Source organism: Durio zibethinus, chromosome 18, assembly GCF_047325235.1.
Source record: "Durio zibethinus cultivar Kanyao isolate XHJ-2024 chromosome 18, ASM4732523v1, whole genome shotgun sequence".
In the NCBI taxonomy this organism is placed as follows: Eukaryota; Viridiplantae; Streptophyta; class Magnoliopsida; order Malvales; family Malvaceae; genus Durio; species Durio zibethinus.
The window spans coordinates 16,846,959-16,919,047 of record NC_143179.1 but is presented as its reverse complement, the minus strand read 5'-3'; the positions used below and the strand labels follow the sequence as shown (position 1 = coordinate 16,919,047).

Here is a 72,089-nt window from a genome sequence, read left to right as displayed (position 1 = left end):
AAGAAGCAAAGATCAAGTATTATTGAGGTGCGTAAATAAGACTGAAGCGAAAAAAATCATTAAAGAGGTGCATGATGAAATATGTGGGGCACATACTAGTGGACATATAATGGCAAGGTAGATCATGAGGGCAGGATATTACTGGTTGACGATGGAGAATGATTGCATTGATTATGCTCGTAAATGCCATAAATGCCAGATATATGCTGATAAGATCCATGCTCTACCATTTGTTTTACATGTTATGGCACCACCATGACCATTTTCAATATGGGGCATGGATGTTATTGGTCCAATCACCCCAAAGGCTTCTAATAGGCACATATTCATTTTTGTGATGATAGATTACTTCACAAAATGGGTAGAGGCAGCATCGTATGCAGATGTGACACGCTTCGTGGTTTGCAAGTTCATAAAAAAAGAGATCATCTGTAGATATGAACTTTCAGAGAGAATTATTTCAGATAATGCCAAGAATCTAAATAGTAAGATGATGCAAGAAATATGTGCTCAATATAAGATCAAGCATCACAACTCGATACCATACCATCCGAAAATGAATGGGACAGTTGAGGCAGCCAATAAGAACATAAAGAGAATTTTGGAGAAGATGACCGAGACTTACAAAGATTGGCATGAGAAGTTGCCATTTACCTTGCATGCATATCGAACGTCAGTTCGTACCTCTACCGGGGTAACCCCATTTTTTTTGGTTTATAAGATGAAAGTTGTACTACCAGTGGAAGTAGAGATCCCCTCTTTAAGAATTTTAAAAGAAGTTGAGTTAGAAGAAGTCGAATGGATTCGTGAACATTATGAGCAGTTAAATTTCATAGAAGAAAAGAGATTGACTGCACTGTGCCATGGTCAGCTGTATCAAAGAAGAATGATGAGGGCTCATGATAAGAAGATTCGACCCCATTGTTTTCGAAAAGGAGAGTTAGTTTTGAAAAGAATTCTCCCAATCCAGCACGATAGTAGAGGAAAATGGACTCCGAATTGGGAATAGTCGTATGTGGTGAAACGAGCTTTTTCGGGTGGAACGTTGATACTGACTGAGATTGATGAAAATGATTTACCCCATTCTATAAATTCTGATGCCGTGAAGAAGTACTATGCTTGAAAAAAAATAAAAATAAAAAAATAAAAAAATAAAAAAAAATAAAAAAATAAAAAATAAAAAAATAAAAAAGTGATTGAAAAAGGAGGACTCAAGGGGAAAACCCAAAAAGGGCGGTTTGAGTCATAGGGGGTTTGTCTAAGTTAAAAATCTGAAAAGGCGACTTAGATAAGGAGAATACAGCATCGAATTTGAAAGTCTACTGATATAGAGGTTAGCAAATTCGAAAGAGTTCCAAGTTGTTAAATACATCAGAGGGTTAAGTTTTCAGAAAAAACTTTGAGATGTGTTATCATGATTATCTGATTGTTCATTTTAGGCTTTGCCCCCATACCTATCCTTGTAATTTTCTCTTGGCCAAAGTTTGCCAACATTTTGCTAATAAGAAACGTTTTATTTCATTCTTTGTGCCTTTTCCTAATAACTGTTTCCCAACCATTCATATTCTTTTCTTTTCAATACCCCACCATGAAAGAAATGTGCAAATGCATTCTTACTCTTTGAGTTTGAAATAATGATTGGTGAATGAATAACAACATAAAAAGATCTTTACATTACATTGAATAAGTCAAAAGTGAAAAAGGCAGAATCGAGATGTTCAGCTCCTGATTAGGACATTGAATTTGGGAAGAGATTTTTTGTTACAGGAAGAATATGAGTGGAAGAAATAATTAAGAGCTACATTGGTTCGATCTTAGAAGAGCAATGCAATTGGATCCTTGAGGAATCAAAGGGCTTGACACCCAAGAAAGAAAAAAAAAAGAGCTTGAGAAACTTGAGTACTATACATTGAATAGGAATTATTTGGCCAACATTTGCATAGCATGCATTGAAATTCATATGCATTTGCATAGCATACACTACTTTCAGGAAAGTATAGTGTATAAATTCAAGAAGCAAGGGTGTTCCAACATCTCACATAGAGAAGACAGATATGAAGATATTTTACAAAACTGAAAAAGAAAAAGCTTGTCAGGTAAGTCCCCAATCCTTGAAATAGGATGTCTTCTGGTATCAGGGTTGATTTATAAGACCTTTGGGCATAATCTCCTGAAATTCCTTCAAACACAACTTTCAACTCCTTTGGACATGATTGTCAAGGAGCAATTTATTTTCCAAAGTCGTGGTGCCTTTGTTTTACTTTTCAAAGTCGTGGTGCCTCTGTTTAGAGGAGCAATTTATTTTCCAAAGTCGTAGTGCCTCTGTTTAGAGGAGTTATTTATTTTTCAAAGTCGTGGTGCCTCTGTTTAGAGGAGCAATTTATTTTTCAAAGTCGTGGTGTCTCTGTTTAGAGGAGCAATTTATTTTCAAAAGAGGAGCAATTTATGTTTCTTAAAGTCGTTGAGCCTCTATTTAGAGGAGCTTTGGTAAAAAAAAAACAAAAAATAAAAAAAAACACAAAAAACAAAAAAAAATAAAAAATGACAATGTTGAGCTGATTCTTGATTGGGTGTCTACGTCTTTGCGTAATTTCTGTTTCACAGAAAATGTGCAAAGAAGGGCAGCTGTAGACACCCAATTGGGTCTAGGCCCAGATCAATTGGGCCTGGCCCAAATGGGTAAGCCCAATTCAATTTTTATCTTGTATTATTTTTTTTCTTTTGTATTTTATGTATTTTATTATTTATTATATTATTATGTATTAATATATGTATATCTTTATTTATTTATTTATTTATTTTTTGTTAATATTTATATGTATTTTATTTATATAGTTATATATTTATTATTATATTATAATTTATTTATTATTCTTTTTTTCTTGTAATATTTTTTTTTGGATTTATCTTATTGTATTTCTAATTATCTGTTAATAATTTTTTTCTTCTCTTTTCTTGTTCCGTTTATATGATTTTTGTTTATCTAATTATTATATTATTATTATTATTATTATTTTTTGTTTTTTTTTATGGCTGTGATTGAAAGTTGAAGAATCCCATTGTGAATGGGAATTCAATCAGAAGAGTCCAGATTGGACTCAAAGATTGAATCTCCGTTCAAAGAGGAATTGGGATTGATCAGGAACTCCTGATCAATCCCTATAAAAGGGACCTCTTGGAATAGATGCTGAACAAAAAAAACAGTGAGCAAAGCTACTGATTTGAGAGAAAAAGAGGCGTATAGAAAGCTAAGAAAAGGTTTAGGAGTGTTCTGGGATTTAGCAAAATTTTTTGAAGATTTTTTGGCGATTTTTTTTTGGGAATTTTTAGAAAATTCCAGATTTCGGTTGAATTTTTCGACGAAGTTTGAATTTTTCGACAAAGATTTCGACCAAATTTGATGTTTTCGGTGAGCTGCCCAGTTTTCGACGAAGAATTCCAGAAACCGACAACCTTCCGGCCAACTCTCGGTGAACTTTCGATGAAATTTTCCAGATTCTGACGATATTTTCCAGAATTCGACGAAATTCAACCGGAGTTCTTCAGCCTTTAGAGAGAAGGGAGAGAAAAAGGGAAGAAAAAAGAGAGAGGGGAGGAGCTTTCTGTCGAAAAATAGAGGAAAAGACCTTATATACCCTTCCAAAACGACGTCGTTTTGGCCTTAAGTGATGCAGATGATCCGCGCTTTTTGTCGAGACCCGACCCGAGCGTCGACCCGCCTCCTGACCCGCGTGTGCCCCCCCTCCAAGCCAAGTCGAGTCGAGCCGAGCTTCACAAGTCGCCCCCCGAGCCGTTTCTCTTCTTTGAGCCGAGCCGAGCTGAGCCGATAGCCGAGCCGCTCCAAGTGTTTTGTTTTATTTGTTTTATTTATTTATTTATTTTATTTATTTATTTATTTATATTTATTAGATTAGATTTATTTAATATTTTTTATCTTTATCTTATTTTATTTTTGTTTTACTTTTCTTTATTTTTTTATCTTCATTTATTTTCACTTTTATTTTGTTCTATTCTCTTTAAATAAAAATAAAAAAAATATTTTTGAAAAAAAGTTGAAAGTATCAATTTTTCTTAGAAATAAATTTCAAAAAAATATTTTTGGAGAAAAGTTGAAAGTATCAATTTTCCTTGAAAATCAAAATTTTTAAAAAAATATTTTTGGGGAAAAGTTGAAAGTATCAATTTTCCTTAAAAATAAATTTTCAAAAAAGGGTTTTTGAGGAAAAGTTGAAAGTATCAATTTTCCTTAAAAATAAATTTTCAAAAAAAGGGTTTTTAAGGAAAAGTTGAAAGTATCAATTTTCCTTGAAAATCAAAATTTTCAAAAAATATTTTTAGGAAAAAGTTGAAAGTATCAATTTTCCTTAAAAGTAAATTTTCAAAAAAAAATTTTTGAGGAAAAGTTGAAAGTGTCAATTTTTCTTAAAAAAAATAAATTTTCAAAAACAAAGGATTTTTGGGGAAAAGTTGAAAGTATCAATTTTCCTTGAAAATCAAAATTTTCAAAAAATATTTTTAGGAAAAAATTGAAAGTATCAATTTTCCTTAAAAATAAATTTTCAATAAAAGATTTTTGAAAAAAAGTTGAAAGTATCAATTTTCTTTGAAAATCAAAATTTCCAAAAAAATATTTTTGGGGAAAAGTTGAAAGTATCAATTTTTCCTACACAAGAACAATCATCATTTCCTTCCTTTCTATTTTGATTTTGATTTTTATTTTTCCTTAATTAATCAGACGATGGAGCCTCTGCAAGTGAAATAGTAGTTTTTCTTGCATACTCTTGAGGTGAGGGAATTTTCTCAATTTTTTGCTAAAAGTATTAGAGTCAATTGAGAATAATTTACAACAATTAATTACTTGGTAAAATTTTAAGGCTAATTGGATAACACAAATTTAAGCTAGTACCATCTTTTGATGGGCGTTGTGAGGGTGTTATAACCTTCCTCACACGTAATCGAACTCCCGAACTCTGTTCTGGTTAGTAGGCCTGAACCTATTCTTTTAGGGGCCCTTAAACTTAGGCGCTCCCTGAAAGGACAGATTCCTTAGGTGGCCAATCGCACCTAGATAAAAAAGATTGGTGGCGACTCCCTAAAAGTCAATGTCTAGCGATAGATCCCTGGATCTAGATATTATGACACTATGATTAGAGATTGAAAAAGAGAGAAGGGCAAGCGAGAAACTACCTTGGAGACTCGATAATTCAGAGAACAAAAGTTTCAGCATTGTAGGGAAAAAAATCATGTGCATGAATCATCACAACAGCTTATCCAAGGTATATTTACTTTTTCCCATTCAATTTGAATACATTTTTTTAGTTGGGTTTTGTATTAGTCTTAATTTGACATCTAAAAATATTGAGCAGCAAAAATAAAAAAGTTAAAGGTCTTATCAATCATTTAGTCAAAGGAGTATGGTTAGGATCTACCAGAAGAAACATTTACCTTTAATTGATTTAAATTTTAAAGGTTTAGAGAAGTGGATCTTAAAATAGACACAAATAAGAGAGCATTAACTTGGATGATCATCATAAAAGATCTTTTAGAGCTTTCAGAGGCAATTGTTTCATTTAACAACAAAACAATTTGACTTTTTTGTTTTAGATTTTTTTTTTTTAAAGGATCAATTGAGTTAGAAAATATCCTAAAAAGCTCAAACTTAAAAGGCGAAGACTAAATCATTAAATAACAAAAGCAAACTCAATATTGTTGTTGAAACTATGCATGAATCTTCTTGATATCCCTATACCATTAATAATATCTAAGGAAGAGTCACCAGGTACTTGGGAAGAAATATAATTAATAAACCTATGTTCATGAGTCGAATAAAATGATCTAACTATGGAGCCATCTTTCAAAAAAAAAAAAGCAAACATCTTAACACAAAAGAATTAAATAAGATACAAACCTAAATTGCTAACAATGTTGAAATGATAATACAAGATATATAACATTTACAACTTTCATTTAAATATAAAAACCAAGAAATGCGTGACCATGGTTAGAGATTGAAAAAGAGAAAAGGGCAAGCAGGGGACTACCTTGTAGTATGTTATTGACATTGGAAGACTTAAAGACATAAATGTTGGTGAAATATGGCAAAAAAGCAATGCAGATGAAAGGCTAAATTGCTACATATATTAGTGTGATTCTAATGAAAACCCATTTTCTTGGAAGCAATAATCATTCACATAAAGTTTTGCTTCAATAATCAATCATATATATATATTTACATTTACATAATTCCTATGCATATTCAAGAGTCAGTAAAACATGGTTTATGCTTCAACCATGATAAAATATCTATTAACAGTATTTACTGATTGCATGATAAGAATAATAGAAAGTAAAAGTACCTAGACTCAATCTATTGAACTTCTTTAGCTAATGTTATTCGTAGATATTCATAATTTGAAAATCTTTCCAAAATGAACCAACTCTTTAGCTTTTTACAGTGTTTCCCTGAACAAATACAAATAGTAGATTCTTTTAAAGATTAAAAATGACTCTATTGATGCATAAATTATCTACCTACATACATCATACATCTATTAGAGATGCATGTATAAGTTCACATTCATGCATTCCATATGCATATATTGTCAAATTAATAGTCATTGAAGGAGATTTAATATTGAGTATACCGTCTAATAAGTACTAAACTAAAAAAGTAAAAAAGTTTTATATTTTTACATCCTTAATCAACATATTCAACATCATTCAAATTTAATATGCCTAATATCATTATCATTAAAAAGTTTAGATCAGGTTAGACATCAAACAGTAACTTTTAAATGAAAACTTTTATGTCATTTTTTGTGCAAAACTTATGCATGTTTATCTTCATGTAATTTTGTGTAAAAAATCTTCTTTTCTTTCCAAACAAATGATTGGCTCATCTCCATTACAAAATTGTCTATTGATTGCTTGGAATTTTGTGCATCAGATTTGGCCAGAATCAAAAAGAAAAGTTATGCAATGATGAATTCTTTCAAGGTGAAACAAAATTCATTGAAACATGACAAGATATCCAGGTTAGAAATTTATTTTATTTTATTTTATTTTTTAAAATTTTGTATTTTAATATTTATATATAATAAAAATTTATATACAACAATTTTTTTTAGATAATAGAAAAATTAAGTGTTCAATTAATAGAACATGCAATTACTTTCAATTAATGAAAGCATCAATGAAAGATTATCCTAAGCAAAAAAAAGCAATTAAAGAATGATTGGTTATACATAGCTCTATGTTTTCCATATGACAAACAATGTTAGTTTTATATGATTTTTAAATGAAAGATATACAATTGTATTTATTTCAATTTTCTTTAGAATTAATATGAAACTATTTTATTAAGGAAACATTGTATACTCCTTCATTTTCTCCATTACATCAATTGAAAATATTCCATGTTGTAATTATTATGGTATTAAAAAGTTCTAATATGAGCCTTCATCATTTTGTTGCCAAACTGATCAAGTGAAATTAGCTACCACTTCTGTTCTAAAATAGATATGCCATCTTTTTGCATCTCAATCTAAAGAAGTTATTGAATTTTGAAGGCACATTAAATCTTACAGTCAACTAACTTATCATGTGTCATATTGACATACTATTGACATTACGTGGGTTTTTAAAAAATATATAAAAATTATTTACTAAATATATTAAAAGAGAAAAAAAGAAAAAAATATGATATACTATTGATATCAAGAGGGTCCGACATAAAAATAAAATCATAAAAAACTTGATTACATTTTTATTTTAATTTAAAAAAGAAAAAAGGTAAAAAAGTAAAAACAAAAACGAAAGTTTGATAAAAGTGAGTTTAAAACATAAAAATATATTTTTTTAAAATATATATTTTTATAATTTGAAAAAATATTTATTAAATACTTTAAAAGAAAAGTTTAAAACTAAAAAAAAATCTTCAAAAAAAAAAAGGAAAATAAAAAAAACTTCAAATGGCATGCGATAGCCCAAGAGAACAATATTGTTAACCATATATTACTCAAATGGGCTATAAAAAAATCCTTCAAAAAATCTTTATTAAATTTTTTTTAAATGGAAAATGTAAAAAAGTTGAAAAATGAAAAGTAAAAAAGAAGTTTGGTATAAGTGTGTTTAACAAATAAAAAATACAAAATTTAAAGAATATATCATTTATACTTTAAAAAATAAAAAAAAAGGAAAGAAAAAAAAAACACATGACATACAACTGGTTTCAAGTGGATTTTACAAAAATATAAAAAACTCTTTATTAAATTTTTTAAATTTTAAAAAAAGTTTAATGGGTAAAAACAAAAAAAAAATATAAATGGGTCTTAAAACATAAAAAATAAAATCTTTAAAAAAGATATATTTTTATAATTTTAAAAAATATTTATTAAATAAATTTTTTTTTAAAAAAGTAAAGAAACCCAAAAAATGCTAAAAAGAAAAAAAAAACTCTAAAAATGACACACAATGGTCAAAGAAAATGGGATTGTTAGCCACGCATTGATCAAGTATGTTCTAAAAAAATTAAAACCAAAAAAATCATAATTAAATTTTTTATTTAGAAAAGGAAAAATAAAATAGAGTAAAAACAAAAAACAAAAAAAATTGGTATAAACGAATTTTACACATAAAAATATAATCTTTTAAATAATATATATTTTTTATAAATTAAAAAATTAGTATTTTTAAAGAAAAAATTAAAAGAAAAAGTAAACAGTGGCCAACCACCATGCAACACGTGGCACTTTAAAAAATCAACTTTGTGTAACGTAACCAAAATTTAAGTAATAGGTATTATTTTTAATTAAATTGAATAAATTGAAACTTAACTTCAGTAAGACTTTCAACAGGTAAAATAAAATAGCATCTAGAGTAAGGTTTTGTTTCATAAACGAAAAAAAAAAAAAAACCTAAACGCTGAAATTTAAGTACTGAACTTTTAATATTAAATTTAATTATTGAATTTGAATTATAAAATTATTTAGTATTTTATTGAAAAGTAAATACTGAACATAAATATATTGTTTGATAGCTGTAAAATATTAAATTCTAAAAATTTATCTTTTTATCATTTTATTTTTATTTTCTTGCAGATATTAAGTAGGGTTTTAAGGAGAAAATAGTTCAAAAAATTTTAAATGAATATTTTAATGAATATTTTTTGCATTAAGTGATAAGTCTACTCCTACTTATCTTATTCAACACTTTTTAATTAAAAAAATTCTTTTAAGTGGTCTCCAAATCTTTAGTTTAGTGGCTAAAGGTGCTCGAGGAAACATCAAGAGCTTGGTTTTGAATCAGACCTCTCTCATTCCCTTTACTTGTACTAAGGCTTTACTCTCCTAATGTAATTAAAAAAAAAAATCTTTTAAGTGGATTTTAGAATGTATTATCAAATGCATTGAAAAAATTAAAATGTTGAAAATGTTCACTTTCAGCGTAATGAAAATTTGCAATGGTTTATTAAACAAGGTCTAAGCAAAATCATCTCCAATCCATTTACCCAATCTTTTCAAATTTGATTTGATTCAATTTGATTTAATTAAAAAAAGTCAATAATTTAAGTTTAAAATAAGTCAAATACAAATTAATTAAAATTATATTGATTTGATTTTAAAACTCAATTTTTAAATATAAAATTATTCAAATTCAAATAATCCCAAATATCAAAACTAGAAAGACTCAAAACCTACGGAACTTGAGCTTAAAATGATTAGATTATGAAGGGACTTGAATTTTCTTTAACTCGGTATAACCCAATTCAAAATGATCCAATTCAAACCATATCAACTTGTCCAATTATCACCTCTACTAGTGCCAATTTAAAGTTTTAGTGATTTAGCAAAGTTTTCTTCTAAGACTATTTCCTTTAGTGACACCAAAGTATCTGCACGTCATACAACTTGAACTAAAACTAAGGCAAATTTATCCAAAAATAAGATGGGCCTATCTTTGGTCCAAATCCACCATAAATAAAGTGGGTTGGAATAGAGAGATTGCGTTCACACTAGCTAAAAAAAATTAGATCATGAATATAAATGGGATTGTGGTCAGGTTCATGAGTAAATGGGTAGATTATGTTCACATCAAATCTCATGATTTTAGGTATGATTCTAGCAATACAATCTGAAAGTTTTCATGCGTGGAGGGATGTTTCTAGCCTATATATTTTCTTATTCTTTGGTAAAAGGTAGAATAGAGTTTTATTTATCCTTAGGCAATCTTTTTTATTATTTTTCAAGTTTTGTATCTTTTAGATAGATTTTCTAGAGTGGTGAACTTTTATTGTTCTATATCCTTGATTAAAATTCTTAAGGTGGTGTTTTTGTATCTATTAGTTTCTAGTCTTGGTGGTGAACTTTTATCCCTTTTAATCCAACAATCATATTCGGTCATTATTCAAATTCTTGTGAGTTATCTTTTTGTGAGTTTTTTGTTTACAGTTAATCTTCATATCTCAAACATCAATTACAGGCATTAAATTGGTATCAGAGCTATGGCAGGTTGTCATCATCAAGCATCAACGAAGAGGTTGAAGCCAACACTAACATTGTAGCAACTACGAATATTGACCCAATTGATGCCTTTATAGAGGAGATGCGGCAACAGATCCTTCAACTATAAAATCAACTGCATATACAAAAAAAAAAGAAGATAAGGAGGCAATGAAAGAGAAATAAAGAAAATGAAAGAGAAACTAATCCATTCCATAAAAACAACAGTGATTCTGATGATAGCACCCTATTTCACCCACGATAAGTTAGAGACTATCTACTTAGAAACTAACTTCAACCTAACATATTCAATCCAAAGATAAAAATTCTTGAATTCAAGGAGAAGATGCAACCTAAAAAATTCTTAGATTAGCTACACACGGTAAAATGTATATTTGAATACCATGATGCCCCTAAATATCGCAAGGTGAAGCTAATGGCCATCAAACTCAAAAAGCATGCATCTTTTTGGTGGAAAATTTTGAAAAAACAAAGGGAAAGAGAAGGCATGAGACAATTTGTAACTTAGGAGAAAATGAAAAAAGAGTTGAAGAGAAAGTAATTGTAACTTAAGAGAAAATGAAAAAAGAGTTAAAGAGAAAGTATCTCCTAGATAACTTTCAGTAAGATGTCTTCATTAGGCTCCATAACTTAAAGCAAAGAGATCTCTCAGTGGAAGAGTATACGGTTGAGTTTAATTACTTCATGTTAAAATGTGAATTGGTGAAATAGGATGAGCAAACTATCGCTCGGTATCTTGAAGGATTAAAGATTGAGATAGCTAATATGGTGCAGCTACAACCCTATTAGACTTTCAATGATGTATACCCTTAAGATGGAGAGACAATAAAAAGAGGCCCGTGGTAGCAGCTCGAGATTTAGGTCCAGAGAAAGTTATATCAATAAAGGTGACTTATCCAAAACTGTTGTTTCTTTTAAGCCTAATCTAAAGCAACCTCAAAAGAAAGATGAAACCTTAACAAGCAAGCCTCAATCTAATACACAAACCAGAAGGTGTTTTAAATGTCAAGAGCTTAGACACATTGCTTCAGAATACCCAAATAGGAAGATTGTGACTCTAGTAGAGGAAAACTTAAAAGAAATAAAGAAAAGCTGATTGAAGATGATCAAAACCTTGAAGAGGAAGAAGAGGTAACCAATAGTGATTGTGGAGCATCTTTAGTCATATAATACAACTTAAGTATTGCACCTGTTAAGAAAGAAGATTGGTTGTATAAAAACATGTTTCACACTCGGTGTACAACCCATAAGAAGGTATGTGATATTATAATTGATAGTGAAAGTTTTGAAAACATTATTTCAACCTTTATGTGCAGAAATTAAGCTTCAAAGTAATGGATCACCCCCAACCATATAAGCTGTCATAGCTGCAGAAAAAAAATGAAATCAAGGTTAGCAAGAGGTGTTTGGTTCTTTTTTTCATAGAAAATCAATACAATGATGAATTGTGATGTGATGTAGCTCCAATGGCTACTTGTCATTTACTATTTGAAAGACATTGGCATTATGACAGAAGGGTTATTTATGATGGTTACCATAACACTTACACATTTATGAAGGATGCAAAATCATCCTAGGCCCTACCAAGCTATAGTGATGTTAAAACCAACCAAAGAGGAAAGTAGTTTGTTTATCAAGGCCAATTATATAAAAAAAATTAAGATGGATAGTATTATGTATGCATTGGTGTTGATTGAAAAGAATAAAGATAATGAAAAGCCCTTTACAGTGATACAACCATTATTGGCAAAATTTTAAGATGTTGTCCAAAAAGAGCTACCAACTAGTCTACTGCCAATAAAGGACATTTAATACTGCATAGACCTCATTTCAAGAGTTGTTCTATTTAATAAGGTAGCCTATAGGATGAGTCTTAAAAAGTATGTAGAGTTGCAATGCCAAGTTAATGAATTGGTGAGAAAAAGAATGGTGCATGAAAGCATGAGCCCTTATACAGTCCCAGCCCTTTTGGTGCTTAAAAAAGATGGATCATGACGCATGTGTATGGATAGTAAAGTAATTAACAAAATCACAGTTGTTTATCATTTTCCTATTCCGCACTTAGATGACTTATTGGACCAACTACGTGGAGTAACTATTTTCTTCTAGATAGACCTATGTAGTGGTTATCATCAAATTAAAATAAGGCTTGGAGATGAGTGAAAAATAGCCTTCAAGACAAAGGAAGGGTTCTATGAATGGATGGTAAAGCCTTTTGGTTTATCTAATGCTCCTAGTACTTTCATGAGATTTATGAAACATATCTTTAAACCTTGTATTGGCAGATTTGTAGTAGTTTATTTTGATGATATTTTGGTGTACAGCAAGGATGAAAACCAACACTTGAATCATCTACACCAATTATTTTGCATATTGAGGGAACAAAAACTTTATGCTAACCTAAAAAAATGTAGTTTCTTTACTTTCAACCTTGTGTTTCTAGGGTTTGTGGTGTCAAATGAAAGAATAAAGATAGATCTTAGCAAGGTTGAGGTAATTTTAAATTAGTCAACACCAGTATCTCTGCATAATATCCAAAGCTTCCATGGCTTTGCATATTTTTATAGGCATTTCATTAGGAGTTTTAGCTTCATTGTGGCTCCCATCACTAAATGTTTTAAGAATAACGTTTTTAAGTGGAGTAAAGAAGCCTAACACAGCTTTGAGCTTATCAAGACCAAGATGACTGAATCTTCCATCTTGTCTCTACCAGATTTTGATCAAGTGTTCAAGGTGGAATGTGATACATCCAATTTTAGATTAGGTGCTATTTTAAGTTAAGAAAGAAAGCTTATAGTATTTTTCACTAAGAAGCTCAATGATGGCAAGAGAAAGTATTCAACCTATAACAAAGAGTTTTATGTTATATATGGAGCATTATTCCATTGGAGTCAGTATCTCCTTCCCAAGTCATTTGTCCTATATTCAAACCATAAGGCTTTGAAGTTTATAAATAGCTAACACAAGCTCAACTGAAGGCATATGGCTTGGGTGGAATTTCTTCAAGCCTTCAACTTCACTATCAAATATAAATCAGAAACATGTGGTGGCAAATGCTTTGAGTCAAAAGCACTCCTTATTGGGGACTATGGCTATTGAAATTCTTGGATTTGATGTGATTTATTGTATGATGGATATCTTTTCAAGGCTAATAACCTTTGCATTCCTTCATTTTTCTTGAGATAGGCTTTAATCAATGAAACTCATGATGGTGCATTGGACGGACACTTTAAAAGGGACAAGACACTTGTTCTTTTACAATATAGATTTTATTGGCCAAGAATGGAGAGAAATGTGATGAAACACTTTAAACGATGTAGAGTGTGCCTCATTGCTAAGAGTCATGGCCAAAACATTGGATTGTATACTCCACTGCCCATGCCTAATGCTCTTTGAGAAGATGTTAGTTTGGACTTTGTGGTTAGATTGCCCAAAACTTAGAGAAACAAAGACTCTATCATGATGGTTGTGGATAGTTTTTCCAAGATGGCCCATTTTGTTTCTTGTACCAAAACTATAAATGCTTCTCATGTTTCTGATATGTATTTCAGAAAAATTGTAAGGCTATACGAAGTTCTTAGATCCATGGTGTCTGATCGAGATCCCAAGTTTTTTAGCCATTTTTGGTGTACCTTTTAGAGGAAACACAGCACCGATCTCAAGCATAGTTCTTCTTATCATCCTCAAACAGATGGTCAAACAGAAATAATCAACTGTAACTTGTGCAACCTTCTAAAAAGTTATGTGGGAAGGAATATCAAGCAATGAGATTTTATTTTACCTCAAGTGAAGTTTGCCTACAACCACTCACTAAGCCAAACCACTAGTTGCAGCCTTTTTGAGGTAGTGTATGATAAGAATCCAGTCAGTCCTTTAGATTTAGTTCCTCTCCCTACTAATCAATAATTTAATAGAGATGCATAAGAGATGACTAAGAGTATCAAATGATTGCACGAATAAATGCGAGCTAAGATTTTACAGCAAAATGAAAAATATAAAAAGGTAGCAAATAAGCATAAAAAATATATGGAGTTCAAAAAAGGTGATTTGGTATGGATTAACTTACAAAAAGAGAGATTTTCTCCAGAAAAGTTTGACAAATTATAACCTAAGGCAGATGGTCCATTTAAAGTCTTCCAATGTATTGGAGAGAATGCCTACAAGATAGAGCTTTTCAACACTTATGGAGTATCTTTCACCTTCAATGTTGCTAATTTATCACCTTATCATGACAAAAATATTAGTTCAGACTTGAGGACAAGTCTTTTTCAACTAGAGAAGATTGACATCGAAGTGTCTGCACATCATAGAACTTGGGCTTAGATAAGGCAGACTTATCCAAAAATAAGATGGGCTTGTCCTTGATCCAAATTCACACATAAATAAGGTGGGTTGAAATAGGGAGATTGCATTCACACTAGTTGAAAAAGAAGATTATGAATATGAATGAGATTATGGTCAGGTTCAGGAGTAAATGAGTAGATTATGTTCACATGAAAATCTCATGATTTTAGGAATGATTCTAGCAATGCAATTTGAAAGTTTCTATGCCTAGAGGGATGTTCCTAACCTATATAGTTTTTATTATTCTTTGGTAAAAGGCATAACAGAGTTTTATTTATCCTTAAGCAATCTTCTTGATTGTTTTTTAAGTTTTGTATTTCTTAGGTGGATTTCCTAGAGTTGTGAACTTTTATTATTCTATATCTTTAATTAGAATTCTTAGAGTAGTGTTTCTATATCCCTTAGTTTTTAGTCTTGGTGGTGAACTTTTATCTCTTTTAATCCAATAATCATATTCTGTCATTATTTAAATTTTTATGAGTTAGTTTTTTTGTGAGTTTCTATTTATAGTTAATATCCATATCTAAAACATCAATTTTCGGCATCACTTAGTAAAAAGAGGATTATTAGATTTTTTTATGCAAAAGAAGTGGAAGATAAAAAAAAAATTATAAATGTTAAAAATCAAATTTTAATTTTATAAAAATTTAACTTTTAAGAAATAATAAATTATTTTAATTAAATCTTAAGTTTGAAAAAACTAGTAGAATAGTAATCTTATTATATTAAATTTTGACACGTAAATTTCTAAAATCAATGGAGAATATCGTGTCGCCAAATAAGGGCTATATTTAACATGCATGATACGTCAAACTTGAACGTGGCAAAGAAACAAAATTTCCTCATTTTCATTGAAATGTTCAATTAAATCAAAATAATAATTTAAAATTTTAGTTGAGTATAATAAAAGGAAGAGCTTATGAGAAAAACTTGGAAAAAAAAAAAACTACAAAAACATTGTTAATGTTTTCAACCAAAAATCTTTTATTTAAAATTTTGATGTAGCACAATTTCTTGTCGTACTAATAGAAAAAGGCTCGTGAAGGTTTTTTTTTTTATTTATTTATGTTAATTTAGTTTCTAGTCTAATTATATTTTCAGACATAATTTTACATAATATTAAAGAGCAATATATATTAAATTCCTGCAAATAAAAATATTTCTGAGCCAATTCCTTTATTATTATTATTTTATTATATCCCTAATTAAGTGTAATAATTAAATATATCAAATTACTTTAAAAAATGTAACAATAAAAAAAATAAAATAATTACCATACACAGTGCTTCCTATCTTCAAGAATTTCTTGATACACATATAACCAATTTGTTCAACCCATCCTCTTTTCAGTCTTCAATCAATTAACACACTAGCTACGGAATTTTTTTCAATGGACAACAATCTTAAACTAACCCTTTTGATAAAAAAAAAAAAAATGCTCTTATTATTTCGTACAAACACTATACCAAAAGGAAAAATGGCTACAAAAATTTTGGTTTTTGGCGACAAGAGATTTTTTAATTTTATCTAATATATATATATATATATTTAGAACTGATTTAAATTAATTTGTTTTCATCGTTTGAGCCAATTCATAATCATCTCACAAACTCTCAATAGATTCACACACTTTTTTTTCACTTTTTATTGCTTGACCTAATAATTACTTCGTTTAAAAAAAAAAAAAAAAAAAACAACAACAACAGCAGCAAAATTACGCATCGGAAGGGAAGCAATTGCAAAGTTCCCTTCTCCAAATCTTAAACAGCATCGACCAATCAAACAGCAGAGAAAAATGAAGTTGGGCTTGGAGGTACTGGGATCTCAACTGTCCCTTCCAACATCAACAGAACCTTTTTCATGGAAGGGCGGAGTGTAGGCTCATCCAGGATACACCATAGTCCCACTCTCACCATCCTTTCCAATTGTTTCTTGTCAACCTCTTCATCATCCTCTACTAGTTTCCGTAGTTCACCAGCTTGGAAACAATGGTAGACCCATTCTTCGAGGACAGCTTCATCCTCAAGAAGACTCCAATTTACACTCCGTCGACAACATATGATCTCCAACAGTACAATTCCAAAGCTGTAAACATCTGCTTTGACTGTCACCGGCAGTTTCCTGTGCCACTCCGGTGCAACATACCCCCTTGTTCCTCTGATCCCAGTGAAGGTTTTGGTTTGGTCTGGCTTTAGAAGTTTGGCCAATCCAAAATCACATATTTTTGCTTGACCCTGTTCATCCATTAGTATATTTTGAGATTTGATGTCGCAATGGATTATTTGAGTCTCACACTCTTCGTGAAGATAGAGGAGACCTCTTGCTATGTTGCGGGCAATTTCCACCCTTTCATTCCAACAAGGTCTTTTTTCAGGTGTGAAGAGTACATCTGCAAGTGATCCATTGACCATGTACTCGTATACCAACAACCTATTAGCCCCTTCGTGGCAATAGCCGATTAGTCGAAGTAAATTTCGATGATGAGTTCTACCAATAATTTTCATCTCTGTTTGAAACTCTCGCTCCCCTTGAGATGATACGTTGTCCAATTTCTTCACCGCAACAACCATCAGGCTATCCGAAGTTGTTCCTTTGTAAACTGTCCCGAATGCTCCTTTTCCAATTTCATCCTTGAAACTATTAGTCATCTGCTCAATTTCTGCAAAACTAAATGATATCGGAGCAACATTCTCACACAAGTTTATGGTGGTAATCGTAGAAACCATTTTGTATGTGAAGAAATGATTTCTAAAAATCAAAGCCCCAAAAAATACCAACAAAACCACTAAGCCAATCAATGAAAGACCAATTATTAAAATTACCATATCACGTTTTCGTTTGCCTTGATCATGTTTTGTTGATTCAGTGGACGCAGATAGACCTATTTTAATCAAAGCAACGTTTTGTTCAGAAACTTTCCATCTCCCAAATCTCAGAGGCAGCCTTTGCTTCCTGCAGTTTCTTTCTTTAAACATAGCAGCTTCACACACACAATCTTCCAGACATGCAGATTTACAATCTTCTTCGGTTAATAAAGACAAATCAGAATATCCATTGTCTTCCCATTCCGTATTATCAACCGCCTGAATGGTGTACTGGTTTCTCTGATCATTCCTATTGCAGCTTTGCATGGCGAAATCCCTTTCGCAGCCAGCACTAGAATTGCCCTTTTTTACCGGAGTGAATCCCGGTATGCATTTGCACTCAGCTCCTTGTTCAGTGATAACGCAATAGGCATTAAGGCCGCATAGACCCTTAGGCGCACACCTGTCTGAAGAAGATACATATATTACTGATCCGTTGCCATCCTGATTTAATTTATAAGAATAGATTCGGAAGATGCCATCCGGATCAATTTTCATCAGATAGATTGTTTCATTGGTATCATATCCTCCTATAAATATATCCTTTATGTTGACTCCTGAGGAATTGAGTAAGTACGTATGGCCATCATTGTCGACAGTCAAGCTCACATTATCTCCTGATGTACCAGATGCCCAATACGCATACGGTGCTGTGGGTGTATGCAGAGCCACCGGGTATTGCACAAGGTTCCCATCGGTCTGCATGCTAAGTAGAAACAATCCTGTCGACTGATCAGTGTCTGAGACGCTAGAGTATAGCGCTGTCCCAGCTAAGAGTTTTTGTCCTTGAAGAATGGTGGTGGTAGGGTATTTAAAGCTCTCCCAGATTTTTTCTTGGTCTGAATTGTATAGAACAAAATTGCCAGAATCAAGCATCGAAGCTGTGGCAACCTTTTCAGTGGAATCAGTAATGGATATATCTCGTGTTGATCTCAGAATGAGCCTTCCATCAGTTGTGAGAATTAACTTAGCGCTGCTTGGAACAGGAGGATCATCTCGATTGGCCGTCCAAACCACAGTCCTCTGGCGAACTCCAGCAAGAAAAATTCCAACAGCATACCCCTCACCTTGCTGATAAAATCCAAAGGCATATAGGCCAGAAGGGGATAGCCATGCGGATTGGCCTGCGGGTGTTAGAGACGAGCCTAGACTTATATTGGAATGCTTTGGTTGAGCTACTGCGGTTGAAATGATGGAGGTAGACAGAAGAAAAAGTAATAAAATGGCAGCCATGGCCAAAAAGTACAGATTCAATTCCTTTCTCTGGCTTTATGAACTTAGAACTATAAAATTGTTAAGATTTATACTCGAAAAGTTTCCAACGGTCAATAGATGGGTCTGAAATGTCTTCCCATTATTTTCCCATTCAAAATGGTAAGGCCTTAATTCAAAGTCTGGGGATATTTAGCAAAGTTTCTGCAAAGATTTTTCCTTTGCAACTATTCAAAGAATTTTCGTTTATTACACTTAACAAGCTGGCCCTTAAAACGCGTTTTAATAAATACAAGGCAACTCTTCAAGAATCTTGTTTCATTTCTCCCTTTCCCCACGACTTGTCTTATTCAAAAAAAATTCATACTCAAGTATTCACAAAGTCAAGTATTCATAAAGTCGAGATTTTATATTCAGAGAACGAGTCTAATAAGCAACTCATGATAATTTGATTTAAGGTAAATTATTAAAAAAAAAAAAAAAGAACACTGCTGTCAGAGGCCAAATAAATTTGATCCTTTGAAAATATAAAAAGTGCCACGTTATTATAACCTGAGATTTCTTTCATTAATTTCCAAATCAACACTATTAAAAAAAACATATATGACATTATTATTGATATATATGACATTGATGGAGATAAGAGTAACTAGAAATTCAAAGAATAAAGGGTAATAAAGCGAGTTTGTTAATATTATATCTAATAATATTTTAATTTTTTTTAAAGTATATGTTGGTATCGACATATTATTTTAGTTTTTTTATTTAATATAAATATGTTTATAAATAAACATTAATTTATATATAATAATACTAATAATATGTAAAATAAATATACAATATCTTAAAAAACTAAATAAATAAATTTAAAAGTATAACAAATAATATCATTAGTTTATCATGATTTTTTAAAATATTTAATCTGATCATATACTATTTAAATAAATAATTTTTCATGTAAAATTAAGATAAAACAAAGAAATGAAAAAAATATTAATTTTAACTTTAGGATTCTTAAATTTTAGGGAGAGTACAATTGCTTTCTTGAAAAAAAATTAATATACTTATAAATATTTGTTTGAAAAAATAAAATGTAAAAAAAAAAAAAGATGTGGTAAAAAATAGAGAAATCCAATTTTTAAGGGTTCTTTTACTCATTGGTTTTATTTTTATTAGGTTAAAAAATAATCAAACAACAAAAGACAATTTAAAAATTATAAAACATATTTTACATTCAAATATTAGCCGAAGCAAACTATTCTATCAAAGTTCACTAAAATTAATCAAAACAAACAAAAATAACTGGTTTATCCAGTACAAATTTGATAAAAAAAAATACCCTTAACTATATCATATTTTAATATAACTAAAGTATATTGACTGATATGAGCATTACTAAAACGAAATTTACAACAATGTAACGAAAAAAAAAAAAAAAAAAAGGGAAATTGATCAACAGTTTTGACTTTAAAATTAACCGAAAAAAAAAATCCTCAAACAGGGTTAGTGTAACTTTTTATTTTTTAAGCCACGGAGCATATTTTATTATTTGTCTTTAACCGTACGGTGAAATTTTACACCCAAGTTATAATTTAAAAAGAAAAACAAAAGATGTTATAAATGTCAAGAGAAAATAAAATGCACTTCTGTTGTTTAATTATGGAGTCTCTTTGGAACATTGGGTTTTGTACGAGGAGTTTTCATAGTCTTGTCAGTATGCAAGCGTTCTTAGTTCCAGTATATTAGAGTAGAAACAGGCTGTTAATTCCACGGTTAAGATCTCATGAAGTTCTAATAATTGTGGACGAGTTGGAAAGCAAATGGTCAAAGCTAAGGCTAACTGAAGAAGAAAAGGAAGGCATTGAAATTGAGGGGCTGGAAGAGGAATCGAATCCATCGGAGGTCTTTTAGTGACTAGGGAAGCTACTAACAAGATGTTCAATAGGGAAGCAATGATCAATATGTTCCAGATGATATGGAAGCTAGCCAGAGAGATAACAATGATGGTGTTGGAACCAAACTTATTAATCTTTAAGTTTGGGTCAAAGAGTGATAAGAAGAGAGTTCTCGAAGAGTCGTCATGGTCATTTGAAAAGAACTTTTTAGTTGTTAGAAAGTATAATGGTGATCTAAGGCCAACAGATTATTCTTTTGATAGAGCAAAGTTCTGGATTATGGTCCATGGGTTGGCGTTGAAAATGCTAACCAAAGATATGGCAAAGAAGATAGGAATGAAATTGGGAGTATTGATAGGTGTGGACCAAAACGCTATATATGGATATATATATAAATAAAGGAAAGGAAAAGAAAGAAAAATTGTTTAAAGAAAAAGAAAATGTATATGTACTTTTTGTTTGGATAAGTAAAATTAACAAAGAAAATGAAAGGAAAGAAATTCTAATAATCATTGTTTTGATAAGCGAAAAGGAAATGAAATAATTTATTATAATTTTTTTTAATTATAATTTTTTTTTATAAAATAACATATAATATGCAAATATATCTTTATATTACTTAGTTTGTATAAACAAATTTTTCTAAACAAAATTGAGCATATTTAATATGATAAAATATATTAGCTAGTTATTTATTTATTCTTAATTTTGTATTTAATTCAACTTTTTAATTTATTCTGACAATAATTTGAGTTGTTTTATTGTTAAAACTTGAAAAATTATAAAATATTTATAAACTTTGCTGTTATATAAAATATTCATAAAAAAATTATTTTTATAGGAAATGTCAGTTATATAATTAAATTTAATGTCATAATAAAAAAATAGATATAATAATCTTTTTATAAAAATAAAATTTTTTCAACTTTCATTTCCTTAGCTTTTCTCCCAAATTAGGATATTAAAAAAGTGAAGATTATAAAGAAAATAAAAAAATATTAAGTTTTCACCTCTTTCCTTTCTTTTAAATTAAAAATTTATCCAAACAAATGAAGGTTTTTCTATTTTCGTTACTTTTCTTTATTTTCATTTCCTTTCTTTCTCTTCTCCTCAATCCAAATATAGTGTAACCATTTGTTTTCTATGGGTGGAATCTTCCTAAGAATACGAGTGGAAATAGATATCACAAAACCTTTAAGAAGGTGTGTTTTTATTGCAAGGAAGAACAAAATATGGTTTATGAGAGGCAATTGAGCTATAAACGTCTCCCAAATTTCTACTATGTATGTGGGAAACTGGGCCATATTAAAATGGATCATGAAATGGTAGTAGAGTTAGGAAGAGGAGAGGACCAATAGTATGGAGAATGGATGCGAACTTCACCAATAAAAAGAGAATGCTTGGCTTATATAACTAGAAACCAGTACCCAACACGTAAACAGTACAATGAAAAGAAAAAAAGGCCTAGCATGCACACGAACAAACATGGAAGTGGGGACGTTAAAGGAACAACACCGAGAGAAATGACACTGAAGGCAAGAAAAAAGGTGGTAAAAATGACAAAGAACGGTGAATCGACAGACACGAAAATAAGCAAGGAAGTAATGAAATTTTGAAGAATGATGAGCCTAAATAGAATGATTATAAGAAAGGTGAGGATCAAAAGATTGAGGAAAATCAGGGAAAATGAAGATTTTTAGGGTCAACAAATTACCATTGTAATGAAAGGATAAGTAAGAGCATTGAGAATTGTTAGTGGTTGAAGCAACTATGTATGACATTTCCACTGCAACTTTTGCAATATGTTCTACCATTTGATTAGTTTAGGTAGCATGATTGATCTGTGTATGGTAATCAATGCTATTAGGCAAACAACTTTTGTAGTAGTTAAATAAACTTTTATATTTTTGAAGCCTATAAATTAATGAAATGAAGTTCATAATTTGAGAGCCAATTTATTGCATCTACCAGATTAGTTTTTTCATTTTTTTTTGTTCTTTCTTTGCTCTAGATCCTTCAATTGGTATCAGAGCTTTTTTAAGGTCTTAGAGGACCTTTAAGCTCCAGAAATTGAGTGAAAAGCCATCAAACACTTACTAACCAACTTTTGTCAACTTTAAATGGCCTCAAGCAATTACTTATTACCTCAACTTTCTATTTTTTTTTTGGTGAAAACTACTAGATATGGGCCATCAAAATGAAGTTTTATTTGAGTGTTTTTTATTTGTGGGAAGTGGTGAAAAATGAAAATGAACTACCACAACTTCCTGTAAATCCAACAGTAACTCAAATGAAAAATTATTGTGAAAAAAAAACAAATAGGTACAAGGCTAAAAGTTGTATTAAGTCTTCAGTTTCTGATGACATATTCATCAGACTCATGATTTGTGAAACTGTAAAACAAGCTTGGGATATGCTCAAAAAAGAATTTTAAGGCAATGACAAGACAAGACAAGACAAATGCAAGTGTTGAATCTTAGAAGAGAGATTGAAGTCTTAAAGATGAAAGAGTCTGAAAATTTAAAGTAGTACAATGACAAACTCATGAAAATAGTAAATAAGATTAGATTACTTGGTGAGGAGCTATCAAATAAAAAAATTATGAAAAAGGTTCTTGTCAGCTTACCAAAGAGGTTTGAGTCAAAAATTTCATCCTTTGAAGACTCCAAGGACCTGACCAAGATAACTCTAGCAAAGTTGTTCAATGTTTTGCAAGTTCGAGAGCAAAGAAAGGCTATCAGACAAAAAGATTTAACAAAAAGTGCTTTTACAGCCAAAGAGAAAGGCAAGATGCAAACAAAAAGCAAAGGCAAAAAACAACGAGATCGAATAAGAAAAGGTTCTAGAAACAATGGAAAGAAAAGAGAATTTTTACTTTACTCTCACTACAAAAAGATCACTCACTTAGAGAAATATTATTGGTACAAACCTGACATATAATATAGGTACTGTAAGTACCTTGGTCACATAAAAAAGGTATACAAAAACAAAAAACAACAACAGCCAAATCAACAAGTCAGAGTTGCTGACAACCAATAACAGCTAGAATAGCAAGTTTTTGTTGTAACTTGCTATGCAACCAGAACCTCCTCAAGTGCATGGCTCATTGACAGTGGCCGTACACACCATATGACATCTGATATCAACATGTTCAAAGAAGTTGACAAGACTTATACCTCTAAAGTTAGAATAGGTAATGTTGAGTTCATAGAAGTCAAAAGAAAAGGAATAGTGCTTGTTGAGACACTAACAGGTACCAAACTCATTTCAAATGTGCTATTTGTGCATAAAATATATCAAAACCTGTTAAGTGCAGGAAAGTTGCTAGAAAAGAACTACTTCTTAGTTTTCAAAGACAAGGCATGCATAATTCATGATGCCACTAGCCATGAACTTTTTACTGTTAATATGAAAAAAAATATTTTTTCTTGAATGAAAAAAATGTTTTTTCATGAACTGGTGTGAAGCAAACTCCTCTGAATATGCTAGTTCACATTTCAACTACAATGCATTGAATTTCATGCATAAAAATGATCTTGTATTAAACATGCCTACTGTTGAAGTCAGTGTTGAAGTGTGTGAAGTCTATCAACTAGGAAAATAAAGTAAGTCACCATTTGCAATTAACAAAGCATGAAGGGCAACTAAAAAATTACAACTTGTTCATACTGATGTTTGTGGTCTTATGAGAACCTTGTCCTTCAATGATAGTAGATATTTCATTACTTTTATAGATGATTTTACCATAATATGTTGGATTTACTTCATGAAACAAAAGTTTAAAGTTGCAAATGTATTTTGGAAGTTCAACGCTTGGATTGAGAATCAAAGTAACTACAAAATCAAGTTCATAAGGTCAGCCAATGGTACTAAATAGACATCTGACTGATTTAATGAGTTTTGTGATGTTGTAGGAATTGAACACCAACTCACAGCAACTTACACTCCACAACAAAATAGAGTCAGTAAAAGGAAGAATATAACAGTTATGGAGATTGCAAGATGCATGCTGTTTGAAAAGAATATTCTCAAAAAATTTTAGGCAGAAGCAGTCAATACCTCTATCTACTTGCTTAATAGGTTGCCTACAAAAGCTTTGAAAAGAAAAACTCTATTCGAAACCTGGTACATAAGCAAACCATTAGTGTAGCATCTCAGAGTTTTTGGCAGCATTTGTGATGTGTTTGTTCCTAATGTCAAAAGGGACAAACTTGATCAAAAAGCAAATATCTGTATTTTTTTGGGCTATAGTAACATCTTCAAAGGCTATAGGACTTACAATCCACTTACAGGCAAGGTGATTGTAAATAGGAATGTGAGATTTAATGAGCAAGCTGCCTAGAATTGAAAAAAGTCAAAGGAAAAGTCAGTCAAGCAAACTGCTGCAAACATGATAATCTTTCAAGATCAAGAAGATTATATGTTTGAAAATGAAATCATTGATCATGAACTAGTGAGAGGAATCAGACCATTCACAGATATTTATCAAAGATCAAATGTTGCCATTCTTGAACCTGCAAACTTTGAAGAAGCTATCAAATTTTTAGAGAAGAGGAATGCCATGAATGAGGAGATTTATATGATTGAGAATAATCAAACATGGATGCTTGTTGACAGACCAAGCAACAAAAACATCGTTAAATGGATTTTTAGAACAAAGTTGAATGCTGATGGTTCTATTAACAAACTTAAAGCTAGATTGGTAGTTAAAGGCTACTCCCAATAGCTTGGTGTTGATTTTTCATAGACATTTGCTCCAGTTGCAAGGTTGGAAACCATAAGGCTGTTATTAGCCTTAGCAACTTAGAAAAATTGGAAAATATATCAACTTGATGTCAAATCTACCTTCCTGAATGGTTATCTTAAGGAGGAGATTTACAGTGAACAACCTGATGGTTTTGTTGCTAAGGGAGATGAGGGCAAAGTCTGTCTGCTTAAAAAAGTTTTGTATAGATTAAAACAAGCTCCAATAGCTTGGAATTATAGAATTGATAATCATTTGCTGAAGTTAGGATTCAAGAAAAGCCTTAGTGAAGTAACATTGTACACTAAGGTTTTTAACAGTAATGATCTGTTGATTGTTTCTTTGTATGTTTATGATCTTTTGGTGATAGGTAGCAGATCAGCTCTTGTAGAGGATTTTAAACACCAAATATAAGAAAGTTTTTAGATGACAGATATAAGAGAAATGTCTTATTTTCTTGGAATGGAAATTCATCAAGACCGATAAAGAATCTTTACTTGTAAAAAAAAAATATGCAAATGAAATCCTAAATAAGTTTGGGATGGAAAATTGCAAACCAATCAACAGCCCTTTGGCTCAAAATGAGAAAGTCATTAAAGAAGATGGAGCTAACAAAGTTGATGGTTCTATTTATAAAAGCTTGGTTGGTTGCTTATTGTATTTGACAACAACAAGGCCAGACATCATGTATGCTGCAAATTTACTCTCTAGGTTCATGCAAAATCCTAGTGAGTTGCATTTTAAGGCTACTAAGAGAGTATTGAGATATGTCAAAAGAACTAATAAACTTGGAATTTGGTTAAAAAAGAACAAAAGTTCAAGACTGGTTAGATTCACAAACAATGACTGGGCTGGCTCTTATGAAGACATGAAAAGCACTTTAGGTTATGTGTTCTTCATTGGATTAAATGTGTTCAGCTGAAATTCAAAAAAAAAAAAGAAACTGTGGCTCAATTGACAGTAGAAATAGAGTATATAGTTGTTGTGGCTACTATTAATCAAGCAATTTGGCTAAGAAAAATTATGATGAATTTGAGTCAAAAGTAAGATGATCCAACAAAACTTTTTTGTGATAATCAGTCAACAATTGCAATGTTCATGAACTCTATGTTTCATGGAAGAACTAAGCACATTAATATCAAGTATCACTTTATTAGAGAAGTGGAAGCTGAGAATGAAGTGAAGCTAGGGCATTGTAAGTCAGAAGATCAAATTGCAAATATTCTGACCAAGGCCTTACCAAAGGCAAGGTTTGAAACATTAAGGAAAAGTCCTGGTGTTTCTAGTAGAAATGCTAAGGAAGAGTGTTAGTGGTTGAAGCAACTAAGTATGACATTTCTACTGTAATTTTTGTAACATGTTCTACGATCTAATCAGTTTAGGTAGCATGATTGATCTGTGTATGGTGATCCATACTGTTAGGCAAACAACTTTTGTAGTAGTTAAATAAATTTTTGTATTTTTGAAGCTTATAAATTAATGAAATGAAGCTCATAATCTGAGAGCCAATTTTCTGCAACTACCAGATTAGTTTCTTCATTTTTTCCTTTGTTCTATCTCTGCTGTAGATCCTTCAAGAATGCATTAATGACTTGCATGGGAATGGACGTGGATAAAGGGACAGAAAGTTTATATGGAAAGAATGCCGAGGAAAGTAAAAAAACATATGAGGTGGCAATCCTGTGTGACGTGGAAGAGGTCCATGAAAATATAACTAGTGGAAAGCAGAAAAATATGACAATTGGAAAGAACACCTGGAACAAAAAAGCAAGTGTAGTGCATGGCAATAATAAGGAGCTACCGTTACCATGGGAAAGAGGAAGATGCAAATATGTAGTGATCTAATGGCAGTTGACCAACAAACAAAGAAAATGTAGAGAAGAGGGGATGGTGGAAGCAAGAAAACCATACCCAACAGCAGAGACTGGTACACAGTCCCGCCGAGAGAAATTTCCTTAGAACGGTCGGGTCCTGGGAACATATGTGCAGTTCGAGCTCTTTGCGAACTGGTGAAGAGCAAAGATCCCCATGTAGTGTTTTTTATGGAAACTAAACTACATGTAAATAAATTAGATAGAATAAAAAAGATGTCTAGCATGCATGGATGTTTCGGGGTGGACTCGGAGGGAAATAGTGGGGGATTGGCAATGCTTTGGAGGAGGGATGATATTGAACTAAACTTGCTGAGTTTCTCGAGAAACCACATCAACATGGAGGTGAGAAAAGGCCCAAAAATCAGTCCATGAAGTTGACGGGCTTCTACGAGGAACCTGATGTGAGGAGACACGAGTCGTGAACACTGATGAGGAACTTAGTAGAGCAAGATGATAGGCCATGGTTTGGTTTAGGTGATTTCAACGAATTGTTATGGAGCCATGAAAAGACAGAGGAAACATGAGAAAAGAAAGCCAAATGACAGCTTTTAGGGAAGCACTGGAAGTATGCAATTTCGATGACTTGGGATATGAGGGTCAATGGTACACATGGGAAAGAGGCAGATCACAGGCTACAAACGTTAAGAGAAAGATTAGACCATGGTTTGGGGAACAAGAAATGGTGTGACCAGTTTCCAGATTTTGAAGTCCAACGCTTGGCAGCACCAATCTCCGATCACTGTTCTATCATTGTGAGATCTGAAAAGCCAAAAAGGTACGGAAGGAACAGAGGTAATAAAAGGAGGGTTAGGTTTTAACCCATGTGGCCGAAACAGGCAAATAGCGAAGGAGTAGTGAAAGCAGCTTGGGGTAACAATAGCATAGTATCCGTACTTGACCAGATGAATAAGATTAGCGAAAGATTCAGAAAGTGGCATGAATCCAATTTTGGTGATACTGGGAGAGGATAGCAATACTCAAGAAAGAAATGAACCAACTGAGCATGAAACCCCCCACTATAGAAACTTTGGATTGGGTTAACCAAATTAGGGGGCAGCTGAATTATTACTTGGAGAAGGAAGAAGTTGATTGGAAACAGAGATCAAGAATTCAATGGCTTCAAGAAGGAGACAGAAATACAAGTTTTTTCCATGCAAAAGCTTCGACCAGGAAGAGGAGAAATATTGTTAAAGGGCTGGAGGATGAAAATAGGGTATGGTGTGAAGAAGAGGAAAAAATCGAGCAAATAGCCACTGGATATTTCGAAAGGTTGTTCCATTCGGATAATCCATAAAATCGTAAATATGTACCGGACGTTGTTGAACCTTGTATTACTGATGAGATGAACAAACTCCTTACAGAATTCAGCAAAAGGGAAGTCCACAAAGTGGTCAAACAAAAGAGTCCTAACAAATCACCTGCCCTAATGGTATGCCTGTTCTATTTTTCCAGAAATTTTAGCATATTATTGGTAATAAAGTTACAATCTTTTGTTTGTCATGTCTTAGGGGGAGAGGGACTTAGTCGAGATAAACCATATTAATATTGTCCTAATCCCAAAAATTAAAGAGCCTAAAAATATTACCCAATTTAGGCCTATTAGTTTATGCAATGTGATTACAAGATCATATCAAAAGTTTTAGTTAATAGGGTTAAGACAATTCTTCCTTCTTGTATTAGTGAAACACAAAGTGCTTTCATTTTGGGCAGGTTAATTTCAGACAATAATATAGTTGCCTACCAAATTGTGCACCATTTGAAAACCAAGAAACAAGGGAGAAAGGGATTCTTTGCCTTAAAAGCTTGATATGAGTAAGGCCTATGACTGAGTGGAGTGGAAGTTTCTTGAGGAGATTAAGCTTAGACAGGGTTTCCATTCTAGGTGGATATTTAAGGTAATGAATTGTGTTACAACAGTGTCCTATATTCTCTTGTTGTAAATGGAAGCATCACTGATGAATTCTTTCTAACAAGGGGACTTCGTCGAGGAGACCCGTAATCACCCTATTTGCTTCTTATTTGTACTGAAGGTCTCTCAGTGAGGCTAAAGAAATGCCACGAACAATGGTTACTGCATGGAGTTCAGGCAAGCCAAAATGGACCTCGAGTTAGTCACTTTTCCTTTGCTGATGACAGTTTTCTTTTCACCATGGCCAATAGAGGTGAAAGCGAAAAGGCGATACACACGCTAAAGTGATATGAAGAAAGCTCAGGCCGAAAGATAAACCTAGATAAATCGGCTTTATTTTTTAACGACGATACAAGAGAAGGGAAAAGGAGGAAATAAAGAACTTGTTTGGAATTCAAGAGACAAAAAATCTGGAGAAGTATTTGGGATTGCCTAAAATGGTGAGAAAGGTCAAGAGTAGGGCTTTCAGGGATTTGAAGGAGTGAATAAGTGCCAGAATGAATGGAAGATTTCAAAGAATGTTATCAATAGGAGTTAAAGAGGCATTCATCAAATCCATATTGCAATCCATTCCCACCTTCGCCATGAGTTGCTTTCTACTTCCAAAAACATTATGCAAAGAATTGAATAGGCTGATAAGCAATTATTGGTGGAGAAGTAACAAGGAGACAAGGGGCATACACTGGCAAAGCTGGAAGGAAATGTGGAGGGCAAAAAAAGATGGGGGCATAGGCTTCCGAGAAATGGGAGAGTTCAACAAGGCAATGCTAGCCAAACAAGGGTGGAGAATTTTAGCTAACCCAGGCATGTTAGCACATAAACTAATAAAAGCCAAATATTTCCCACATGTCTAATTCCTCAACGTTGAACTTGGAGTACACCCCTCTTTAACGTGGAAAAGTATTTCGGCTACAAAAGCAGTTTTGCTCCATGGTTTGCGATGGCGTGCAGGAAATGGCAGGTCTATCTGAATCTGAGTTGACAAATGGCTCCTTTCTTCTACCTCATTCAGGCCTCAATCACCAACAAATGATAATGATGAGAACAAACTTGTAGCAGACTTGATCAACGAACAAACAAGAACTTGGAAATGGTTTGATATTCATGATATGTTGTTACAGGATGAAACTGAAGCTATATGTGCATTACCTTTAAGCAAGCTAGACAAGCCTGATAACATGGTATGGCATTTTGATAATAAAGGGATATACACGGTGAGAAGTGGCTATAGAATTCTATGTCAAATGTCACAAGAGAATGGTTTAGAAGCAAGAAGCAATGAAGACTGAAGGAGAGAGCAAGGAACCTGAAAAAGGATTTGGGCAGTGCCATTTCCAACGAAGATCAAGATACTAGCATGGAAAGTGGGCAAAGGCTTTCTACCAGTGAGGGTGAACCTAGCAAAGAGACGAATACCAATGGTGACAACGTGTCAACGATGTGGCCACAATGAAGAAATAGTCATAACAGTGGTCAAAGAAGTTAATTGGGCAAAGGATTTGGGAAAAGCTGAATTTCAAATGGGATGAGGTTGATGAGCAACTACTGAAACCATTTCACTAGCTCTCCAAGATAGTTGGAAATTTCACAATGGAACAAATGTAGATATTTATGATTGGCTAGTGGACAATATGGAATGACAGAAACAATGAACATCATGAGGAACAGAGGAAAGCACCAGATGCTGCTGCTGTTTCTGTGAAAGAATACACGATGGACTTTAACAGGGCATAGCTGAAACAACAAAGATACAGTGAAGAAGGAATATGGGCTGGAAACATACTGCTAGAGGTACGATAAAGGTGAATTTCGATGGGGCAATGGATAAGGAAATGGAGAAAGATGGCTTTGGAGTGATCATTAGGGATGAGAAGGGTAGAGTGATGGGAGCTTACAGTGATAGTATACCATGGGTAACCAACCCCTACACGGTTGAAGCTCTTGCTGCTGTCCGAGCCTTGGATTTTGCGAAAGATGTGGGGATTAATGAATTTGTAATAGGAGATGCGTTAACAGTTACCAATAAACTCCAAACAAGGAACCAAGATATGTCCCCAGTTGGCGTAATAGTTGACGAGGCTAGACAAAAGATGGTAGAGATGAAGGGTTGCAACACACAACATACAAGACAGTCAGGGAATGTAGCAGCACATCGACTGGCAGTGCATAGCACTTCACTACATGAGGGGGAGTACTGGGTGGAGGATATTCCTGTGTATATTCTAAAATTCGAAGCAAACTTGGGCTATGATTAAATGAAAAAGCAGACTTTCTTTCAAAAAAAAAAAATGAACTTCTTGTAATGATTTAATGTATGAAAAATCAAAATGATGTATATAATATTTTTTATGTACTAACAATTCAAATGAAAAATAGGCTTTGTTCAACCCAACTTAGCGAAATTGTGCATTTTTTAAGCGCACATGGAGCACTAAAGAAGCCATGATCCAAATTGGGACTAAGCAGTTAATTTTCAAGATAAGGTTTTTCTAACAAAAATTGATTATTTTTAGGTCTCCACTCTCCTATTAACCTTTGTTTTGCATTTGGTTGCAAGTAAGAAAATTAAAAAAAAAAAATGAACATCAAGAAATCCAGCTAATTATCCCTAAGGTCATCTCCAAAGTGTTGAATTATTCATCAGGACTCTAGACTCGTCGAATTGTACAATATTACAACTCGGATTGCAATTCCATAATCTTTGATTAGTGAACATGATGAATGACCCAAGCATTTTCCTTCATACAAAAATTACCTAAAGCAAAAGTTCAGATTTCAGCCATTCATTCATATCAATCAGGAAGATAATGGGGACATATTGAAAGGAATTAATCAACAAATAAACCAATTAGGAACCTTTCGAACTACTCAATCAATAATCAAGAAGATCATAGGCACAATCACACCACTAAGAAAAGATGTTTTTGAAAGTGCAGCTGAAAAAACCCAACAGCATTATTTAAGATGCGGAATCACTTCAGTCCATTTGCAAGGTATATTATTGTGAAATGCAGCATCATCTCAAAAAGGTCTGGAATCTGTCCACATGTCTTGGACATTACAGAAATCACCCAAAAAATAGATTAAAACTCCTCCCATCTAGAGGCTTCAATGACCAACCGTGCAACTCATTCTTCAGACGAATCTGAGCGGATAGCTGATATCGAAGCAATGAGATTTTTCATCAGAATACTTGTCATTAACAGACAAATAATGATATCACGAAACCTTATTCTTAAAAGGATTAAAAAAACCATGGCAGAAGAAGAGACTGAGGACAGAGAAGACAAGTTGAAAGTCAAGTAAATCTAAGAAATAGTTGGGTAAGTTAAAAAATTACAGTTCAAAGTATGCTGAAATTACACTTATTTCCTTGCATGTTGCAATATCAACAATTATTCCCTTGGGTCTGGTGAGCACTCGTTTAATGTCACTTGCCAACATAAGTACTCACATATCTTTTTGACAATATTGTCATCATATACTAACATATGACTGCATCTGCCATGATTCACGTGATGATAGGTGACTAAATACAAAGAGATAAATGTAATTTGACCAAACCACTAAGTGTTTTTTGCAATTACCCTCATAAATAATGTCTGACATAGAAAAGTAACACAAGGGGCAAAAGGAAAAATACAGATACTGACCCAATCATACAAACACAGACAGCAAATAAAGGAGTAAGATAATGCTAAATAAATATTAGAGATCTACAGAAGATAATAAACCTGACTTCTTTTCATACACCAACCTGAGTAAAGATAGTGGCAACATGATAGGAAAACATGAAAACAATTTGCAGGAACCGCCCAAATGCCACAGGGTTCATGCCCAACTTGCAAATAAACTTCACTACTTTAAACATCCGATGCTAAATGGAATTCCAAACAATTAGCGTTCATAAAAGATTTAAGCTGTCTAGGTCAACTTGACAATTATTTCACTTAACCAATATTAAGCAATAGAAGCTAGCTAGTAGAACATCCCACACAATTCTCTCAAGCATTAATGCCAAGATGTTTTCTATGCCACAAAAAACTAAATTTCATCACACAAATTCCATCCACTTCACCCAGATAGATAATATCAAGGATACTAAGTAGTCTTGCTTGTTATAGACTTAAAGTAGACCAATGAATCAAACTACTAAGCTAGCAACATAGTCATTGATTAGACTTAATAAGGATTTGTATACATAAAACTCAGTTGAAATCTAAGAATGTTTTTGAAATCTAAATCCATGATTATTATCTAACCATCAATGATATGCCATATAACAAAACTTTCTACCATTAGGTAACCATTTCGAACATGCCTACGCGGCACAATATGAACAAGCGTAACGACTTTTTATGCTCTAACCAGATAAATTTGCATAAGTAAGAAAATCATTTATAGTCCATAATAAAGCAGCATGTATATTAAATTTTTTTTGATGCATTATAGGTTTCAACTCCTTCCTATAATTGTTTTAACTCTTTAATAACATATTGTAAGTAGATGTCTATATCATTACCCGGACCTTTTTTCCCAAGAATTATCATAGACAAGATAAATGATTGTTACTTCATGGCAATCCATGGTAGCAAATTGTACGGAATCAATACAACTGGTCAAGTACTATAAAAAGTACTTATCATTTTGAATGGGTTAAATCCATTGGATGCTAATCCAAGCATAACATTTGGAGGATTAGATACAAAGTCCAAAAACCTAAAATAAAATGATTTCCATGCCAAAGAATTTGTTGGATGCCTCAATGATCCATCATTCGTTTATTTCTCATGATGTTACCTTATAAAATCTACAATTTTGAAATACATGAAGAATCGTTGAAGTCTTGGTATTAATGGAAAATATAGTAAAATCTTTACATGCTTCTTTTTTACATAGGCCTCATCACTATTCTCATTCAACCTTTCATTGATATTTTTGTCCACCCAATGAGAAATACCATACAAATGACAAGATTCTTGATTTTTTCTATCACCTTAATATAACATGCAATTATTGGGACAACTATGAATTTTCTCATATCCAAGACCTAAATCTTTGATCATCTTCTTTGATTCTTTACAAGATTCAAGGATATTTGCAAAAGAAAACATTTTTTCATAAATTTTAATACTAAAGTCAAAAAGTTTTTCGTCGATCCACATAAGCATTTCAAGTGAAAAAGATAAACACAAAAAGATGACCTCTAATGCTTCGATCTCTCATAAAGTTCTTTATTCATATCCCCAAGTAACCTATAAAACTTTGATGCTTCTCTTCTAGATTGTTGTTCAGCTACACCTATCCCATGTTCACCAAATTCATTCATTTTAACATTTAACTTATTAAATCCATCATTTTGGGGAGACAAATTATGAAAATATTGGTTATGAATGTTAAAAGCATCTCGCAACATGCCTTCAATATCATCTGTTATAAAATGATCATGTTGGTGTTAGAGAGCCCTTGAAGTTGAAAGAACTCTAAAGGAAGTGAGAAACGTAATTGTTTTGAAAGAAGATCTTTTGAATCAAAAAAAATATAAAAGTATAAATTCATGATAACTGAATGTACTTGAATCTTATATTTTATTACAAAAAGAACTTGTTTTAATAATTTGTCAAAAGCTAAGGGTTTTAGGGTGGAAGGCCATGGTTTCACATGAATGTTTGTATGATATTTGTTGATGCTTGTTCGTACTTTCCTGAACCTTGTTTAAGCCATATTTTATGACTACTCAGCTATCTTATAAGAAGTCTATGCTTTCTATTTATCTTTATTGGTGTAACTTAGAACACAATACTGATATTTTACCTTTCATTTTTCTTGTCAAAACTTGGTTTGTTGTCATTTTCATTTTCTCTCCAAAAAAATAGCTTTTAATTTTAGTTTTTTTAATTGAATCTTGTTACAATTTTAGGCTTCTTACACTATTTTTCAATTTTCTTTAAGGTTTTCATAATGAAATTTACAAATTCTCATGATTTCCTTTTCAAATTCTATAAAATTCATGTTGAACTCAAATATGGTTTCAAAATCATGCACCTGAACTACCTTCAGTCTTTTAATCAAAACTCAGTGAATTCTAGCTTGATTTACTTCAAATTTTTTTCCTAGATTCCTAGTTCATAAGGCTATAATCCAGTAAAAATTCAGCCTTAAATTTTAACTATACAAGTACAATTAATTCTTCAAATTTAAGGCTGAATCCAAAAGGCAAAAATGATCCATACATGAGAACTTGATGAATGATGATCCTCTCTCTTTCTAGATGTTCAATTTGATTCTTTCATACTTTACATTCTTATTTTTACATGCTTACTTGTTAATTTTTAATTGATTGCATTTATTTCCAAGAATTCATTTGGTGTTTGTATAGATTTAGTTGTTAATGCTCTATTTTTCTCTGTTTTGAGTATCAATTGAGTTGCTAGTTCATTAGGCTGGTTTTTCTCCATTTTGCTACCATTTTCTTATTGAATTTTATAGCAAACTTGATTGATGAATTGTTTTTAGCTCATTTCAAGTTTATTTTCATTATAAACTTCTAGACCTAATTTTTTCTTTCATCAACTCAGTGAGTTTCAGTTGAATTTCACTTTATATTTTAGTTATTTCTAGTTAATTCTTGTATTTTCTTGCACTTTTTGTTCTTCAAATTAGTTTTCCTTTTGGTTCCTTAATTGATCTTTTCAATTCCAATTATGATCACTTATTTTAGCATCAATTAGATGTAGATCAATTAATTCACGTTTGGTTACAAGTTAGTTGTTAGTTGCAGTTTTGTGTTCTTTCATTACATTGTGCAATTTTTCTTCAACTTTTGCTTTTCAAATTGATTTCTCATGATGGTTTTTATAGATCTTTGAAATTCTAGCTTGTTTTGAAAAAAATTTAAAGGAACAAAAATGAAAATTCAGATTTAATATATTGGTTTTGAGATGTGTTCTATTTCAATTATATGTGTGTTTAGGGTTGGAGTTGGATTTGTTTTGAACCAATTGTTTTAAAGTTTGGGCTACTGCACTTGCAATGTTGATAACTTATCTGTAAAAGAATTTCCTTTTTTTAATGTATCCTAAAGTTGATATATGTTAAGATACTCTTACTTGTTTATTTGAATGAAGATCTAAATGTGGCCAAAAGGTTATTTTATTCCAAAAGTCAAGGAATTTGGGCTTTTTCCATAAATAGGTATGATTGAAAAAGGTAAAAAAAAAGATGTTTTGGCTTCAAGCTTTTAATGTTGAAACAAGAAATTAAGTTAATTGTTTTAGTATAACCCATTATAAAAATTTTAGTTTCAGGGTTCAATCTAATTATTTTGTCAATCCTATAGATCACAGTCATCTTGCTATTAACTATTGAGTTTGGAAGTTATATGCAACATGCCCTTTGTGTTTATATCTATTTCAATTATAAACTTTTTTATTGATGTCATCCCCTTGAATCTTATTCTTCTTCTACTTTTGTATCATAAAATAGCATGACTAGCAATATTTTACATGTGTATGCCAATTGGATATGCACTCAGATGCGTTTACGATAGAATAGTAAGTTTTGTTTTATAGCTTTTTCATAAGTATTTGTTAAACTAATCTCCTTAATTCCTTCCTAGTTTAAGAATAAAAGAACCATCCTTATTTCAAATATGACAAGTTTTGTTATTGTCTATATTTTATGATGCTTTATGCTCTACCCATACGTTAATATGAGATAACTAGCTAACAGGTTGGCAGTCATTTAAATTGGCATTTTGTATTTTGGGTGGAAACTATTGTGATGCTTCCATTTTCTATTCTGGGTTTTATTATGAAGCCTTTGCAGTTGAAAAATGCATACTGTAGACCTATCAACTTGGATTGGTCTTTTATACTTTTTTCAATTATTTTTTTATGATTCCATAATACAGTTTTTGTTGTTGCTAAGTCTAAAAAAACATTGATCTCTATAGACATAACTATACCAGAAGTTCAAGGTCTAGCATAGTTGATTTATCCATTACACAATTTGCATTTCCCTCTTGAAACTCTGTTGCGTGGTCATTTTATTTTGAAAGATTGATTTATTTTCCTCTTGAAGCATTTGAATCCATTTATTTCTATGAATTTATTATGAGCTAAAAATATGATTTGAAATGGTTTATCTTATAAACTTCATGGAATCAAATAATCTTTATCTCTTTCCAATGCAATCAAACGTGAACTTGATTGAATATTTATCTCTCAGCCTTTCGTATATTCTTCTTCGCTTAAATTATATGGCATTGCGTTTCAAGTCTAGCAATTTCATAATGAAATATGTAAAATGGAAGAACTATGATTATGAAAGGCATTTTCATGAAATGCAGTTAGAGAGAGAGTATACATGCTTTTGCCTTGTGCTTTTATCTTGGTCATTGACCAAAAAATATATCTTAGTTTATTGTTTTGGTTAAATTTGTTTCTCTGTTATTTCTGCATGTATTTAATAATGAGATCTTGTATATCTTCCCTAATTTTAGCTTGCATTACAAATTTTATTGTACTTTTTATAGCTTACCCAGGGATATTTTTCAATCAGGATGGAACATGTATTGTTCATCATCTTTTTGGACATGAAGTTGTGGAGAAGATAAATGAAATATATTGTGAGGCATTTCTAATAGCACATTTTGAAGTTCCTGCAGAAATGTTCTCTTTAGCAATGAAAGCCAATAAAAGGAATGGGTGTTGTAGACTCCACTCAAAGCAAGTGTGACTCTTTCCATAGAGTTCGTTGATGGGCAAAAGGAAAACAAATGCAAAGTGGAATGTTATTGAATGTATTAAACTTTGTGTTACATGTATATTGAAACAAATTATGTATTTATATATTTAAATATTTATAATATTTAGTTTATGAATTTAAATTTATTTTTTATTTATTTTAATAATTTTATTTAATTATAATAATAAATATTAAAAGAGAATTAAAAAAAACTAAAATTTTCAATTTAGAGGCATTTGTATTTAAAAATGCCACTAAATAATGAATTTAGTAACGTTTGTATAAGAAAATGTCATTAAATTTAGTGGTGTTTGTATAAAAAAAATAGCTATTTTCAACATTTAGCGGCATTTTAAAACACAAATGCCATTAAATTTAACAGTATTTTTTTATACAAAAGTCACTAAATTCATAATTTAGTGACATTTTTAAGCACAAATGTTACTAAATTAATGATGTTTGTATAAAAAAATGCTGCTAAATTTAGCAGCATTTCTACTTAAAAACATCGCTAAGTTAGTGACGTTTTTTAAAAAATGCCACTAATTAAAAAATGTCACTAATTAAAAAATGTCACTATTTTTCTCGATGCAGGTACATGTGACACTCTTAATAACATTTTTCTCAAATGCCGCGAATCTTTTAGTGACATTTAAAAATATCGCTAAATGTAAAAAAAAAAAATACCACTAAAGACTTAATCTCTTGTAGTGACACTAGCTACTAAATTTTTTTCAATGGACTGACTATCTTAAACTAACTCTTTTGATAAATATATATATATATATATATATATGCGCTTATTATTTCGTACACACTATACTAAAAAGAAAAATGGCTACAGATTTTGTTTTTTTAGTGACAAGAGATTTTTTTAATTTAATTTTAAATATTTTTTCTTAGAGCTGATTTAAATAAATTTATTTTCATCGTTTGAGCCAATTCATAGAAAATCATCATCTCACAAACTCTCAATAGATTCACACACTTTTTATCACTTGACCTAATAATTACTTGGTAAAAGAAAAAGAAAAAATAAATAAATAACAACAACGACAACAACGGAATCGGAAGGGAAGTAATTGCAAAATTCCCTTCTCCAAATCTTAAACAGCATTGAACAATCAAATAGCACTGAAAAATGAAGTTGGGCTTGGAGGTACTGGGATCTCAACTGTCCCTTCCAACACCAACAGAACCTTTTTCAGGGAAGGGCGGAGTGTTGGCTCATCCAGGATACACCATAGTCCCACTCTCACCATCCTTTCCAATTGTTTATCGTCAACCTCTTCATCATCCTCTACTAGTTTCCGTAGTTCGCCAGCTTGGTAACAATGGTAGACCCATTCTTCAAGGACAGCTTCTTCCTCAGGAAGGTTCCAATTTACACACCGTCGACAACATATGATCTCCAACACTACAATTCCAAAGCTGTAAACATCTGCTTTGACTGTCACCGGTAGTTTCCTGTGCCACTCTGGTGCAACATACCCCCTTGTTCCTCTGATCCCAGTAAAGGTTTTGGTTTGGTCTGGCTTTAGAAGCTTGGCCAATCCGAAATCAGATATTTTTGCTTGACCCTGTTCATTGATTAGTATATTTTGAGATTTGATGTCGCAATGGATTATTTGAGTCTCACACTCTTCGTGAAGATAGAGGAGACCTCTTGCTATGTTGCGAGCAATTTCCACCCTTTCATTCCAACAAGGTCTTTTTTCAGGTGTGAAGAGTACATCTGCAAGTGATCCATTGACCATGTACTCGTATACCAACAACCTATTAGCCCCTTCGTGGCAATAGCCGATTAGTCGAACTAAATTTCGATGATGAGTTCTACCAATAATTTTCATCTCTGTTTGAAACTCTCGCTCCCCTTGAGATGATACGTTGTCCAATCTCTTCACCGCAACAACCATCAGGCTATCCGAAATTGTTCCTTTGTAAACTGTCCCGAATGCTCCTTTTCCAATTTCATCCTTGAAACTCTTAGTCATCTGCTCAATTTGTGCAAAACTAAATGATATCGAAGCAACATTCTCACAAAAGTTTATGTTGCTAATTGTGGAAACCTTCTTGTATGTGAAGACATGATTTCTAAGAATCAAAGCCCCAAAAAATACCAACAAAACCACTAAGCCAATCAATGAAAGACCAATTATTAAAATTACCATATCAGGTTTTCGTTTGCCTTGATCATGTTTTGTTGATTCAGTGGACGCAGATACACCTACTTTAATCAAAGCAACGTTTCCTTCAGAATCTTTCCATCTCCCAAATCTCAGAGGCAGCCTTTGCTTCCTGCAGTTTCTTTCTTTAAACATGGCAGCTTCACACGTACAATCTTCCAGACATGCAGCTGCGCAATCTTCTTCGGTTAATAAAGACAAATCAGAATATCCATCATCTTCCCACTCCGTATTATCAACCGCCTGAATGATGTATTGGTTTCTCTGATCATTGCTATTGCAGCTTTGCATAGCGAAATCCCTTTCGCAGCCAGCACTAGAATTGCCCTTTTTTACCGGAGTGAATCCCGGTATGCATTTGCAAACGGCTCCTTGATCAGTCATAACGCAATAGGCATTAAGGCCGCATAGACCCTTAGGCGCACACCTGTCTGGAGAAGATTCATATATAACTGATCGGTTGCCTTCCTGATTTAATTTATAAGAATAGATTCGGAAGATACCATCCGGATCAATTTTCATCAGATAGATTGTTTCATTGGTATCATATCCTCCTGTAAATATATCCTTTATGTTGGCTCCTGTGGAACTGAGTAAGTACATATGGCCACCATTGTCGACATTCAAGCTCACATTATCTCCTGCACCAGATGTACCAGATGCCCAATACGCATACCATACTGTGGGTGTATAAAGAGCCACCGGGTATTGCACAAGGTTCCCATCGGTCTGCATGCTAAGTTGAAACAATCCTGTCGACTGATCAGTGTCTGAGACGCTAGAGTACAGCGCTGTCCCAGCTAAGAGTTTTTGTCCTTGAAGAATGGTAGTGGTAGGGTATTTAAAGCTCTCCCAGATTTTTTCTTGGTCTGAATTGTATAGAACAAAATTGCCAGAATCAAGCATCGAAGCTGTGGCAACCTTTTCAGTGGAATCTGTAATGGATATATCTCGTGTTGATCTCAGAATGAGCCTTCCATCAGTTGTAAGAATCAACTTAGCGCTGCTTGGAACAGGAGGATCATCTCGGTTGGCCGTCCAAACCACAGTCTTCTGGGGAACTCCAGCAAGAAAAATTCCAACAGCATATCCCTTATCTTGCTGATAAAATCCAAAGGCATATAGGCCAGAAGGGGATGGCCATGAGGATTGGCCTGTAGGTGTTAGAGACGAGCCTAGACTTATATTGGAATGCTTTGGTTGAGCTACTGCGGTTGAAATGATGGAAGTAGACAGAAGAAAAAGTAATAAAATGGCAGCCATGGCCAAAGAGTACAGATTCAATTCCTTTCTCTGGCTTTATGAACTTAGAACTATAAAATTGTTAAGATTTATACTCGAAAAAGTTTCCAACGGTCAAGAGATGGGTCTGAAATGTCTTCCCATTATTTTCCCATTCAAAACGGTAAGGCCTTAATTCAAAGTCTGGGGATATTTAGCAAAGTTTCTGCAAAGATTTTTCCTTTGCAACTATTCAAAGAATTTTCGTTTATTACAATTAACAAGCTGGTCCTTAAAACGCGTTTTAATAAATACATAGCAACTCTTCAAGAATCTTGTTTCATTTCTCCCTTTCCCCACGACTTGTCTTATTCAAAAAAAATTCATACTCAAGTATTCAGAAAGTCAAGTATTCATAAAGTCGAGATTTTATATTCAGAGAGCAAGTCTAATAAGCAACTCATGATAATTTGATTTAAGGTAAATTATTAAAAAAAAAAAAAAGAACACTGCTGTCAGAGGCCAAATAAATTTGATCCTTTGAAAATATAAAAAGTGCCACGTTATTATAACCTGAGATTTCTTTCATTAATTTCCAAATCAACACTATTAAAAAAACATATATGACATTATTATTGATATATATGACATTGATGGAGATAAGAGTAACTAGAAATTCAAAGAATAAAGGGTAATAAAGCGAGTTTGTTAATATTATATCTAATAATATTTTAATTTTTTTTAAAGTATATGTTGGTATCGACATATTATTTTAGTTTTTTTATTTAATATAAATATGTTTATAAATAAACATTAATTTATATATAATAATACTACTAAAATGTAAAATAAATATACAATATCTTAAAAAAATAAATAAATAAATTTAAAAGTATAACAAATAATATCATTAGTTTATCATGATTTTTTAAAATATTTAATCTGATCATATACTATTTAAATAAATAATTTTTCATGTAAAATTAAGATAAAACAAAGAAATGAAAAAAATATTAATTTTAACTTTAGGATTCTTAAATTTTAGGGAGAGTACAATTGCTTTCTTGAAAAAAATTAATATGCATATAAATATTTGTTTGAAAAAAGAAAATGTAAAAAAAATATAAGATGTGGTAAAAAATAGAGAAATCTAATTTTTAAGGGTTCTTTTACTCATTGGTTTTATTTTTATTAGGTTAAAAAATAATCAAACAACAAAAGACAATTTAAAAATTATAAAACATATTTTACATTCAAATACTAGCCGAAGCAAACTATTCAATCAAAGTTCACTAAAATTAATCAAAACAAACAAAAATAATTGGTTTATCCAGTACAAATTTGATAAAAAAAAATACCCTTAACTATATCATATTTTAATATAACTAAAGTATATTGACTGATATGAGCATTGCTAAAACGAAATTTACAACAATGTAACGAAAAAAAAATAAAAGAAAGGGAAATTGATCAACAGTTTTGACTTTAAAATTAACGAAAAAAAAATCCTCAAACAGGGTTAGTGTAACTTTTTATTTTTTAAGCCACGGAGCATATTTTATTATTTGTCTTTAACCGTACGGTGAAATTTTACACCCAAGTTATAATTTAAAAAGAAAAACAAAAGATGTTATAAATGTCAAGAGAAAATAAAATGCACTTCTGTTGTTTAATTATGGAGTCTCTTTGGAACATTGGGTTTTGTACGAGGAGTTTTCATAGTCTTGTCAGTATGCAAGCGTTCTTAGTTCCAGTATATTAGAGTAGAAACAGGCTGTTAATTCCACGGTTAAGATCTCATGAAGTTCTAATAATTGTGGACGAGTTGGAAAGCAAATGGTCAAAGCTAAGGCTAACTGAAGAAGAAAAGAAAGGCATTGAAATTGAGGGGCTGGAAGAGGAATCGAATCCATCGGAGGTCTTTTAGTGACTAGGGAAGCTACTAACAAGATGTTCAATAGGGAAGCAATGATCAATATGTTCCAGATGATATGGAAGCTAGCCAGAGAGATAACAATGATGGTGTTGGAACCAAACTTATTAATCTTTAAGTTTGGGTCAAAGAGTGATAAGAAGAGAGTGATAAGAAGAGAGTTCTCGAAGAGTCGTCATGGTCATTTGAAAAGAACCTTTTAGTTGTTAGAAAGTATAATGGTGATCTAAGGCCAACAGATTATTCTTTTGATAGAGCAGAGTTCTGGATTATGGTCCATGGGTTGGCGTTGAAAATGCTAACCAAAGATATGGCAAAGGAGATAGGAATGAAATTAGGAGTATTGATAGGTGTGGACCAAAACGCTATATATGGATATATATAAATAAAGGAAAAGAAAAGAAAGAAAATAGTGTAACCATTTGTTTTCTATGGGTGGAATCTTCCTAAGAATACAAGTGGAAATAGATATCACAAAACCTTTAAGAAGGTGTGTTTTTATTGCAGGGAAGAACAAAATATGGTTTATGAGAGGCAATTGAGCTATAAACGTCTCCCAAATTTCTACTATGTATGTGGGAAACTGGGCCATATTGAAATGGATCGTGAAATGGTAGTAGAGTTAGGAAGAGGAGAGGACCAATAGTATGGCGAATGGATGCGAACTTCACCAATAAAAAGAGGATGCTTGGCTTATATAACAAGAAACCAGTACCCAACACGTAAACAGTACAATGAAAAGAAAAAAAGGCCTAGCATGCACACGAACAAACATGGAAGTGGGGACGTTGAAGGAACAACACCGAGAGAAATGACACTGAAGGCAAGAAAAAAGGTGGTAGAAATGACAAAGAATGGTGAATCGACCAGACACGAAAATAAACAAGGAAGTAGTGAAATTTTGAGGAATGATGAGCCTAAATAGAATGATTATAAGAAAGGTGAGGATCAAAAGATTGAGGAAAATCAGGGAAAATGAAGATTTTTAGGGTCAACAAATTACCATTGTAATGAAAGGATAAGTAAGAACATTGAGAATTGTTAGTGGTTGAAGCAACTATGTATGACATTTCCACTGCAACTTTTGCAATATGTTCTACCATTTGATTAGTTTAGGTAGCATGATTGATTTGTGTATGCTAATCCATGTTATTAGGCAAACAACTTTTGTAGTAGTTAAATAAATTTTTATATTTTTGAAGCCTATAAATTAATGAAATGAAGCTCATAATTTGAGAGCCAATTCACTGCATCTACCAGATTAGTTTTTTCATTCTTTTTCCTTATTCTTTCTTTGCTCTAGATCCTTCAATTGGTATCAGAGCTTTTTTAAGGTCTTAGAGGACCTTTGAGCTCCAGAAATTGAGTGAAAAGCCATCAAACACTTACTAACCAACTTTTGTCAACTTTAAATGGCCTCAAGCAATTACTCATTACCTCAACTTTCTATTTTTTTTTTTTTTGTGAAAACTACTAGATATGGGCCATCAAAATAAAGTCTTATTTGAGTGTTTTTTATTTGTGAAAAGTGGTGAAAAATGAAAATGAATCACCACAACTTCCTGCAAATCAAACAGTAACTCAAATGAAAAATTATTGTAAAAAAAAAAACAAAGAGGTACAAGGCTAAAAGTTGTATTAAGTCTTCAGTTTCTGATGACATATTCATCAGAATCATGATTTGTGAAACTGTAAAACAAGCTTGGGATATGCTCAAGGAAGAATTTTAAGGTAGTGACAAGATAAGACAAATGCAAGTGTTGAATCTTAGAAGAGAGTTTGAAGTTTTAAAGATGAAAGAGTCTAAAAATTTAAAGGAGTATAATGACAAACTCAAAAAAATAGTAAATAAGATTAGATTACTTGGTGAGGAGCTATCAAATAAAAAAATTATGAAAAAGGTTCTTGTCAGCTTACCAAAGAGGTTTGAGTCAAAAATTTCATCCTTTGAAGACTCTAAGGACCTGACCAAGATAACTCTAGCAAAGTTGTTCAATGTTTTGCAAGCTCGAGAGCAAAGAAGGGCTGTCAGACAAAAAGATTTAACAAAAAGTGCTTTTACAGCCAAAGAGAAAGGCAAAATGCAAACAAAAAGCAAAGGCAAAAAACAACGAGATCGAATAAGAAAAGGTTCTAGAAATAATGGAAAGAAAAGAAAATTTTTTCGTTACTCTTACTACAAAAAGATCACTCACTTAGAGAAATATTATTAATATAGACCTGACATATAATATAGGTACTGTAAGTAGCTTGGTCACATAAAAAAGGTATGCAAAAATAAAAAACAATAGCAGCCAAATCAACAAGTTAGAGTTGCTGACGATAAATAACAGCTAGAAGAGCAAGTTTTTGTTGTAACTTGCTATGCAACCAGAACCTCTTCAAGTGCATGGCTCATTGACAGTAGCTGCACACACTATATGACATCTGATATCAACATGTTCAAAGAAGTTGACAAGACTTATACCTCTAAAGTTAGAATAGGTAATGTTGAGTTCATAGAAGTAAAAAAAAAAAAGAGTAGTAGTTGTTGAGACACTAACAGGTACCAAACTCATTTCAAACGTGCTATTTGTGCATAAAATATATCAAAACCTGTTAAGTGTAGGAAAGTTGCTAGAAAAGAACTACTTCTTAGTTTTCAAAGACAAGGCATGCATAATTCATGATGTCACTAGCCATGAACTCTTTACTGTTAATATGAAAAAAAAATATTTTTTCTTGAATGAAAAAAAATGTTTTTTCTTGAACTAGTGTGAAGCAAACTCATTTGCATATGCTAGTTCACATTTCTACTACAATGCATTGAATTTCATGCATAAAAATGATCTTGTATTAAACATGCCTACTATTGAAGTCAGTGTTGACGTGTGTGAAGTCTGTCAACTAGGAAAATAATGTAAGTTGCCATTTGCAATTAACAAAGCATGAAGGGCAACTGAAAAACTATAACTTATTCATACTGATGTTTGTGGTCTTATGAGAACCTCGTCCTTGAATGATAGTAGATATTTCATTACTTTAATAGATGATTTTACCATAATATGTTGGATTTACTTCATGAAACAAAAGTTTAAAGTTACAGATGTATTTTGGAAGTTCAAGGCTTGGATTGAGAATCAAAGTGACTACAAAATCAAAATCAAAGTGACATAAGGTCAGACAATCAAGTTCAAGGCTTGGATCGATAATCAAAGTGACTAAATAGACATCTGATAGATTTAATGAGTTTTGTGATGTTGCAGGAATTGAACACCAACTCACAGCAACTTACACTCCACAACAAAATAAAGTCAGTGAAAGGAAGAATAGAACTGTCATGGAGATTGTAAGATACATGCTGTTTGAAAAGAATCTTCTCAAAAAATTTTAGGCACAGGCAGTCAATACTTCTATCTACCTGCTCAATAGGTTACCTACAAAAGCTTTGAAAAGAAAAACTCTATTCGAAACCTGGTACATAAGCAAACCATTAGTGTAGCATCTCAGAGTTTTTGGCAGCATTTGTTATGTGTTTGTTCCTAATGTCAAAAGGGACAAACTTGATCAAAAAGTAAAAATCTGTATTTTTTTAGGCTATAGCAACATCTTCAAAGGCTATAGGACTTACAATCCACTTACAAGCAAGGTGATTGTAAATAGGAATGTGAGATTTAATGAGCAAGTTGCCTAGAATTGAAAAAAGACAAAGGAAAAATCAGTCAAGCAAACTGCTGCAAACATGATAATCTTTCAAAATCAAGAAGATTATATGTTTGAAAATGAAATCATTGATCATGAACTAGTGAGAGGAATCAGACCATTCACAGATATTTATCAAATATCAAATGTTGCTATTCTTGAACTTGCAAACTTTGAAGAAGCTATCAAATTTTTAGAGTAGAGGAATGCCATGAATGAGGAGATTTATATGATTGAGAATAATCAAACATGGATGCTTGTTAACAGACCAAGCAACAAAAACATCATTGGTGTTAAATGGATTTTCAGAACAAAGTTGAATGTTGATGGTTCCATTAACAAACTTAAAGCTAGATTGGTAGTTAAAGGCTATTCCCAACAGCTTGGTGTTGATTTTTCATAGACATTTGCTTCAGTTGCAAGGTTGGAAACCATAAGGCTGTTATTAGCCTTAGCAACTCAGAAAAATTGGAAAATATATCAACTTGATGTCAAATCTACCTTCTTGAATAGTTAGCTTAAGGAGGAGATTTACAGTGAACAACTTGATGGTTTTGTTGCTAAGGGAGATGAGGGCAAAGTCTATCTACTTAAAAAAATTTTGTATGGATTAAAACAGGCTCCAATAGCTTGGAATTATAGAATTGATAATCATTTGCTGAAGTTAGGATTCAAGAAAAGCTTTAGTGAAGCAACATTGTACACTAAGGTTTTTAACAGTAATGATCTGTTGATTGTTTCTTTGTATGTTGATGATCTTTTGGTGATAGGTAACAGATCAGCTCTTGTAGAGGATTTTAAACACCAAATATAAGAAATTTTTTAGATGACAGATATAGGAGAAATGTCTTATTTTTTTGGAATGAAGATTTATCAAGACCGATAAAGAATCTTTACTTGTAAAAAAAAAATATGCAAATGAAATCCTAAATAAGTTTGGGATGGAAAATTGCAAACCAATCAACACCCTTTTGACTCAAAATGAGAAAGTCATTAAAAAAGATAGAGCTAACAAAGTTGATGGTTCTATTTATAAAAGCTTGGTTGGTTGCTTATTGTATTTGACAACAACAAGGTCAGACATCATGTATGCTGCAAATTTACTCTCTAGGTTCATGCAAAATCCTAGTGAGTTGCATTTTAAGGTTACTAAGAGAGTATTGAGATATGTCAAAAGAACTAATAAACTTGGAATTTGGTTCAAAAAGAACAAAAGTTCAAGACTGGTTGGATTCACAAACAATGACTGGGCTGGCTTTTATGAAGACATGAAAAGCACTTTAGGTTATGTGTTCTTCATTGGATTAAATGTGTTCAGCTGAAATTCAAAAACAAAAAAAAAAAAAACTGTGGCTCAATCGACAATAGAAAAAGAGTATATAGTTGTTGTGGCTACTATTAATCAAGTAATTTGGCTAAGAAAAATTATGATGAATTTGAGTCAAAAGTAAGATGATCCAACAAAAATTTTTTGTGATAATCAGTCAACAATTGCAATGTTCACGAACCCTATGTTTCATGGAAGAACTAAGCACATTAATATCAAGTATCACTTTATTAGAGAAGTTGAAGCTGAGAATGAAGTGAAGCTAGTGCATTGTAAGTCAGAAGATCAAATTGCAAATATTCTGACCAATACCTTACCAAAGGCAAGGTTTGAAACATTAAGGAAAAGTCCTGGTGTTTCTAGTAGAAATGCTAAGGAAGAGTGTTAGTGGTTGAAGCAACTAAGTATGACATTTCTACTGCAATTTTTGCAACATGTTCTACGATCTGATCAGTTTAGGTAGCATGATTGATCTGTGTATGGTGATCCATACTGTTAGGCAAACAACTTTTATAGTAGTTAAATAAACTTTTGTATTTTTGAAGCCTATAAATTAATGAAATGAAGCTCATAATCTAAGAGCCAATTTTTTGCAACTACCAGATTAGTTTCTTCATTTTTTCCTTTGTTCTATCTCTGCTGTAGATCCTTCAAGAATGCATTAATGACTTGCATGGGAATGGACGTGGATAAAGGGACAGAAAGTTTATATGGAAAGAATGCCGAGGAAAGTAAAAAAGCATATGAGGTGGCAATCCTGTGTGACGTGGAAGAGGTCCATGAAAATATAACTAGTGGAAAGCAGAAAAATATGACAATTGGAAAGAACACCTGGAACAAAAAAGCAAGTGTAGTGCATGGCAATAATAAGGAGCTACCGTTACCATGGGAAAGAGGAAGATGCAAATATGTAGTGATCTAATGGCAATTGACCAACAAACAAAGAAAATGTAGAGAAGAGGGGATGGTGAAAGCAAGAAAACCATAACCAACAGCAGAGACTGGTACACAGTCCCGCCGAGAGAAATTTGGTGCATAGCTTAGAACGGTCGGGTCTTGGGAACATATGTGCAGTTCGAGCTCTTTGCGAACTGGTGAAGAGCAAAGATCCCCATGTAGTGTTTTTTATGGAAACTAAACTACAAGTAAATAAATTAGATAGAATAAAAAAGATGTCTAGCATGCATGGATGTTTCGAGGTGGACTCGGAGGGAAATAGTGGGGGATTGGCAATGCTTTGGAGGAGGGATGATATTGAACTAAACTTGCTGAGTTTCTCGAGAAACCACATCAACATGGAGGTGAGAAAAGGCCCAAAAATCAGTCCATGGAGTTGACGGGCTTCTACGAGGAACCTGATGTGAGGAGACACGAGTCGTGAACACTGATGAGGAACTTAGTAGAGCAAGATGATAGGCCATGGTTTGGTTTAGGTGATTTCAACGAATTGTTATGGAGCCATGAAAAGACAGAGGAAACATGAGAAAAGAAAGCCAAATGACAGCTTTTAGGGAAGCACTGGAAGTATGCAATTTCGATGACTTGGGATATGAGGGTCAATGGTACACATGGGAAAGAGGCAGATCACAGGCTACAAACGTTAAGAGAAAGATTAGACCATGGTTTGGGGAACAAGAAATGGTGTGACCAGTTTCCAGATTTTGAAGTCCAACGCTTGGCAGCACCAATCTCCGATCACTGTCCTATCATTGTGAGATCTGAAAAGCCAAAAAGGTACGGAAGGAACAGAGGTAATAAAAGGAGGGTTAGGTTTGAACCCATGTGGCCGAAACAGGCAAATAGCGAAGGAGTAGTGAAAGCAGCTTGGGGTAACAATAGCATAGTATCCGTACTTGACCAGATGAATAAGATTAGCGAAAGATTCAGAAAGTGGCATGAATCCAATTTTGGTGATACTGGGAGAGGATGGCAATACTCAAGAAAGAAATGAACCAACTGAGCATGAAACCCCCCACTATAGAAACTTTGGATTGGGTTAACCAAATTAGGGGGCAGCTGAATTATTACTTGGAGAAGGAAGAAGTTGATTGGAAACAGAGATCAAGAATTCAATGGCTTCAAGAAGGAGACAGAAATACAAGTTTTTTCCATGCCCAAGCTTCGACCAGGAAGAGGAGAAATATTGTTAAAGGGCTGGAGGATGAAAATAGGGTATGGTGTGAAGAAGAGGAAAAAATCGAGCAAATAGCCACTGGATATTTCGAAAGGCTATTCCATTCGGATAATCCATAAAATCATAAATATGTACCGGACGTTGTTGAACCTTGTATTACTGATGAGATGAACAAACTCCTTACAGAATTCAGCAAAAGGGAAGTCCACAAAGTGGTCAAGCAAAAGAGTCCTAACAAATCACCTGCCCTAATGGTATGCCTGTTCTATTTTTCCAGAAATTTTAGCATATTATTGGTAATAAAGTTACAATCTTTTGTTTGTCATGTCTTAGGGGAGAGGGACTTAGTCGAGATAAACCATATTAATATTGTCCTAATCCCAAAAATTAAAGAGCCTAAAAATATTACCCAATTTAGGCCTATTAGTTTATGCAATGTGATTACAAGATCATATCAAAAGTTTTAGTTAATAGGGTTAAGACAATTCTTCCTTCTTGTATTAGTGAAACACAAAGTGCTTTCATTTTGGGCAGGTTAATTTCAGACAATATTATAGTTGCCTACCAAATTGTGCACCATTTGAAAACCAAGAAACAATGGAGAAAGGGATTCTTTGCCTTAAAAGCTTGATATGAGTAAGGCCTATGACTGAGTGGAGTGGAAGTTTCTTGAGGAGATTAAGCTTAGACAGGGTTTCCATTCTAGGTGGATATTTAAGGTAATGAATTGTGTTACAACAGTGTCCTATATTCTCTTGTTGTAAATGGAAGCATCACTGATGAATTCTTTCTAACAAGGGGACTTCGTCAAGGAGACCCGTAATCACCCTATTTGCTTCTTATTTGTACTGAAGGTCTCTCAGTGAGGCTAAAGAAATGCCACGAACAATGGTTACTGCATGGATTTCAGGCAAGCCAAAATGGACCTCGAGTTAGTCACTTTTCCTTTGCTGATGATAGTTTTCTTTTCACCATGGCCAATAGAGGTGAAAGCGAAAAGGCGATACACACGCTAATGTGATATGAAGAAAGCTCAGGCTGAAAGATAAACCTAGATAAATCGGCTTTATTTTTTAACGACAATACAAGAGAATGGAAAAAGGAGGAAATAAAGAACTTGTTTGGAATTCAAGAGACAAAAAATCTGGAGAAGTATTTGGGATTGCCTAAAATGGTGAGAAAGGACAAGAGAAGGGCTTTCAGGGATTTGAAGGAGTGAATAAGTGCCAGAATGAATGGAAGATGTCAAAGAATGTTATCAATAGGAGTTAAAGAGGTATTCATCAAATCCATATTGCAATCCATTCCCACCTTCGCCATGAGTTGCTTTCTACTTCCAAAAACATTATGCAAAGAATTGAATAGGCTGATAAGCAATTATTGGTGGAGAAGTAACAAGGAGACAAGGGGCATACACTGGCAAAGCTGGAAGGAAATGTGGAGGGCAAAAATAGATGGGGGCATAGGCTTCCGAGAAATGGGAGAGTTCAACAAGGCAATGCTAGCCAAACAAGGGTGGAGAATTTTAGCTAACCCAGGCATGTTAGCACATAAACTAATAAAAGCCAAATATTTCCCACATGTCTAATTCCTCAACGTTGAACTTGGAGTACACCCCTCTTTAACGTGGAAAAGTATTTCGGCTACAAAAGCAGTTTTGCTCCATGGTTTGCGATGGCGTGCAGGAAATGGCAGGTCTATCTGAATCTGAGTTGACAAATGGCTCCTTTCTTCTACCTCATTCAGGCCTCAATCACCAACAAATGATAATGATGAGAACAAACTTGTAGCAGACTTGATCAACGAACAAACAAGAACTTGGAAATGGTTTGATATTCATGATATGTTGTTACAGGATGAAACTGAAGCTATATGTGCATTACCTTTAAGCAAGCTAGACAAGCCTGATAACATGGTATGGCATTTTGATAATAAAGGGATATACACGGTGAGAAGTGGCTATAGAATTCTATGTCAAATGTCACAAGAGAATGGTTTAGAAGCAAGAAGCAATGAAGACAGAAGGAGAGAGCAAGGAACCTGAAAAAGGATTTGGGCAGTGCCATTTCCAACGAAGATCAAGATACTAGCATGGAAAGTGGGCAAAGGCTTTCTACCAGTGAGGGTGAACCTAGCAAAGAGACGAATACCAATGGTGACAACGTGTCAACGATGTGGCCACAATGAAGAAATAGTCATAACAGTGGTCAAAGAAGTTAATTGGGCAAAGGATTTGGGAAAAGCTGAATTTCAAATGGGATGAGGTTGATGAGCAACTACTGAAACCATTTCACTAGCTCTCCAAGATAGTTGGAAATTTCACAATGGAACAAATGTAGATATTTATGATTGGCTAGTGGACAATATGGAATGACAGAAACAATGAACATCATGAGGAACAGAGGAAAGCACCAGATGCTGCTGCTGTTTCTGTGAAAGAATACACGATGGACTTTAACAGGGCATAGCTGAAACAACAAAGATACAGTGAAGAAGGAATATGGGCTGGAAACATACTGCTAGAGGTACGATAAAGGTGAATTTCGATGGGGCAATGGATAAGGAAATGGAGAAAGATGGCTTTGGAGTGATCATTAGGGATGAGAAGGGTAGAGTGATGGGAGCTTACAGTGATAGTATACCATGGGTAACCAACCCCTACACGGTTGAAGCTCTTGCTGCTGTCCGAGCCTTGGATTTTGCGAAAGATGTGGGGATTAATGAATTTGTAATAGGAGATGCGTTAACAGTTACCAATAAACTCCAAACAAGGAACCAAGATATGTCCCCAGTTGGCGTAATAGTTGACGAGGCTAGACAAAAGATGGTAGAGATGAAGGGTTACAACACACAACATACAAGACAGTCAGGGAATGTAGCAGCACATCGACTGGCAGTGCATAGCACTTCACTACATGAGGGGGAGTACTGGGTGGAGGATATTCCTGTGTTTTTGCAAGATATTCTAAAATTCGAAGCAAACTTGGGCTATGATTAAATGAAAAAGCAGACTTTCTTTCAAAAAAAAAAAAAAAAAGAACTTCTTGTCATGATTTAATGTATGAAAAATCAAAATGATGTATATAATATTTTTTATGTACTTACAATTCAAATGAAAAATAGGCTTTGTTCAACCCAACTTAGCGAAATTGTGCATTTTTTAAGCGCACATGGAGCACTAAAGAAGCCATGATCCAAATTGGGACTAAGCAGTTAATTTTCAGGATAAGGTTTTTCTAACAAAAATTGGTTATTTTTAGGTCTCCACTCTCCTATTAACCTTTGTTTTGCATTTGGACTCCCTTGCAAGTAAGAAAATTAAAAAAAAAAAAAAAAAATGAACATCAAGAAATCCAGCTAATTATCCCTAAGGTCATCTCCGAAGTGTTGAATTATTCATCAGGACTCTAGACTCGTCGAATTGTACAATATTACAACTCGGATTGCAATTCCATAATCTTTGATTAGTGAACATGACGAATGACCCAATCATTTTCCTTCATACAAAAATTACCTAAAGCAAAAGTTCAGATTTCAGCCATTCATTCATATCAATCAGGAAGATAATGGGGACCTATTGAAAGGAATTAATCAACAAATAAACCAATTAGGAACCTTTCGAACTACTCAATCAATAATCAAGAAGATCATAGGCACAATCACACCACTAAGAAAAGATGTTTTTGAAAGTGCAGCTGAAAAAACCCAACAGCAGTATTTAAGATGTGGAGTCACTTCAGTCCATTTGCAAGGTATATTATTGTGAAATGCAGCAGCATCTCAAAAAGGTCTGGAATCTGTCCACATGTCTTGGACATTACAGAAATCACCCAAAAAATAGATTAAAACTCCTCCCATCTAGAGGCTTCAATGACCAACCGTGCAACTCATTCTTCAGACGAATCTGAGCGGATAGCTGGTATCAAAGCAATGAGATTTTTCATCAGAATACTTGTCATTAACAGACAAATAATGATATCACGAAACTTTATTCTTAAAAGGATTAAAAAAACCATGGCAGAAGAAGAGACTGAGGACAGAGAAGACAAGTTGAAAGTCAAGTAAATCTAAGAAAATAGTTGGGTAAGTTAAAAAATTACAGTTCAAAGTATGCTGAAATTACACTTATTTCCTTGCATGTTGCAATATCAACAATTATTCCCTTGGGTCTGGTGAGCACTCGTTTAATGTCACTTGCCAACAGAAGTACTCACATATCTTTTTCACAATATTGTCATCATATACTAACATATGACTGCATCTGCCATGATTCACGTGATGATAGGTGACTAAATACAAAGAGATAAATGTAATTTGACCAAACCACTATGTGTTTTTTGCAATTACCCTCATAAATAATGTCTGACATAGAAAAGTAACACAAGGGGCAAAAGGAAAAATACAGATACTGACCCAATCATACAAACACAGACAGCAAATAAAGGAGTAAGATAATGCTAAATAAATATTAGAGATCTACAGAAGATAATAAACCAGACTTCTTTTCATACACCAACCTGAGTAAAGATAGTGGCAACATGATAGGAAAACATGAAAACAATTTGCAGGAACCGCCCAAATGCCACAGGGTTCATGCCCAACTTGCAAATAAACTTCACTACTTTAAACATCCGATGCTAAATGGAATTCCAAACAATTAGCGTTCATAAAAGATTTAAGCTGTCTAGGTCAACTTGACAATTATTTCACTTAACCAATATTAAGCAATAGAAGCTAGCTAGTAGAACATCCCACACAATTCTCTCAAGCATTAATGCCAAGATGTTTCTATGCCACAAAAAACTAAATATCATCACACAAATTCCATCCACTTCACCCAGATAGATAATATCAAGGATACTAAGTAGTCTTGCTTGTTATAGACTTAAAGTAGACCAATGAATCAAACTACTAAGCTAGCAACATAGTCATTGATTAGACTTAATAAGGATTTGTATACATAAAACTCAGTTGATCTTAATTTCATCTGAACAACTTTTTTTCGGCAGGCTATGTCAAGTAAACCGACAAGATGAGAGTTTGTGTGATCAAGCACTATTTAAAGATTTTTATGTAAAAGTCCACTTCAAGAGTTATTTTTATTCAGCACAGGTGCTCGCAACAAACAAAAAATTTGGATGCCAGAACGTGTTTAGAATACTAGATAAGAGCAACCAAAGAATGGCAACCATATTTGGCAGATGCAAAGTATAAATGCATGAAACAAAATCCAGAGACACTAAACATAGCAAAAGACCATTCTTCATTGTATTGGTTCCAAAAGAGGGAGGAAAAAGAAAACAAATTAGTTGTTGTTACAGATTCAACTTAGGCAATTATTCATTTTTAAACAAATATTGATTGTACATTGGAGCAAGGTCTTAAGAAGCAAATTAAAAAAAAAAAAAAGCACCAGCCAAACAGACCCAAAAATTCAAATATTTTATGGTTTCAGTTTCAAGTTTGCGCCTGTGTCTTTTCTCCTTAATTCTTTTTTCTTTTTTTTTTCTACGAAAATTAGCAGTCAAACGTGAAAGATTAAACAGATTTAAATATACATATATATACCAATTCCTGCTAAACAGATTAGATATAAATTGAATCACGATCAGAATTGGTAACAAAACCCTTTTATTAATCATACAAAAATCTAATCAAATAACAACGAAATTATATAAAATGAATCAGAAATGATAATGGAAACCCAGATCTGAGAGGGGAAGAAGAAGGAAAAGAGACATACTGGGCTTTTCAGGCTTTCCATTGGTCCACTTGGAGATGGAGAAATGGACTTTCTCACGACTAAGGGCTTCGGTCTTGTAAGGTTCCTTCAAGCAGTTTCTTACGAGGTTGGCGCAAATGTTTGAGTAGGTGATATATGTCATGCCGGCTGTACGCCAGAACGGCACCGCCGCGTTCGATGCCATTTTCTTTTCTGTTTTGGTTCTGTAGCGGCCGAAAAAACTACAAACTGTAGAAAATAGGATGAGTTCTTCCTTATTCTTCCTCAATCCTCACTCTTCAGCAACCGATGAATTGGGGGCCTTTTTATTCATTCTATTTATGTCTTTGATCGTGGGCCGCTGGGCCTGGGTTTTATTGCATTTGCCCTTTTATCTCAATATTTATTTTACTTTTTCTCGAACAAAAGATTATTTTTATTTTGTTTCCAAAATTTCCATGTAAAAAAGTAACGCGTGTATATGTATATATTGCGTATACAAGCGATATGAAGTTAGTAAATTATACAATTTTGATATATTTTATTTTATATAAATTACTTATATTATTTTTTTATTTTACATTATCAAAAATTAAAAAAATTCAATTAATGATGCAATAAAAATAATTTTAGAAGATATTTGATTCGTGAAACCTTATATTTCAAGAGGGAAAGTAATCCTCATAAGTGTGAGTTCTTGACAGTAGGCGATTCTTTATACTATGAAAATGTTAGATCTTGTATTAGATTATGAAAAAAGTTAAATTACATAATAATGCATTTTATTATAATAATCTTCATTACATGTAAATAACAAATGACCAACATTTCAACTACCTATTATGTTATTAAAATTCAACATGTGACAACTATTAAACAATTAAAATAAAAAAGATTTTTATTTTTATAATATTAAAAATAAACTGATTTATTATGAACAATATATATATCATATATAATATTATATTACAACATAGATAAAAATTTAATAAGATTTACTTATGTAAACATTTAAATGAATAACTTATATTATTAACATATAGGAAAGTTTTAAATAATTTTATTCTATCAATTATTCAATTTTTAAAAATTTAAAAATTTAAGATTTAAATTTATCCAAGTCTTTCAAATTACATAAATTTTATTCTAATTTAAACTTGAAAAAACATATTTCATCCCTCACTTTTACTCATGTATATGAAATACAAAATTTAAATAATTTTTTAAGGTTAAATCATTAAATGTTAGAAACCATAAAAAATATACATAGTCTACATCAGTATTCACATCAATTTAAATAACTTGTGGTTGAATCATTGTTATTTATCAATTTTTTTTGTCTTTATTTTTTTATGATTTAAAATAAAAAATATATGTTTTATCTTATTTTAAAATTACATACTTATCTAAATTTAAAATTATACCAACCTTTTTTATCTTAATTTAAAATTAAATTTGAATAAATTACATTTTAAAAAATTTAAAAACTTTTAAAATTAAGTAATTATCAAATATATATTTATAATTTTTTCTCACAATTAATATTTTTTTAAAAAAAAGATAGAGTAATTAAATTTTCATTACAAAAATTTGATATAATAAAGTTTCAAACTCAAACATGAGAAAAATTTTCAAGATATATAACATGTGTAACACTTAGTTTTCATACAAAAATAATATATATTTTTAAGAGTGTATATACTTATGAATAAAAAATCGACTTTCTCGTTGAGATTTATATGTAATTTTACTTTTATAATTCAAATGTTTCATAATACTTATTTTAATTTTTTCATAATAATTTATAAATAGACAATTTTTATAATTTTAAATTACAAATTATAAATGATTACAAATATTTTTATTTATATATAATATAAAAATTAATATAAATTAAAATTTTAAATTATAAAAACTATAATAAAAAACTCTGTGCATAGCATGAGTAACAAAAGCCAATACATATAATAAAATAAAAAAATAATCTTTGATTGAAAAAAAAAAATTTACAATCATTACCTTTATGCAAGTAGAAATGTAATGTTTGATTGAAAAAAATTATAAAAAAATATGTTTTTTATTATAGAAATGTATTCTTTGATTATAAAAATTTTACAAAAACTATATTTTTTAAAGTATAAACGTTTTCTTTGATAGAAAAAAAATTATAATGACTTGCTTTTTTAAAATAGAAACTTAGTTTTTGATTAAAAAAAATTTTACAACGACTACATTTTTCAAAGCAGAGTTATAGTTTTTTATTGAAAACAATTTACAAAAACTATATTTTTTATTGTAAAAATATAGCTTTGATTAAAAAAATTTTACAGAGATTACATTTTTTAAAATAAAAACGTAGTCTTTGATGAAAAAAATTACAAAAATTACATTTTTTTAAAGTAGAAACGCAATTTTTACATTTATTTATAAACTTATTTTTCAACCATTTACCAAAATGCCACTCAATAAACCAAATCTATTTTCTTAAACCCAAAACCTACACCATCTACTCATCGTTAGGTAGTAAAGGTTGCTTTCATTGCTATAGTTGTTGCCACATACATTGTTGTCATTTTTGCCACCGTCTCTATCACCGTCATTTCAAGTAACAAAGAATTATCATGCTATGTTCTTATGTTATAAACCAAAAAAAAAAAAATCTATAGTATTTTTGTCATGAATCAATCCATGTTTTGATATTTTAGGTTTATATTACATTCGACTAACTTAAGCATATTGTTTACTTTATTTTTTCCTTGTATTCGGTATATGTTATTCCATTCGTTTGAGTTTATCATGTTTTTGCCTATGTTTCATGCATTCATAAGTTAATTTTATGATTGTAAGTTAGTATCTTGATTTATGGTGTTCTTTTACATTATTATGCTTAAGCAGTTCATTGTGCAATCCAATTGAGAATGGCATGGACTTAAGGTGCATAAATCAATTTTAGTCCTAGGTTTTATATTATAAACAATATAAACATATATAAATATATGTTATGAAACAATATAAATAAATAAATTAGTTGGTATAATGGATCCTAAAGAACACATTTATTTTGGTTGATATAATGGATCATATTTTTTCCCATGTTTATGAACACATGTTTATTCTGTTTTTCCTATTCCATTTTTATATGTATAGATTAGTTGATATAATGGATCCTAAAAACCACGTATCTACCTCAACCGAATATAAAGAAGAACATTTGATTGACACATCATTTTCAAAAAAAAAAAAAAAAGAAAAGTTCGGTGACGATTTAAGTTACTTTAAGCCATTGATAAGAAAATACATGTTGAGTTCAATGCCTAGCCAACCTGTCTTAAGTGGTATGTAGAAAATGGTTAGCCATATTAGATGTCTCATTCGAGAGATAATATCCATTAACTATGATAGTTGAAGGAACATTCCAGCAGATTAAAAAATATTTATATATAGGAATCAATTGTGATAAGTTATATTAATCAAATTGAAATTATTGATCATTGATGTCTATTGCTTATGGAATACAATTACATTGCCTTGTTCAAATGTTCTAATTTATTCTTTATAGAAATGTTTTGACATCCCAACTAAGTATAAGAATATTGTATTGCAATCACTGAGCTAAAATTTAAAAACTTTAAAGGTAGATTGACACAAAAATATCTATTACCTAATGCTGAAAATTTTGAACTGTTGGCTCATCCCCTAGCCCTATATTCAAATGTAATTAGTGATACAGAATGGATGAAGTTTATTTCAGTTCGACTATCAGATAAATTCAATGTATGCATAATAATTTTTTTTTAAAAAAAAAAAAAAACTATTGAAGCTGGGTTATTTGTTTCATGTGGTATTCAAATTATTTGTTTCATGTGTTCTTGAATTTATTGGTCACAAAAAAATTAAAGAAGACCAACCAAAAATAAAGGCCTAAAAAAGTATCATCATTGATCATCAAGAAAAAAGTATACAAATGTAAAGCATGAACTTGCAAGTTTTTTTTATTATGTATTATACACATAGTTTAAGGATTTTGAAATTCAATTATTTTCAAGTTGCAATCTTATATTTTGATATGATTTTAGGAAACATCCAAGTCAAGCAAAGAAATATTAAGATGAGATGTTAGGAAAAAGGCATATGCTATAAAAACTGAAAAGTATACTAATGAAGTAACTGAATAAATGGCTAAGAAGATGATAAGTTCACATTGAATTTATATCTCATCTGTTACTTCCATCTATTTATGCATGTTAATATATCATATTTATTTATGCATGTATTCTGTATTTTAAGACAGCGTAGTTATAAGATACACATCTAATGAACTTGAATCTAGTGATGGTGTAGATGTGTTAACCTAAGCTTTCGATTTAAAAAACAAACATGGTTGTGTTAAGGTACTAGGAGCTTTGTTCATCCAACAAATTATTATAAAACAAAGCTTAAACATCACACATCCAAGACTACTAAATATTTATCCATAATAGCTTAACAAAATGAACGAATTGCTAAACTAGAGGCACAATTAGTAGCTATAACAATTAACACAATAGGTCAGTCATTTACTGACAATGTAGGAATTAAAATCGCGAATGAAGCTTTTAACCAATCTTCTTTTTTGGTAATATACATTCTAAACTAATTAATTGGATTATTTGGTTATTATGATTTGATTTTAGATGAATACACTTTTGTATGTAACAAGTTTTTGAGACTAAAATTATTCAAAATCCACATGTGAAATCGAGTATACATGCACTTTTCAATTATGTGCAACAAAGTTTACTTGGTGGATTGTTGATAAACGTTAAAATCAAGATGGATTATTTACTTATCCATTGATGACGTGATTGGGCAAGAGGAGATTATTAGATTTTATTTGATGATGAAATTTCAATTATAGAAATATTAGCATACATGATATTGACTTATATATTCATTTAAATATATATAGTATATATTAATTCATATATATTAAATACCAATATTATAATTGATTTGTATTTATCATGTAACCTCTTTTACAAACATGTGAATGAAAGACAAATGACTAATACTTATAGATTCATTGACCAAAATCGTATATCAAGTGGTGTGGGCAATGTACTTTGTAGACACCCAATTTGGTCCAGGCCCAGATCAATTGGGCCTGGCCCAAATGGATAAGCCCAATTTGGTTCTTATTTGGGATTATTTTTATTTTATTTTATTCTCTTTCTTTTGTATTTTATGTATTTTATTTATTTATTATTACTATGTATTAATATCTTTATTTATTTATTTATTTATTATTAATATTTATATGTATTTTATTTGTATAGTTATATATTTATTATTATATTATAATTTATGTATTATTTTTTTGTAATATTTTTTTCAAATTTTTAATTATCTGTTAATAATTTTTTTTCTTTTTCTCGTTTATCTGATTTTTCTTTTATCTGATTATTATTTTTTTTCTTTTTCTGGGGCTGTGATTGAAAGCTGAAGAATCCTGCTGAGAATGGGGATTCAATCAGAAGAGTCCAGATTGGATTCAAAAATTGAATCCCCATCCAAAGAGGAATTGAGATTGATCAAAAACTCCTGATCAATCCCTATAAAAGGGACCCTCTGGAACAGAAGCAAGGGAGAAAAAAACAGTGAGCAAAGCTACTAATTTGAGAGATAGAAGAGTATAGAAGGCTAAGGAAAGATTAAGAAATGTTCTGGAGTTAGTAGGAATTTTTTTGAAGATTTTTGGTGATTTTTTTCTAGGAATTTCTGGAAAAATTCTAGATTCTGATGAATTTTCCGACGAAAATTCCGGCCAACTTTGAAGTTTTCGGAGAGCTGCCCAGTTTTCGGTGACCTTTCGCAGAAACCAACCAACTTCCGACCAACTTCCAGCGAAAAAAAATAGATTCCGACGATAAATCCCAAAATCTGATGAATCTTCAACCGGAGTTCTTCGGCCTTTTAGAGAGAAGAGAGAGAAAAGAGAAGGAAGAGAGAGAGAGGGGAAAAGGTTTCTGTCGAAAAATGAAGGGAACTGCCTTTTATACCCTCTCAAAACGACGTCATTTTGGCCTTAAGTGACTCAGAAGATCTGCGCGTTTTGTCGAGATCCGACCTGACTCGAGCGTCAACCCGTTTCTTGACCCGCGCGTGTCTACCCCCTCCGAGCCGAGCCGAGCTTTCAAGCCGTTCCCCCGAGCCGTTTTCTCTTCCTTAAGTCGAGCCATATACCGAGCCGCTCTAGGTTTTTTTTTTTGAATTTTTTTTATTTTTTATTTATTTATTTTTATTTATTAGATTAGGTTTAGTTAATTTTTTTTTATCTTTATTTTATTTTTATTTTTGTTTTACTTTTCTTTATTTTATTTTTTATTTTCATTTTTATTTTGTTTTATTATTCAATTCTCTTTAAATAAAAATAAAAAATATATATTTTTGGGGAAAAATTGAAAGTATCAATTTTTCTTAAAAATAAAATTAAAAAAAAAGGTTTTTTTGAGGAAAAGTTGAAAGTATCAATTTTCCTTGAAAATCAAAATTTCTAAAAATATTTTTGAGAGAAAAGTTGAAAGTATCAATTTTCCTTGAAAATCAAAGTTTCCAAAAATATTTTTGAGGAAAAGTTGAAAGTATCAATTTTTTTTAAAAATAAAATTTCAAAAAAAGGTTTTTTTTTTAGAAAAGTTGAAAGTATCAATTTTTCTTAAAAATAAATTTTCAAAAACTATTTTTGGGAAAAAGTTAAAAGTATCAATTTTCCTTGAAAATAAAAGTTTCAAAAAATATTTTTGGGGGAAAAGTTGAAAGTATCAATTTTCCTTAAAAATAAAATTTCAAAAAAAGGTTTTTTTTATGAGGAAAAATTGAAAGTATCAATTTTCCTTGAAAATCAAAATTTTCTAAAAAAATATTTCTTAGGGAAAAGTTGAAAGTATCAATTTTTCTTAACAAAAAATAAATTTAAAAAAAATCAATTTTTGGGAAAAAGTTGAAAGTATCAATTTTTCCTGCACAAGAATAATCATCATTTCCTTCCTTTTTATTTTGATTTTGATTTTGGTTTTTCTTCAAATAATCCGACGATGGAGCCTCTGCAAGTGAAACAGTAGTTTTTTCTTGCATACTCTTGAGGTGAGGAAATTTTTTCAATTTTTTGCTAAAAGTATTAGAGTTAATTGAGAATAATTTTTAATAATTAATTACTCGATAAAATTTTAAGGCTCATTGGATAACACAAATTTCAGCTGGTACCATCTTTTGATGGGTGTTGTAAGGGTGCTATAACCTTCCTCACACGTAACCGAACTCTCGAACCCTGTTCTGGTTAGTAGACCTGAACCTATTCTTTTAGGGACCCTTAAATTTAGGTGTTCTCAGAAAGAACAGATTCTTTAAGTGACCAATCGCACCTAGATAAAAAAGATTGGTGGCGACTCCCTTAAGTCAATGTCTAGTGATAGATCATCGGATCTAGACGTTATGACAGCTTGGCAACTCCGCTGGGGACGTTAAGAGTCAGGCCAGCAAATAATTTGTGTTATCCAAAAGCCTAATAAAATTGAACATTTTTGTATATATGTATTATTGTTCATTCATGTTTATTTACTTTGTTAATTATGTCATTCATGTGCATGTGCATAACATGAGCTCTACACCCGAGCTCCGTCCCTCTAGGAGGGAGTAAAGTACCTATTACTTTCGTGAGGTCTAATGCCTCCGCAGTAGCTAGCGAAATACTCTCACTCAAATTGAACCTTTTTCGCTTGTAGCCTATAATGGGTGAGGATTATGGTGCCTTACTAGTCTGTGATGGACAAGGATGTAAGGAACAATTTGAGAACCTTTAGACTTTGACCTAAAAATCGCATATAGTGAACCTTAAGAGTGCCTAAACCTAGGATAGAGCCCTTTCTACCCAATGATAGATATACCCTAAAATTAAGACACAAAAAGGGTGTTTATCTAATCATTTTGGTTGTTTAACTTTGTGTATCATTTTCATTATCATATGTAACATTATGCGTTAGCATCACTTTCATTTCATCCATGAAACTAACTATGTTGTTTGTCTGATTGTATGCATCTGCATTATTTTTATGATCATGTTTTAACACAATCATTTACATCCATTTCATACTAGATTTCATTTAGGAAAATGTACATTTCATTAGTGCATCAAATCATCAGACATAAAGCATAGCATAGCATAACATTTCTAATCATAAGATATGGTGCTAAAGGTTCAAGGATAGCTCCATCTAGTGAGAACCCTGCCCATCGATACAACACAAGATCCAAAGCAAGACAAATAGAGCAGAAAAATTCTCATAGATTTGAAAAAATTGAAAATGCACAGGAAAAGATTGAAAGTGAACTGAGTAAGATTCTGGAGGCTCTTAATAACATGAATAAAGGAAAATGAGTTGAAGAAGATACAAGCCAACAAGTTCCCTTGTTACAAGAAGTGGCTGACCCTTTATATCCTCCAGGTTTTGGCCCACCTCAAGCCCAGTTTGCTCAAGAGGTCTCACCACAACACTTCGCATATTCGACATATCCTGGAATGTCATTAGCTTTCAACTCAGGGCAGTATAACAGCTATGTAAATCCTGTCTTCATTGAAAAGGTAACAGAACCAATTCCTGATCTAGATGATTTAAAAGAGAAGAAAAAAGAAAAGATAAGAGTGAAAGTTCAGAAAAGCTCCAAGATTAGCATGTTAGAGCAAAAGCTACAGGCTGTGAAAGGATTTAGCTTTTATGGGTCAGTTGATGCTGCTGGGCTCTGCCTAGTTCCTGATGTAGTTATCCCTAATAAGTTTAAAGTACCAAAATTTGAAAAATATGACGGTACAAAGTGCCCCAAAACTCACATCACAATGTATTGTCGAAAAATGGTAGCTCATGCTCATGATGAAAAGCTCTTGATGCATGTCTTTTAGGATAGCCTTACAGGTTCAGTGGCCAGGTGGTATGTTCAGCTGGACAGAACCCGCACTCGCTCTTGAAGCGATATGGCACATGACTTCATTAGTCAGTATCGATATATTATCGATTTGGCCTCTGATCGTTTGTCTTTACAGAATCTGGAGAAAAAGACAAACGAGTCTTTTAAAGAGTATGCCCAGAGATGGAGAGATATAGCTTCACAGGTACAACCTTCACTGATGAAGAAAGATACCACAGTGCTGTTTGTTAGCACTTTAAAACCTCCCTATTATGAAAAGATTATAGGGAATGTAACAAAAAATTTCGCTGACATGGTAATCTCTGGAAAAATTATTGAAAGTGCTATAAAAAATGGCAAGTTGAGAAGAGGAGAAACCAAGAAGACATCAAAAAAAAAAAAAAGCTGAAGCTCAAGCTGTGAGCTTTGATAGACAACAATTCAGGGGTTATCAACCCTATCCATCCCAAGGTTACTCTCTATACTATCCTGCTGTGAATAATGCCTCATCCTACTCATACCAGCTAGCTCAACAATCACTTCATTCATCCACATACCGATCAAGTTTTAGCCCTCAAGATCTTACATATAGCCTTAACATTCAAGCTTCTGCAAGAACCCAAATTCGCCCTATTAACCCAGCAAGTGGTTCACGAGAACAATGAACTACTAAAAAAAAACCTGTATTTGATCCAATCCCTATAACTTATACAGAGTTATATCGAGAACTCTATAATAGCCATTTGATTGCCCCCAGCCATGTAGAGCCACTTAAACTATCCTATCCAAAGTGGTATGATCCTACTACGACTACCACTATGGAATTTCTGGCCATTCTACTAAAAATTATACTGCTTTAAAGTATAAGGTGCAACGATTGATCAATGATGGAATGGTAAGTTTTGATCAAGGGAAAGCAACAACACATAATGTTAGCATTCTGAGTGAAAGTCAAGAACAGAAAGGGTACGGAAAATCACAATAACTTGAGGGATAAGATGTCAATAGAGATTTTTCACTTGATCGCATAGGGGGACAATTTTAAAGAATGGAGATAAGGTTGGTTGAAGGTTTCTTTTGTCATGTTAGGATTTTTTTTCGAGTGATTGTTGGATTTATTTTTGCAATATGATTTCACTTGTTATCATCTTAATAAGGGCAAGTCAATGTATTTCATTACATTTTTCTCTTTCACTTGACCATTACTCCATGCTCTGTTACCTTTCATAATTTTATACTCATATTCTCAAATTTCAGATGATGAATATTTAGACAATGATAACAATAATTCTTATATTTAATTTTGAGAACTCATCCACATTAATATGAGGAGATGATTTGAGTAAAAAAAAATAAAAAAAAGGTAAGCCATTACCAGAGGTGAAAGAGATATGTCTTGAAGATATATAATTTTTTATGTAGGATCATGAGCTTTGTTCAATAGATGATGTTCAAGAAAAATATTCACACTTGAGATGAAAAATGGCCATCTTTCTTTTACCATTCGAAAAATCATTTATTGCTATCCCTTTGAGCCTATTATGATTTCTTTTTCGAAGGAATCCCAACCAAGGATCACCCTCTACATTGGGGGGCAATTTTTGAAAAATTTTTTACAAAAGGTCTCAAAAATGAAAAAAAAAAGAAAAGAAAAAGAAAAAAATAAATGCCACACATGACTTGGGGCAAAGTAATGAGAATCTTTTGTGTGAAGAAAGAAAAAATAATGTGGGGGTAAAATGCTAAGCTGCATCAAATGATCCTTTGGTTTTGAACCTTTTTAATACATATTTTGAGCTTATTATATCCATTTTTTTATGACCCTTCACCTTGGCCTACATTACAACCTTGAAAAGTCCATTTGGATCAAGTGTGAATACTCAACTTGAATGATCACATGTTGAGCAAAGGTATGCTTATGATGAAGCAATGGAATCATGCTATATTGCTCTAAAGTTTGATGTATGAAAGATATCAACAATAGATGAAAAATGAGAAAAAAAAAGATGATGAAAAAAAAAGAAAAGAATGAATGAATGAGAAAATGAAAAAAAGATATCCAAATTGAAAACCTGAAAGGGTGATTTTGATAGAGAAAGATCCAGGTCAAATGGCTCACATGAATGGAAGATCAAAGACATTTGAAGATCCCTCAAAGATTGGAGTAAAGTTTACCAAGTTCAAGATGACTTCAACTGTAAATGGAATGAGTTTTTGAAAAAGAATCCTAGATTAATGTTGAGAATTGTTTGAATATTCATCATTTGGACATACCATCCATCCCAATGACATGTATCCAATTCATTTCTTTTCTCATTTGTTTTGTATCAAAATAGATCTTCATTGATTATCTTTACCATAATTCACCATGTGTTCTCTTATTGTTACACCCCTAGAATGAATTCAAAAAATGCTTGATTGCATTATATTTGTCAAGATTTGAAATGATAATGAATGAATGAATGAATGAATGAATATGTGCTTAAAAGAGTCTTACATTCATTTGAAAAGAAATCTAAGATGATAAAGAAATGGTAGAAACCCAAAAGAGATGATTTGGAAGGATATGTGATATGATCAAATGGAGGATATAATGGGGTAAATCTTGAAAAATGATATAACCAAGTGATGAATACAAGGATGAATTGGTCGATATGTCTTGCGCAAGTTATGATTGGATGATGAAAGCAATCAGTGGACAAAATTTGTTTTGGAATGGTTAATGCTGAGACACTTATGAGTAATGACTTAGTGATAGTGGGTGAAACTTATTTTGAAATTTTTAGTGCTGAGAAGTCTATGAACAGTGGTCAAGTGATGATTGATTGATGAAACTTGTTTTAAAATATGGAGAAACTGAACAAGAAAGACATACGAAATGGTGGAGTTTTGAGAGCCATATCACCATAATAATTTAAAATTTTGTTGCATAGACATTTGCATTACATGCATCATGGTGGCATCGTTGCTTGAATAGTACATGCACATGATTTGATGAATTAAACTTTGTTTGGACATGCATGGCACTATGAGAATATAAGTTGTCACATTTGCATCATTAAGAAAGCATTTGCATCTTTGGTCATAACATTCATTCATGCAAAATTTTGAGTCACTTGAAAAAGAAATTGTGAATGTTTTGATGAGAATTTTTGAGAACTCAAATGAGAATCTTTGAATTTTAAAATGAGAATCTTTGAGGATTAAAACCTTAAAGTTCATCGAATGTGAATCTTCGAACAAATGAAAAGTTTTGAACTTTTGGATGTGGATCTTCAAAATACAAAACTTCAACCTTTTGGATATGAATTTCCAATGTTTTAAATGAGAGCCTTTGAACTTAAATGTGAAAGTCTAAGTTTTATTGCATGTGAGCCTTTGAACTCAAATGAAAAGCTTTGAATTTTTGGATGTGAATTTCTAAAATTCAAATGAAAAGCTTTAGACTTTTGGATATAAATTCCAAGTTTGCCAAATAAGAACCTTTAAAAAGCCTTGAACTTTTGGATGTGAGCCTCCAAAATTCAAATAAGGATCTTTGATGCGAGTCTTACAAGTTGCAAATGCAAATCTTGAGATCTTGCAAATTTGAGAAGAAACTGATCAGGTAAGTTCCTAATCCTTGAAATAGGATGTCTTTTGGTATCAGGATTGATTTGTAAGACCTTTGGGCATAATCTCCTGAAATTCCTTCAAACACAACTTTCAACTCCTTTGGACATGATTGTCAAGGAGTAATTTACTTTTCAAAGTCGTGGTGCCTCTGTTTAGAGGAGCAATTTACTTTTCAAAGTCGTGGTGCCTCTGTTTAGAGGAGCAATTTACTTTCTCAAAGTCATGGTGCCTCTGTTTAGAGGAGCAATTTACTTTTCAAAGTCGTGGTGCCTCTGTTTAGAGGAGCAATTTACTTTTTCAAAAGTCATGGTACCTCTGTTTAGAGGAGCAATTTACTTTTCCAAAAGTCGTGGTGCCTCTGTTTAGAGGAGCAATTTACTTTCCCAAAAGTCGTGGTACCTCTGTTTAGAGGAGCAATTTATTTTGTTCAAAGTCGTTGAGCCTCTGTTTAGAGGAGCTTTGGTAAAAAAAAAACAAAAACAAAACAAAAACAAAAGCAAAAAAAAAAACACAAAAAAAACAAAAATGAAAATGTTGAGTTGAGTCTTAATTGGGTGTCTACGTCTTTACACAATTTTTGTTTCACAGAAAATGTGCAAAGAGAGGCAGCTGTAGACACCCAATTTGGTCCAGGCCCAGATCAATTGGGCTTGGCCCAAATGGATAAGCCCAATTTGGTTCTTATTTGAGATTATTTTTATTTTATTTTATTTTCTTTCTTTTGTATTTTATGTATTTTATTTATTTATTATTACTATGTATTAATATATTTATTTATTTATTTATTATTAATATTTATATGTATTTTATTTATATAGTTATATATTTATTATTATATTATAATTTATGTATTATTTTTTTTGTAATATTTTTTTCAGATTTTTAATTATCTGTTAATAATTTTTTTTCTTTTTCTGGGGCTGTGATTGAAAGCTGAAGAATCCTGCTGAGAATGGGGATTCAATCAGAAGAGTCCAGATTTGATTCAAAGATTGAATCTCCGTCCAAAGAGGAATTGGGATTGATCAGAAACTCCTGATCAATCCCTATAAAAGGGACCTTCTGGAACAGAAGCAAGGAAGAAAAAAAAAACAATGAGCAAAGCTACTGATTTGAGAGATAGAAGAGTATAGAAGGCTAAGGAAAGATTAAGAAGTGTTCTGGAGTTAGTAGGAATTTTTTTAAAGATTTTTGGTGATTTTTTTTCTGAGAATTTCTGGAAAAATTTCAGATTCCGGTGAATTTTTCGACAAAGGTTAAATTTTTCGGTGAAAATTTCGGTCAACTTTGAAGTTTCTGGAGAGCTGTCCAGTTTCCGGTGACTTTTCCCAGAAACCGACCAACTTTTGGTGAAAAAAAATAGATTCCAGTGACAAATCCCAGAATCCGGTGAATCTTCAACCGGAGTTCTTCGGCCTTTTAAAGAGAATGGAGAGAAAAGGGAAGGAAGAGAGAGAGAGGGGAGAAGGTTTCTGCTGAAAAATGAAGGGAACTACCTTTTATACCCTCTCAAAACGATGTCGTTTTGGCCTTAAGTGACCTAGAGGATCCATGCGTTTTACTGAGATCCGACCCGACCCGAGCGTCGACCCGCTTCCTGACCCGTGCATGTCTGCCCCCTCCAAGCCGAACCGAGTCGAGCCGAGCTTCCAAGCCACTCCCCCGAGCCGTTTTCTCTTCCTTGAGCCGAGCCGAGCCGTATACCGAGCCGCTCCAGGTTTTTTTTAAAAAAAAATTTTTTATTTATTATTTTTTTATTTATTATTTTTTTATTTTTATTTATTATATTAGGTTTAGTTAATATTTTTTTTATCTTTATTTTATTTTTATTTTTGTTTTACTTTTCTTTATTTTATTTTTTATTTTGTTTTATTATTCAATTCTCTTTAAATAAAAATAAAAAATATATATTTTTGGGGAAAAGTTGAAAGTATCAATTTTCCTTGAAAATCAAAATTTCCAAAAATATTTTTGAGGAAAAGTTGAAAGTATCAATTTTCCTTAAAAATAAAATTAAAAAAAAGGGTTTTTTTTTTTAGGAAAAGTTGAAAGTATCAATTTTTCTTGAAAATGAAAGTTTCCAAAAATATTTTTGAGGAAAAGTTGAAAGTATCAATTTTCCTTAAAAATAAATTTTCAAAAAATATTTTTGGGGAAAAGTTGAAAGTATCAATTTTCCTTGAAAATAAAAGTTTCAAAAAATATTTTTGGGGGAAAAGTTGAAAGTATCAATTTTTCTTAAAAAAAAATCAATTTAAAAAAAAAATCAATTTTTGGGGAAAAGTTGAAAGTATCAATTTTTCCTGCACAAGAACAATCATCCTTTCCTTCCTTTTTATTTTGATTTTGATTTTGATTGCCTCATAATATACAACCTCAATATTACCAATTTGCTCAACCAATTCAGCTAATCCATCATCGTTCCTAGAATGGTTTTTTCCTAAAACACTTCTTGACTGATGGCATTTTACTTATGATCGAGGTTGTTGTACAAGTTGAACCTTCAACTTCATCATCCTCTAATCTTTTTCCCTTCTGATCAGTGTCAGCTTTATTCTCATTATAGCCAAAGTCAACGTCATCATTAGCATTAAATGATTTCACTACATCTGCTACTATTTTAGCCTTTTAACCAATAACTCTGTCAAATCAAAAAATAATTTAAAAGTCATTAAAATGAAGGAAAGGTTTGTTCTTTAACCCTTTAGCATGGGGATAAATCGACATAAAAGTTAAATTAAATATGTATCAAATATTTTGATAAGAAATCAACAATCAAGTAATTTCTATTAACTAATTATCAAAAATCACTAATCAATATATATCATTGTCAGCAGTTACACATTTGTCCCTATCATTCTAGCTAAGTCCATTTGTATTGGCTATTAGATTGCAAATAGCATGATATTGTCTTTTCAGTAACTTTACTCTTGACTTATGTAAAGGTTTGATTTTAGTTGTGTTTGGAAATTTTTTCTCTCCAACATCAATTTCAAATGTCCTAGATATCCAACTCTAAATGTTCTATTGTTGGCTTTTCATCTATGATCATAAGCCAAAACATCTAGGCATTGGACTAGTATGACATCTTTAGTCTCTGTCCAAGTATGATTATCTATTGATGAGATTTGTTTTCTGTTTATAAAAATACTTCTTATGTTGGCACTAGATGATGATATTTTAACATCATAATCATATGATTAGACATCATGCAACAAACGCA

General features: G+C 32.0%; 6 protein-coding genes and 1 long non-coding RNA gene across 7 annotated transcripts; 3 read left to right on the top strand and 4 right to left on the bottom strand.

The window, feature by feature from the left end:
- Positions 1-16,483: 16,483 nt before the first annotated feature.
- LOC111300635 (G-type lectin S-receptor-like serine/threonine-protein kinase LECRK3) lies at positions 16,484-19,313 on the bottom strand. The gene has a single exon (XM_022896263.2). It carries the CDS (start codon positions 18,959-18,961, stop codon positions 16,643-16,645), a length of 2,319 nt encoding a protein of 772 aa, XP_022751998.2. The 5' UTR covers positions 18,962-19,313; the 3' UTR covers positions 16,484-16,642.
- Positions 19,314-31,128: 11,815 nt separating this feature from the next.
- On the top strand, positions 31,129-31,617 carry LOC149513773 (uncharacterized). Its single transcript, XM_089748111.1, has one exon. The coding sequence runs from the start codon at positions 31,129-31,131 to the stop codon at positions 31,615-31,617; it is 489 nt and encodes a 162-aa protein (XP_089604237.1).
- A 593-nt stretch (positions 31,618-32,210) lies between these two features.
- Positions 32,211-33,564, bottom strand: LOC149513772 (uncharacterized). The gene is made up of 2 exons (XR_016329928.1): positions 33,120-33,564; positions 32,211-32,519 (listed from the first exon to the last, which is right to left on the bottom strand). It is a non-coding gene; the product is annotated as an uncharacterized LOC149513772 (long non-coding RNA).
- A 5,606-nt stretch (positions 33,565-39,170) lies between these two features.
- LOC111300985 (G-type lectin S-receptor-like serine/threonine-protein kinase LECRK2) lies at positions 39,171-41,993 on the bottom strand. The gene has a single exon (XM_089747748.1). It carries the CDS (start codon positions 41,557-41,559, stop codon positions 39,235-39,237), a length of 2,325 nt encoding a protein of 774 aa, XP_089603874.1. The 5' UTR covers positions 41,560-41,993; the 3' UTR covers positions 39,171-39,234.
- Positions 41,994-49,995: 8,002 nt separating this feature from the next.
- On the top strand, positions 49,996-50,409 carry LOC149513771 (uncharacterized). Its single transcript, XM_089748110.1, has one exon. It carries the CDS (start codon positions 49,996-49,998, stop codon positions 50,407-50,409), a length of 414 nt encoding a protein of 137 aa, XP_089604236.1.
- A 2,683-nt stretch (positions 50,410-53,092) lies between these two features.
- On the top strand, positions 53,093-53,590 carry LOC149513770 (uncharacterized). Its single transcript, XM_089748109.1, has one exon. The coding sequence runs from the start codon at positions 53,093-53,095 to the stop codon at positions 53,588-53,590; it is 498 nt and encodes a 165-aa protein (XP_089604235.1).
- Positions 53,591-54,199: 609 nt separating this feature from the next.
- On the bottom strand, positions 54,200-56,630 carry LOC111299779 (ATP synthase subunit epsilon, mitochondrial-like). The gene is made up of 2 exons (XM_022895228.2): positions 56,336-56,630; positions 54,200-54,508 (listed from the first exon to the last, which is right to left on the bottom strand). Exons 1-2 carry the CDS (start codon positions 56,517-56,519, stop codon positions 54,480-54,482), a joined length of 213 nt encoding a protein of 70 aa, XP_022750963.1. The 5' UTR covers positions 56,520-56,630; the 3' UTR covers positions 54,200-54,479.
- Between the last annotated feature and the right edge of the window lie 15,459 nt (positions 56,631-72,089).

Coding starts and splice junctions, on each gene's coding strand:
- LOC149513773 (XM_089748111.1), top strand. CDS start 31,129: ATGGGCTGGAAACATACTGCTAGAGGTACGATAAAGGTGAATTTCGAT.
- LOC111299779 (XM_022895228.2), bottom strand. CDS start 56,519: ATGGCATCGAACGCGGCGGTGCCGTTCTGGCGTACAGCCGGCATGACA. Junction 54,509..56,335: donor TGGAAAGCCTGAAAAGCCCA/GTATGTCTCTTT, acceptor CTTTGATACCAG/CTATCCGCTCAGATTCGTCT.
- LOC149513770 (XM_089748109.1), top strand. CDS start 53,093: ATGGGCTGGAAACATACTGCTAGAGGTACGATAAAGGTGAATTTCGAT.
- LOC111300985 (XM_089747748.1), bottom strand. CDS start 41,559: ATGGCTGCCATTTTATTACTTTTTCTTCTGTCTACTTCCATCATTTCA.
- LOC111300635 (XM_022896263.2), bottom strand. CDS start 18,961: ATGGCTGCCATTTTATTACTTTTTCTTCTGTCTACCTCCATCATTTCA.
- LOC149513771 (XM_089748110.1), top strand. CDS start 49,996: ATGACTTGGGATATGAGGGTCAATGGTACACATGGGAAAGAGGCAGAT.